Source organism: Camellia sinensis, chromosome 1, assembly GCF_055761805.1.
Source record: "Camellia sinensis isolate YWXY chromosome 1, ASM5576180v1, whole genome shotgun sequence".
NCBI lineage: Eukaryota > Viridiplantae > Streptophyta > Magnoliopsida > Ericales > Theaceae > Camellia > Camellia sinensis.
The window spans coordinates 235,231,532-235,303,620 of record NC_138961.1 but is presented as its reverse complement, the minus strand read 5'-3'; the positions used below and the strand labels follow the sequence as shown (position 1 = coordinate 235,303,620).

At 36.8% G+C, this 72,089-nt stretch overlaps 5 protein-coding genes across 5 annotated transcripts; all 5 read right to left on the bottom strand.

Annotated features, from left to right (window-relative positions):
• Positions 1-38,712: 38,712 nt before the first annotated feature.
• Positions 38,713-40,345, bottom strand: LOC114312979 (phenolic glucoside malonyltransferase 1). The gene is made up of 2 exons (XM_082920909.1): positions 40,195-40,345; positions 38,713-39,071 (listed from the first exon to the last, which is right to left on the bottom strand). Exons 1-2 carry the CDS (start codon positions 40,343-40,345, stop codon positions 38,713-38,715), a joined length of 510 nt encoding a protein of 169 aa, XP_082777035.1.
• A 638-nt stretch (positions 40,346-40,983) lies between these two features.
• LOC145804471 (phenolic glucoside malonyltransferase 2-like) lies at positions 40,984-43,095 on the bottom strand. Its single transcript, XM_082898426.1, has one exon. It carries the CDS (start codon positions 42,726-42,728, stop codon positions 41,367-41,369), a length of 1,362 nt encoding a protein of 453 aa, XP_082754552.1. The 5' UTR covers positions 42,729-43,095; the 3' UTR covers positions 40,984-41,366.
• Positions 43,096-52,962: 9,867 nt separating this feature from the next.
• Positions 52,963-54,458, bottom strand: LOC145822794 (protein FAR1-RELATED SEQUENCE 9-like). The gene is made up of 3 exons (XM_082920906.1): positions 53,722-54,458; positions 53,567-53,621; positions 52,963-53,019 (listed from the first exon to the last, which is right to left on the bottom strand). The coding sequence occupies exons 1-3, from the start codon at positions 54,456-54,458 to the stop codon at positions 52,963-52,965; spliced, it is 849 nt and encodes a 282-aa protein (XP_082777032.1).
• A 36-nt stretch (positions 54,459-54,494) lies between these two features.
• Positions 54,495-55,205, bottom strand: LOC145822791 (protein FAR1-RELATED SEQUENCE 5-like). Its single transcript, XM_082920899.1, has one exon. It carries the CDS (start codon positions 55,203-55,205, stop codon positions 54,495-54,497), a length of 711 nt encoding a protein of 236 aa, XP_082777025.1.
• Positions 55,206-58,695: 3,490 nt separating this feature from the next.
• Positions 58,696-60,282, bottom strand: LOC114312978 (phenolic glucoside malonyltransferase 2). The gene has a single exon (XM_028259291.2). It carries the CDS (start codon positions 60,279-60,281, stop codon positions 58,740-58,742), a length of 1,542 nt encoding a protein of 513 aa, XP_028115092.2. The 5' UTR covers position 60,282; the 3' UTR covers positions 58,696-58,739.
• Between the last annotated feature and the right edge of the window lie 11,807 nt (positions 60,283-72,089).

The window sequence follows — 72,089 nt, the reverse complement described above, 5'->3', positions numbered from 1 at the left end:
CTGCGCTTATCCCGCGCGTCCCCCGACTGCCCTCCGGGAAATGTCTCCAAATCCACCATTGGAAGGATGGCGGGATGTCCCTCTCTCCGTCGGATAAACTCCGGGGTGGCTCCGTCGATGGCAGACAACGGAATCTCATCATTGTTTGCCATGAATAGCGATCAGATGAGCCTAGAAGACAATGTTTTGTCTGTCAAGTTCCCACAGACGGCGCCAATTGTGCGGGGAGCAAATATCCAGGCAAGTCCGCACTCCTTTCTTCCAAACTCCTGTCTGTCCAATTGACCTGCGAGCACAACGGCGGTGAGCTACCCGGCGGTGTGTGGCCGGAAAATCCCTCCGACGATCAAGTTAGAACACACACACAGGGGATAGATAGAGAGAAGGAAGAGTGTTGAGTGTTTAGTGTATGTCTCACCAAATGTTCATCTGTCAGCGTAAGGCGGGCGCAGACGTGCTTATATACCTTCTGCGCCCCAAATCTACTCCCAGTGACCTCTCAACACGTGGCACTGCTATCCCATCTGTCAGCATAAACCTTGCTGAGCACCACCGTACCCAACTGCCTGCCCATTCTCCTGGGAGCTCGGCAGCCGGGCAGTACCATCTCGGCCATCGTCTGCCATGCTGCGCTTCATGCCCAAGTACTCCAACAGCTAAGCTCAGATGAGGACCGGACTCGGCGGCATCTCGGCAAAGCCGAGCTCGGGATAACTCACGCTTGTCTGCGGTCGACCTACCTGCCGAGCAAACAGGTACCTCGGTCCAACCTTGCCTTTCCTGGCGCTGGACTTTTCACCTGACCGACTTCATAACCACGGATCCTTGCAGCTCGGTCAATCCACGCGCTGCCTTAACCGAGTAGCTTCCTTCAAGGCCGGGCCACACAACTTGGCCCAACACCTATTCGGCCCAAATCTGTCTGGCACAACTCTGTCCGGCCCAATTTCATATCATTAATCTCCCTCTCAACCATCATTTAGGGGCTCAACTTTAACAAGTTTGCCCACTTTGTTACCAATGATCTCCCCATTTGCTTTTGTCATTTTCCCTAGCGTCAGCCCATGGACCTGAATTCAGAATGGACCCTAGATAAATTCAAGCTCTGAGATGGAAGTACCCCCTTTCAGAGGTTGAACGATCATCAAGTGACCTATGATAGACCATTGGGCCTATTGTAACACCCACCTCCTATCCTCCACATCTTCAAAAGTGAAGAGCAGAAGGTTCTCCTCCCAATGCGTTATAGAAAAAGGAGCACAGGTTTTCCAAGCACCATGGACGATGGAGGAGACCATAGGTTTGTTGAGCTGTTTCGGGGACAAGATCTTGCCAATTAACTGCTGGTGGGATACATCTTCTAGCACTTCAATGTTGTCCTCTAGCTCAATAGTGACAAAATCAGCTCTAACATTTGAAGCTTCTTCCATAACTACGATAAGGGAGCGAGATAAGAGGTGTAGAGTAGGGAAAAGTGGTGAGAGAGAGAACCTAGCAAAAAGAAGAATGAATGAATAAGAAAAGAGAGTAAGGAGGGCCAGAGGAAATGAGGAGGAGAAACTAGAGCCGAAGATAAGTGCAAAGAGAAAGAAAGAGCTGGGAAAGACCCAGAGAAAGTTATCCTAGGCTAGAGTCCTCTTATCTTAGACACAGAAAAATCTCTACTTTATGCACTTTCAAAGTAGGGTTATGAAACCAACTCAAATTTATCCAAATCATTCCGTATAATTTGATAAGCTGAATAAGTTATTCTAATTTAGTAATTATTTTTGTATATTGAAAAAATTATAGTGTTGTATATGTTCACTATCATATATATATATATATATATATATATATATATATTTGCATTGTGTATTCTTAATTTGCTCAACTTGCTGGTTTGAAATTATCAAGGTATTCAATTAATTTGCTGATTTTGGAGATAGGTGGGTCAATAATGGATTGAGAAATGTTCAATTCATTCAGCCAGTTTGTTCATGATTTTTCTCCAAAATCAATTCAAACCACCCCATGCACAGCCCTGTTTACGAGTTATTTTATCTCAACTAGCGAATTTAGACAAATCAAGGTGAATCTACGACGTTAAAGGTTGGTTTGGGAAGTGGGCTGGCTTTTTGGCTTTTTGACTTTTTTGGCTATTTTAGTCTGGGTTAAAAAGCTTGGTTTGGGAAGGGCTTTTTGGCTTTTTTGACTTTTTTTTGTGAGAGAAAAGTGTAATAATTATGGGTTAGATGTGATGTTTTGTCTTTTGTGGCTAAAATAGCATATTTTGTCTTTTGTGACTATTTTAGCCACAAACTATCTTCTTAAACAGACCCTAAATAACCTATCCTTCTCTATGAAAGGAAATTTAGACAAATTGATCTGAGCTAAAAGTTAATCATTCAGAGCATCTCTAACGGTTTACCAAATTTTTCACCAAATCTGAGTAAAAAAAAGGCTATTTTCTCAATCTGATACAGACTGCTTCAATGGTGTCATCAAAGCAGGGGTCAACCGGTTAGTGTATTTTATTTTATTTTTTTACCTCTTTAAACCTTTTGACCTGTTTAAACCAACCTATTTGCAAGGGAACCGGTCGACCGGTTGGTCAACCGGCTGGTTAACCTGCCCCAATGGTCACGCACAGTAAATTGGTGAAATCTTCCCCCTATTCTCACTTTGATGAAAAATTTGGTGAATTCTCATTTTGATACCAATTTGATGAAACCATTAGAGCTGCAAAAAGTGATTTTTTCACCAAATTTCAAATCTGATGCAAGGTTTGGTGAAGCGTTGGAGATGGTCTCAGACCTCATATAGCTTCACCAATTGCTTTAGCTGTCATGGCCACTCCGAACAACAATCTTCAGTCTAAATCATCTACAGGAGAGCCAGTCCATCTATTTTTATCATGGAAAATACGTGAGAGCTCGAATGCGTAGAGCTCGAATGGCACGGAAAATATTATCTTACCGGTAAGAGAATAAAAAAAATCCTAAAACGACGAGCTCGAATGGCCTAAATGGTACGGAAAATATTAACTTACCGGTAAGAGAATAAAAAAAAATCCTAAAACGACGTTGTTTTGGGATTTCAAGCCATTCGAGCCGTTGATATTTCGAGCTACATAGCGGAGTTGTTTTATCATATTCTGTTATCATTTAATGTACCAGCTTAGTTATATATCTATATTGTAGATATATACATTAATGATGAGACTTATTAAGTCAATAATGTGTTGACAAGAATGATAAGACACTATGGATTTTGGTAAATATAAGTTATTAACTGAGTGTTTTTGTTTGAAAGTGAAACATTTTTATTGAGCCATATCATTCTCAAAATAATAAGTATGGGAATCTAGATTTATCTACCTAGATTTTTTAGGTGAATGTTCTCAAAATAATAAGTTTGGGAATCTAGATTTATCTACTTAGATTTTTTAGGTGAATGGTTGTGTGGTAGAGGTTATATTTATGTAATATGAGATCCATAAATAGAATAAATTTGCATCACAAGGTGATACTTTTGGATAATTTTCTATTTTGACAATTGGATTAAAAGTCTAAAAGTAAGATTTTTCATTTTTTTAAGTCATATCATTTTTTACGTTTTTATACAATTTTTTTTAAAAAAAAATAAAAAAATTATTTTTTAACCTTCTTTTCAAAATAATGCTATGCTTGAAGCTAAATACACGTTAGATTCATCTTAAAAGATAATGCTTGAAGCAAAATACACGTTGAAAGGTGTGGTGGATATTGCGCTCATTTGAGGTTGTTTTTGATAATTGCTTTTTGAATAGGAATGGCAACAGGTCGGGACGGGGTTGGGGATTACACTTCCCGTCCCCAATCCCCAAAGGTATCACCGTCCCCGATCCCTGGCGGAGAACTCATCAACCCCCGCCCCCTAACGGGGATCGTATTTCCCCGGATCGGATTTCCCCGATCCCAAAAATCCCTGGCCCTTTTTTTTTTTTTGAATTTTACATATCCCATTTTATCTTATTTTATTTTTTAGGCAAATAAATATAATATCTATAAAAAAATGGGTTGAACCCTGTGCTCAACAATCAAATATGGTGATCATATAGAATCTCAATAAACGACAAAGCTTTCCCAGAAAATTTATCTCCCCCATTATGAATAGAAAAATAATAGAGAAGAAGTGAGAAGGCAAAATAGTGGTATTGAAAACAGGAAAAGTTACAATATCGCTGAAAGTAACAAATGAATGAGTGTGTATGTGTTTCTTTTTGTTATTTTTTGGTTAACTTTATTTTGCAAAACTGAGGGTGGTGTAAAGCAAAATAAGGATTTGGAAATTTACATTTTTTTTTTGATAAATCTTGTGGGGACATATTTTTAGGTAGTCCATGTGGCCGAGATTGTTAGCCGAGGTGCCATGTGGGCGGACTATGGTGCCGAGATATGGTGCGATAATATCGGAATTCGAGATATTTGGATAGAGGACTAGAGTCCTAGATGACATCAAGCTACCTATTTGAATAGAGATGGGACTCTTGAGGGAGTTCATCTTAATCTGAATAGTGTGAGTTGTGATAAATGTTATTCTTATAAAGGATAGAGTCCTATGAAGTAAGACTTCTAGGGGAAGTTGGACACTGATCATTATAAAAGTAAGGCACCCTCGTGGGTCTAAGGTATGCTTTATTTGAGATGCTTTTATGCTTTTATTGTTGAAGTTTAAGTACTTGTATTAATATCTGTGAGAGATAAGATTACTGACTTGATCGTCGGAGTGTCCCCGGGTGGATGAACCACCGCGGTATTCTCATATTCTTGTTGGCAGGTGTTTGGGCTTAATCTATTCTACCGGTGCTCCCCAGTTGAGTTTCCCGTTTGGTTGTGTTTTCGGAAATCAACACCCACAATTTGGCGCCGTTTGTGGGAACTTAGTAAGGATAGATGGCCAACAACGGACAGGAAGTGAGGATTGGAGACGAAATCCACAGTCAGGAGGATGAGCATGTAGATCCTAACACTGAATGAAGAGACCATAACGGAAAAGTGCAAGAAGTGAATCCTGAGGCGAATAATGTCGCCAAAGGCCGGGAAGGGTACAAGAAGAGTAGCCGAGATGAGTACTACTGTGAAAAGGACATTTAAGTATGGAGGGACAGATGCTAGAGGAAAGACAAGAAAACTGAAAGACATGGCAAATATTTTGACAGATCTACTGACAGTGGTCAACCTCATAATGCAGAACAACATGATGCAGTCAACATCCCCATTACAAGACATGTCGACACCAACAACTAAAACTAGTGCCCAGAAGACAAGATCTCAGCCTAGATGATTTGGTTCGAGAAGACAAGAGCTCAGTCCAAGTGAGCAGATCCCAGATTTCAGATCCCGGATTCCAAATCCTAGAAGACAAGATCTCGGCCTAGATGATTAGGTCCAAGAAGACAAGAGCTCAGATCTCGGATTCCAGCTCCCGGATCCTAGGTCCTAGAAGACAAGAACTCAGCCTAGATGATTAGGTCCGAGAAAACAAAGAGCTCAGCCTAAGTGAGCAGATTTCGGATTTCAGATCCTGGATCCTAGATCCTAGAAGATAAGATCTTGGCTTAGATGATTAGGTCCGAGAAGACAAGAGCTTAGATCCCGGATTCCAGATCTCGGATCCCAGATCTTAGAAGACAAGATCTCGACCTAGATGATTAGGTCTGAGAAGACAAGAGCTCAAATCCCGGATTCCAGATCCCGAATCCTAGATCCTAGAAGATAAGATCTCGACCTAGATAATTAGGCTCGAGAAGACAAGAGCTCAACCCAAGTGAGCAGATCCCGGATTCCAGATCTCGGATCCCAGATCCTAAAAGACAAGATCTCGGCCTAGATGATTAGGTCCGAGAAGACAAGAGCTCAGTCCAAGTGAGCAGATCCCGGATTCCAGATCCTGGATCCTAGATCCTAGAAGACAAGATCTCAGCCTAGATGATTAGGTCCGAGAAGACAAGAGCTTAGACCTCGGTTTCCAGATCTCGGATCCCAGATCCTAGAAGACAAGATCTCGGCCTAGATGATTAGGTCCGAAAAGACAAGAGCTCAGCCCAAGTGAGCAGATCCCGAATCCCAGATCCTAGAAGACAAGATCTCGGCCTAAGTGATTAGGTCCTAGAAGAAAAAGAGCTTAGCCTAAGTGAACAGATCCCAGATTCCAGATCTTGGATTCTAGATCCCGGACCCTATATCCTAGAAAACAAGATCTCGGCCTGGATGATTAGGTCCGAGAAGACAAGAGCTCAGATTCCAGATTCTAGATCCCGGATCCTAGATCCCAGATCCCAGAAGACATGATCTCGGCTTAGATAATTAGGTCCGAGAAGACAAGAGTTCAACCCAAGTGAGCAGATCCCGGATTCCAGATCCTAGAAGTCAAGATCTCGGCCTAAATGATTAGGTCCGAAGAGACAAGAGCTCATCTTAAGTGAGCAGATCTCGGATTCTAGATCTCGGATCCCAAATCCGAGGAGACAATATCTCGGCCTAGATGATTAGATTTGAGAAGACAAAGAGCTCAGCCTAAGTGAGCAGATCCCAGATTCCAGATCTCGAATCCCAGATCCCAGAAGACAAGATCTCGGCCTAGATGATTAGGTCCGAGAAGACAAGAGCTTAGCCTAAGTGAGCAGATCCTGAATTCCAGATCCCAAAGCCTAGAAGACAAGATCTCGGCCTGGATGATTAGGTCCGAGAAGACAAAAGCGCAGCCTAAGCGAGCAAATCCTAGATTCCAGATCTTGGATCCAAAGCCTAGAAGACAAGATCTCGGCCTAGATGATTAGGTCTGAGAAGACAATAGCTCAACCTTAGTGAGCAGATCCCGAACCTCAGATCCCAGAAGACAAGATCGTCGCTTAGATGATTTGGTCCGAGAAGACAAAAGCTCAGCCTAAGTGAGCAGATCCCGGATTCTAAATCCCGGATCCTAGATCCTAGAAGACAAGATATCGGCCTAGATGATTAGGTTCGAGAAGACAAATGCTCAGCCTAAGTGAGTAAATCTTGGATTTTAGATCTTGGATCTCAGATCCTAGAAGACAAGATCTCGGCCTAGATGAGTGAGTCCGAAATGACAAGAGCTCAGCCTATGTCAGCAGATCCCGAATTCCAGATCCCGGATCCTAGATCCTAGAAGGCAAGATCTCGGCCTAAATGATTAGGTCCGAGAAGAAAAGAGCTTAGCCTAAATAAACAGATCCCAGATTTTAGAAGACAAAAAAGAAGCACACAAGATTAGACTGAAGTCTGCCAGGTTCTGCCTATTAGTAGAAGACCATACGTATAGAAGGACTTTTACTGGACCTCTATTGTAATGTGTACATCCTTCCCAGGTTGAAGAATTATTACACGAGATCTATATAGGAGGCAAATCCCTTGCCCACAGAGCTATATTATAGGGATTCTGGTGACCCTACATGCAAAAAGATGCCAAAGTCTATGTAAAAAAGTGTGAAAATATTGTTGGAATCCATGATTGTGCGTTAAGACCGAAATGTCGTATGGCGATGTTCTCATGGTGAACATGACGAGTAACTTAAACTTATCATATAAGTAGAGTTGAATTATACTTGCATATGATAGAGTTGAACTAAGTTGGCGATATTTCTAAATGAAACATGACGAATAACTTAGACTTATTATATGGTAGAGTTGAATTATACTTGCATATAATAGAGTTGAACTAAGTTGGCGATATTTCTGAATAAAACATGACGAATAATTTAGACTTATTATATGGTAGAGTCGAATTATACTTGCATATGATAGAGTTGAACTAAGTTGGTAATATTTCTGAATGAAACATGAAGAATAATTTAGACTTATTATATGGCAGAGTTGAATTATACCTACATATAATAGAGTTGAACTAAGTTGGCGATGTTTCTGAATGAAACATGATGAATAACTTAGACTTATTATATGGCAGAGTCGAATTATACTTGCATATGATAGAGTTGAACTAAGTTGGCGATGTTTCTGAATGAAACATGACGAATAACTTAAACTTGGCAGAGTAGAATTATACTTGCATATAATAGAGTTGAATTAAGTTGGCGATGTTTCTGAATGAAACATGACGAATAACTTAGACTTATTATATGGCAGAGTTGAATTATACTTGCATATAATAGAGTTGAACTAAGTTAGCGATGTTTCTGAACGAAACATGACGAATAACTTAGACTTATTATATGGCAGAGTTGAATTATACTTGCATATAATAGAGTTGAACTAAGTTGGTGATGTTTCTGAATGAAACATGATGAATAACTTAGACTTATTATATGGCAGAATTGAATTATACTTGCATATAATGGAGTTAAACAAAGTTGAATTAACCTGGACTTGCCATAGCGATAGAGTCAAACTCAGAATGGAACTAAGTTCATTAACAGAGAAACCAAGGTTGAATCACCTCGGGAAGCCTTTGTTTGAATCTGACTTCGGCAAAAGACTATAGTCACATGCTTGAACTTAAGTGGAACTTAGGTTCACATTAGGGGGTAGAGAGCTAGAGTGCTGAACAAACTTAAGAGTTTGACACTTGTTGAAATTTTTAGAAATGGGCTTAACACTTGTTGAAATTTTGAAGAAATTTACAAGTTGGAGTTAGCTGGTGCAATGATGAATAAAGTATTCGAGGTACATGTTACCCGAGGTGACTAACCAGGTTGTCAAAACTTGGAAATGGTGAAGTCTTAATAGAAGATAGCGTATGGAGGTAAAATAACAATAACACTTGTAAAAATATTTTAGTTTTTAAAGTGTTAGCCGATGTATGAAAATGGTTAACTGAGGCAAACAGTCAAGGTTTATCCAAGGTATTGTATCCCGAAGTTATTATACTGTTAAGGTACACTTTGAAGAAATGCAAAAATATTCTAAGTTCGGAAGCATGAAAAGCATGAAAGAAAGCAGCAAACATGCATAGAAGAAAAAAAGGCATACATTCAACACTTGGAAGAAAATATAAGACTTGCATGCAGAAAAGAATCTTGTTCAGATATAAAAAGGCACTTCGGCCTGGCATAAGAGATTATTTGTTCATCTACAAAGACAAAAGGGGCACATTGGCCAAATATGAAGCTAACATTTTTTAAACAAAAGATTATAGCTGTCCAAAAGTAAGAAGGAAAAGTACAAAAAGGAGGAAAAACCAAAGTTCATGCATTTTCCACAGTTTGCCTTGCCTTGGCACTTGGCGTTGTGTCAGCCTCAGTAGACAGCTGGGCAGATTTTTTAGCTTGGACCTCGGCGTCGATCTCACGTAGTGTGTCATCTAGGCTCTTGTTGGCAGTCTCGACCTCGGCCTCAGAAGTGGTCTTTTGAACCTCATCATTCTCATCCTGAGTCAAGTTAAGGACTTGCTCATTCAAAGTTGGGGACTTGGCCCCAGCAGCAGCTTCAGATTCTTTCTCAGCAGCCTTAGCCTCGACCTTTTTCTTGTCTCTAGTTTCCTCACCATCGGCCTCTTCTACTTCCTCAGCCTTATCCTCAAATTAATTGCGAGAGGAAAGGAAAAGGACATTGAGCTGACCCATATCACAGAGGGGCGAGTCCTCGAGGACAATCATCTTTTTGAGGGCTGTCATCCAATCAAGATAGTAGCCTTTGTTGCAGGCCATGTTGACTTGTTTTTTCGGCCTTAGCAATGGCCTCGGCTTTGGCAGCAGTAACTTGGTCCACTTGCTTCATGTGCTTCTCTTTTGATATATTGAGTTGCTGGAGGCATGGGCATGTTAGATTGACTATAAGGAGATGGAGTGGATTGCACAGTTGTGACATTGGGGATGTCACCAAGAAGGTCTTATACGACAAGAGTTCGGCGAGACATGTCGTCATTGGTTATGACGATAGTTACTCACAAATAAGGCAATTAGAAAATTATCAAGATCTAAGGCTGAGAGCTTAGGACCTCGGTGTTTCTTGTTCCTGGTTCTAGCTGCAAGATTGTCATTATATCGGTGTTTTCACTGCCATTGAGATGATGGGTAGATGTGTGGAGCAGCTGATGAATTGCTAGGTTGTTAGTCTGGTTTAATTGGTAGAGTTTGAACCTTGGGCACAAAGGGAGTCTTCATAGTAATGAAAGCTTCAAGAATAGCGATGATGGTTTGCAAAAGCCAAGAGAAAGAGAGTCTAGGGACACAGATAGAGACGAAATAGGAAGATGAAATGGTTTTGCGGGAATTAGAAAAATATGGCAAAAAGTTATGATTTCGAGTCCGGACGTGCCCATGCTGACGTCAGACGGCGGGGGGCAGAATTGATGCGACATGATGGGGATGTGATTGGTACGCTCCAATCTCATGATGATCTTGATTGAGAAGTGCGATCTCAGTTGAGATATTTATCTCGGTAGAGATGATAATCTCGGTTAAGATGGTGATCTTGGTTAACATGATGATTTCAGTTGAGATGTTGATCTTGGTTGAGATGTTGAATTTGAATGGGGGCAGAACTTGTTTATTCTCGGTTTCTGATGAGTTGATACTAGAATCTTGATGTTCTTAAACTAGCAAGTCATGATCTCTGCTAGCAGTGCGATCTCTGTCGAGATGTTGGACCTAGATGAAATGAAACATGATGGTTCACGGTTCTTGGTTCTTGGTTCTTGATTCTTGATGAGTGGACATTTGAGTCCTTGTTTCTTAGTGCCAACGAGTCACGATCTTGGTCGGGGAAGTACATGTATAGGTTCCATCACCTCAGTTTGTCAAGGTAAGAGAACCTAGGGGACAGTTGTGGGGACATATTTTTAGGTAGTCCATGTGGCCGAGATTGTTAGCCGAGGTGCCACATGGGCGGACTATGGTGTTGAGATATGGTGCGATAATATCAGAATTCGAGATATTTGGATAGAGGACTAGAGTCCTAAATGACATCAAGCTACCTATTTGAATAGAGATGAGACTCTTGAGGGAGTTCATCTTAATCTGAATAGTGTGAGTTGTGATAAATGTTATCCTTGTAAGGGATAGAGTCCTATGAAGTAAGACTTCTAGGGGAAGTTGGACACTGATCATTATAAAAGTAAGGCACCCTTGTGGGTCTAAGGTATGCTTTATTTGAGATGCTTTTATGCTTTCATTGTTGAAGTTTAAGTACTTATATTGATATCTGTGAGAGATAAGATTACTGACTTGATCGTCGGAGTGCCCCCGGGTGGACGAACCACCGCGGTATTCTCATATTCTTGTTGGCAGGTGTTTGGGCTTAATCTATTCTGCCAGTCCTCTCCAGCTGAGTTCACCATTTGGTTGTGTGGTTGGAAATCAACACCTACAAATCTAAACAAATTTTATTATAGATTTACTGAATAGGCAATTGCAAAACCCTTCTTAAAAGTAATGAAGAAGAGACCACAATTAGTATGTCTTAAAAAGTCCCTAGAGAAACACACACACACACACACACACACACACACACACAAGGGTATGATAGTAATTTCAATTTGGGACGAAAATAGGGAAGGGGCCAAGGACAGGCTGGGGCTGGGGCTGGGGTGGAAGAACCTATCACCAGCCTCGGCTCGAAAGTTGTCAGGGATTCATTTTCGAATACCATCCTCGGCTTGTCAGGGGTATTTTGGGGGAAAAACCATTCTAATCGGGGTTGGAGAGCTGGGTCCTCGTTGGATCTCGTTCAAATTGCCATCCCTACTTTTGAATTCGTTTTTTTTTTATATATATATATATATATATATAAATAGGTTGTTTTCCCCCGGTCCAAGATTTGGAGTGAATAGTGTTGTCTAGACTGGCGCACTACAGTCTACGAAATCTGTTTTGATAATTCGAGTAATTTATTTTATAAAATCTTGTGTGTATATTATTTTTTTAAAAAAGGAGATCGATTTGATAATTATTGTCTATTCTATTTATGGTATTTATTTTAAAAAAAATAAATGATAAATTTATTTTTAAAAATAGATCATTTATTTTTTAGTGATAAACATAATGAATTAAATAGGTTATAATTATTTAATCGACCTAAACTTGTTTTTATAGATAATATACATGAAAGTTCATACAAAATAAACGATTTAAATTATTAAAACGAGACCTGTAATAAGTCTTACATACCCAAACAACTCTATCCAATTTAGCTCATGACTAGAGGCAATCTAGTCCCCTCAAAAAAATTACATTGCAAATGTAGAAAACGACTTATACCAAACACAAAATAGACTTTTTAATGGTGTAGATTTAGGTGTCGTTTGGTTTTGGCTTTTTTAGTTAATTTTTTGAATTTTTTGACTTTATTAGCTTAGGACTTTTTTAGTCGTTTGGTATTCTTGTTTGGCTTTTTTGACTTTTTTACTTTAGAATGACAAAATTACCCTTAGTATAGAATGATGTTTTTTTGACTTTTTGTTTGTATATGGGGTAGTTTGGTACTTTTGTAACTTTTTTATCTTTTTGTGATTTTGTAATTTTTTTTTAATCTTTTGTGATTATATAACCCATAATGAAAACCAAACGAAGGCTTAGGCCTCGTTTGGCGACTTACATTTTTAGCTAAAAAATCAAAAAGTTACTAAAAAAGCCAAAAAGTCTATAAATTTCACCCTACACACCTATGTACAGTATCTTCACGTGATGGGTGGCAGATGCGGTGTAAAAAGACCGTTTTGCCCATCCTTGATTTTCGTTATTCCGTTTTCACCCTCCCTTTATGTCAAACACTGATGGGAATCATTTCAGAGCTACGAATCATTTCAGAGCTATTATCAGAGAGGGTGTACTACCTTCAGCTATTCAGCTACATCAACATGAAGAGGGTTCTTCGTTCAACGCCAGAAGATAGTAGAAGCTCTGATCTGAAGAGAAAGAAAAACGAAGCGACGACGACAGTCCGCGAAGGCCAACGGAGAAGCAGTCCATCCCCCGACGATTCCCCCAGCCGCAGGTAGGCTGTTCTTCGTTCTCTCTCTCTCTCTCTCTCTCTCTCTCTCTCTCTCTCTCTCTCTTTCTCTCTTTCTTCAGCATCTCTTGTTTCTGTTTCGGAATGTAACCATGATGCGTATGGTCTGTTTGTGATATATGTATGAACTCTGTCTCTCTCTGTCTCTCTCTCTCTCTGTTGCGCTGTGTCTATGTGTGTGTGTCTCGTGCTTTGTCTGACCACTTCCATATTTCAATCTGTCGGTGGAATTCAGATTTGGGCAATATTTTCAGGAACTACCCTGCACACTGCCATGTTTGGGGTTATAGGGCTTCCTTTGAACTACAGACACCACTTTACAAATTAGCGGGTTTTGGGTGGTGGGGGGTGTGGATCTAATAACCATGACTTGTATGCTCTGTTTTTTGTATATGGATGAACTCTGTCTCTGTATGTGTGTGTGTGTGTGTGTGTGTGCGTGTTTGTGTCTGTGTCTGTGTGTGTGTGTGTGTGTGTGCGCGTGTCTCACCACTTGCCAATTTCAATTTGTCTTCTACAAAAAATTTCCTTTTCGTTTGCTCTTTGTTTGTCTCCCCTAAAAAAATTTGTCTCACCACTTTCCTTTTCCGTTTTCAATTTGTCTCACCACTTGCACTTGTAAACTTTATTTTTATATCTATGCCATAGTTTATTTTCATGATTGAACAAACCAATTACTTTTAAATTTATCTTTTAATTTGCTCTTTGTTAAGTGTTGGGTCTTCTGTTAAGGTTGCATGGCTTTACTCTTTTCTGTTTGAGAAAAAAAGTATGGGGCCTCTTTCAAATTGGGGCCTACAGCCACTGCTTCAGTGGCTTAGGCCTTGAGGCCTAAAGTTTTTTAGCATTGTGATTCATGATGAGAGCGTGTAATGAAGTAAATACATTATAAATCCGATAGTTCTTAAATCACCAACCATAGTTTCATTGCTTCCAATGGATTAATAGTTTCTAAATACTTGATCTTCAAGCAAGAATTGAATCATGTGCACAGTATAGGATTATGGAATGGGATTGGAATGGTTTAATTTTGTGTGATGAATCACACCATGACAACCAATCTAATTAGTCATTCAGAAACCATGGATATCAGATCCATGTGCTCTCATATGCACAAACTTTATTTTAAAATTTTTGTGGTCTTTAGGATTTCCTGAAAAATAGGGATACATTATTTATATATGGTAAGGATTAAAATGTTTTTTGTGATGTCGGAATCCTAATATTAATAACTTTTTAATGAATCTTTTGATTAAGGTAAATTAGGAGACAGTGAGTTCAAAATTTTAGATGTAGTAGCCAAACACATTTATTTTCTGAGAAATTGTAGCACTATTTTACTTATTTGAGATGTACTAGCCAAACACATTACATTTTAGCCTTCCCTTGACTGCATAACATGGATTTATTGCCTTGCATGATGTTTGAGTGATCAACCACTTTTGGTAATATCCTGGAGAGTTTGGTATATTATCCTTTTCAAGTTGATTTTTTTATTTGTTAATATATACATATTTGGTTAAAAAAAGGGGTGTCCATTGGTATTCTGGAATTTAAATGTGATGTGGGGAGGGTTTGTTCCATTTTGTTACCCATTTTCATATAACAAATTTATGTCCTTAACAAAAGTGTCACACCCATTGACCTACTCTTGTTGTGCTTGTCATGTCCCGAAAAAAGTCACGAAAGAAACCATGGCCTCATATATGTCAACTTCCACATCAGCACAACCAGCCCGTATGTGTGCATGTGGGTACGGGCACTGTGTTGTAAAGATTTCCCGTTCTGCAAGAAACCCTGGTCGTGCGTACTACCAATGCCCTCGTGGAGTGGTGAGTACAAGCACGTTTCCTTTTACATTTCCTTCTTAAACCGTCACTAATGTTTTTTTTTAACCTCAGCCATGTGTCAGTTGGATTGGGTGGTGTGACGAATTTGGGCGCCAAAGGGCAGCTGAGAATGACACACAGAATGTCGCTCATTTTCAGGGTCGTTTTCGTGACATTGAACAAACTTTGCGTGTGCTTACAGTAGTGACATGTGTCCTTTGCATCGTCGTCATTATTTTGCTGTTTCGGATGTGATATATGTAACCATGGTAGCAACCGTACCCTAATTTTGTTAAGCGCATTATGGTTTGTGGCTGAAAAAAAATTATGAATGTATGTTTTGTTCGTAAACATGTATTTTACATCTAATTCTGCTACTGTTTGTTTTTGTTTCAAGTACTAATGTCTTTAAATGAATCTATTAGGCTATGTTTTCTGTCTAATACCACATTTCTGACATAAAAACGTGTCCCTCATATTGGTAATATGCACAATTGTTAGTGTATACATATTTTTATGTTGGTTCCCATGTCACGCTATTGTTAGTCGCATGGCGTCACATCGATCTACACCTCGTACCCCTTTCGGCAAAGGGAAATGCCAACAACCCTATCATAAAGCAACTTGGGATGGGGAGTCGACACGGATTTTGTTGGAACTGGTTGTGAAGGAAATTGAAGCAGGAAATCAGCCACACATGTCAATCACTCCAAACGGGTACCGTTCGTTGTCTAAGACATTTGAGGCAATGACTGGGCGGCTGCATTCCCTTAAACAACTTAAAAACAAGTACAATCTGTTGAAGACCGAGTGGCGTGCGTGGTGTAAGCTAATGGATTGCCGGAAAGGACCAACTGGAATTGGCTTTGACCAAGTAACTGGGTTGTTCAATGCTTCGGCTGATTGGTGGGCTAAAATAGAAAAGTTAACAGTTTACATTTTCTTTTTCATGTCCGTTATTGCATAACTAATATCTCAATTTTTGTATGTGTATCATGCTTTCCAGTGTAGTTTAAAACGTTCAATTTTCTAACTTTACCTAACATGGCATGCTGTGGTTTGGATTACGAAATATTTTTGGGATGGTGAACAGGTTTTATTTGTAATGTACCTATCTGTCTCAGCACAAAATTCTGGAATTCTGAATTTCTGAAATGAAATTATGTTTGTTAATGTTAATGAAATTCTGAAATTCTGAAATCAGATGAAGAAATTCTGAATTGAAATGAATTCTGGAATTTTGGAATTTATTCCTTGGACCATCTATCAGCCTTCTGAAATGAAAAGAATTCTTAAATTCTGAATTATGTCTATTATAAATTTTGTCTGTTAATTGTTTGTTTTCTGTTGACATGCCTACCTTCTATCAGCCTTTTCTCGTTTTTCTGAAGCATATTTGAAGGCAGTGGAAAATTCTTGTTTCTGAAAAAGAATTCTGAAGCATATTTAACAAATATTCTGAAGCATATTTCATTCCAGCAGTCAAAATTTCTTATTTTCTGAATTTTTGAAGTCATAAGAATTATGTTTGTTAATGTTAATGAAATTCTGAAATTAGGAAATCAAATGAAATCTGAAATTCTGAATTTGAAATGAATTCTGAAATTCTGGAATGAAATCGTTGGACTGAAATGAATTCTTGTTTCTAAAAAAGAATTCTGAAATCAAATGAAATTTGAAATTTTGGACTGAAATGAATTCTGAAATATTACTTGGCCTACAATCCTGATAAATTCTGAAATCTGAAATAAATTCTGGACAAAGAGTTCTGGACTGAAATTTCTTTTCTCAGATTTTTATTCCGTAAAGAGTTGGCCTAGGTTTGTTGGTGTGGTTTGATGCCACTATTCTCCTTATGTTGTTCCTCATGCACTAATTTCTTTCTTTGTTATATTTTTATGTCTGTAAATATTTGGAAAACATCAATAAATTGGTGTTAGCTCACTTTCCATATGAAGTAGGTTGAAGACCCAAAACATAAGGACTTGTTGTATAACAAAAACCATTTATTTATGGCACACAATTTTGTAACAGTATGACCAAATTTACCTGCTCTTGTTTTCCAGATTCGTAATGCAATGATCTTTCTTTATAAGTGTTAACATTGTGGTACAGGGTAGTCTATTGAACAAAGGGGGGGTTGTATATGCATATTTGAATTTTGGGGCAGTTTGTCGAGTGAGAAATATCGGTTGGTTTTGAGAACTAATTAGCTACTATTTATTGGATTGGTTGTCACATGTTTATTCATTCAATTGGCAAACATAAAATTTCTTATATAGCTTCAAAAGCTGTTTAGTTGAGTCCTTCATATAGTAAAATAGAATAGATGTTTTTTCTTCTAGGGAGAAGCACTACATTGTTATGTTGTTCTTCACTTTTATTGAAAATAAATTCGGCTTCTTTTTCCTTGATTGGTAGCAATCATCATACTTTACAACATTCTTGTTCTTTTTTGTCAATATGTTCATTGCAACATACTTTACATTACTGTCAGCCATTGTTGTAGCATTAACAAACTTTACTGATTTATGCACCATGTTGCATTGCTTTTTACTCAATGACAGTACACTAATGCTAGTTACATTGTGTTAATTTACAGATTGACAATGTATGTTGCAAGTTCAGAACCAAAACCTTGGACCATTCGGACTTGATGAAGCGCGTCTTCACTGGCGCTACGGCTACGGGGAAAAATGCATGGACACCCGGCAAGACTCGTAACCCAATGGAGTTGGACGGAGAGTCGGACAGTCCAGAATTTTCAAGTGACAGCAATGACTTAGGCGCATCGGAAATGGCAGCCATGATGAACTCCGCGCACATCAATGCCACGGGTAATGGAAGTAAGCGGAAGCATTCCTCGGGGAAAGCATTGCAAAACAAGCGCATTACGGGAGCTGAAGCGTTGGCAAGCAGCATGGACGACTTGCTAAATTCTGTGAAGACTCAGAGCAAGGAATTAACTGTCAACCACGTCGTCGGGGGCCACAGTATTACTATGGGACAGGCTGTTGGACGGCTGTATGAAATACAGGGACTAGAGCCTGAAGATGAACTTCTCCATTTTGGAGTCATGCTTATGGAGGTTCCGAACAATCGGGAAATGGTAATGAGTATTCCCACGGACCGAGGCATAATCGGGTGGCTACGAGCGAAGAAACAAGACAAAGATAGGAGTGGGGGTGTCACTCTTGCGAGTTTGCTGCGGGATGAAGGAGTCCGATTTTAAATCTGCTGAATGAAGGACTTTGATTTTAATTTCAGTTGAATTCTGAACTTTTTTTTTCCTTTGTTGTGTTTAATTTTAGTTGAATTGTGGTTTGAAGATGGTTTGGGCATGGGTCGTGCCTGTGGCTTACGGAACCTTAACTGGACAGTCGGGATATGTTTGTGGTATTTTATGTTTTGTTATGCTATAATGGCTGCAGGGTTGGATTAAACCTTGGACCATCTATTTTATATTTTATGTTTTGTTATGGTATAATGGTTGCAGGGAAGTGTTTAATTTTCTGAATTGTTTATGTATTGCCCAGGTGCCATTGGTGTTCCACGAATTGTTTATATAGGGTGGAACATGTGTGTTGCCCGAATTGTTTATATAAGCTGCCTGAATTGTTTGTATAGGCTGGAACATGTGTGTTGCAACACTTAAAAATAATAATTTTTATTACAAATGATGAACCACTGACATGATGCGAATTATGAAAATCTCATGTTCCTTTCAATTTTAAATTACAAAGTATTGCATGTGCTTTTAATTTTAGAAAAGTTAACTGAAATAATTATTTTTTTCAGCTTGTTCTTTATGCCATGCATGGTAGGGGTTTGAACATAAATATACACTAGTTACTTCATTTTGCTGTACAACAATTTTTTTTTTAAAACTTTCATGGTCAAACACATGTGCTTGATACTTCTTCATTTCGGCAGTTGTTGATAATGTTTTATGCTTGTATGTTGTAGGTATGAACAACGACGATGACGACCCCACACGGATGGATGAAATGTTAGAAGGGGTCGCAGCTCTCGCAAGACAGTGGCATGAGCAGATGAATTTAAATTACATTGAAGCCTACAGAATTGCAACTGATTACTACGAGGCGTACGTCCTTAAAGTTCCATGCCGTACTTCCATATTGTCGGGGAGGGCCTGGATTACGGAATTATACGAGGGTCACAGTGGCCGCTTCCGGTACGAATTGTGCATGCCCAAACAGGTGTTCCTTCGGTTATGTACGACGTTGGTAAATGACTTCGGGTTACGTGTACTCGAGCGGCCGCACGGCTTGCATGTCGAGGAGAGTGTTGCAATATTTATTCATGTGCTAAAAAACTTGCCAAACCGGGAGTTACAAGAACGGTTCCAACATTCCGGTGAAACTATTTCACGGCACTTTCATACCATCTTGAAAGCAATGAAAAAATTCACGGTTGTTCACTGCAGGCCCCCTGCTAATTTCCAGACGCACAGGGATCCTATTTTGCAATCTCAAAGACAATATTTGCCGTTCAAGGTGTGGGAAAAGATTTGTAACGTTATTCAAAATTATTTGAAAAAACATGGTCGATTTATTTTTTTGTAATTGCAATTTTTTCGGTTCACATATAGGATTGCTTAGGTGCATTGGATGGGACACATGTACTGGCATGCATAAAGGAGTCAGAAGCAGCCCCATATTTCAGCCGAAAGGGGTGTCACACCCAGAATATTTTTGCGGTATGTGATTTCAATATGTGCTTTGTGTTTGTGTCGTGCGGGTGGGAGGGCAGCATGCACGACAGCCGGGTTTTAAGCAACGTAACGAAGGATCCACAATACAATTTTCCAACTGTAACTGACGGTACGTACATCTGAATCCACAATACAATTGTTGTAGCATAATTATTTTTTGGTAAACATCTGTATGTAAATAACGATGTAAAGATATATTTAGAATTCAATGCATGACCGGGAATTTTTTTTGCAAGACAAGAAAATATGTATCAAACAAGCTCAACATAAAGGTAATATCCATCATTATATGCAAATATAATTAACCTCAGTAATATAAATGTCAAAATGTATCAATTTATTTTATATCACTATATTCCCATTATAAATTTGATTTATGTTACCATTGTAATGAAAAACAAAATTTGATGAACCACTGACCACGTGGTAATTTATATATGGTAGTGCTTACAATGTCCATGATAAAAATGTACGGAAGAAGTGCCCTTTCATGTGAACATTGATGACGAGTATTATGTCATTTACATGTGCACTTTCACAGGTCGCTATTACCTTGTGGATAGTGGATACAACAATAAGAAGGGCTTTCTGGCACCATACAAAGGCAACAGATACCACCGACCGGAATTTCAAAGGCACAATCCACGGAACCGTGATGAATTGTTCAACCGTGCTCACTCATCTTTGCGAAGCGTGATTGAGCGTACATTTGGCGCATGGAAGATGAGGTGGAGATTTCTAAAAGACATGCCTCGATTTGATTTTCGTAAAGTGCAGGTGCCATTGGTTGAAGTGTCCATGGCTTTGCATAATTTCATACGCAGAAATAGTGTGGATGATAAGATTATTGTTGCTGTCAGCAATGCGGCCGAGTATCAATATCCGAACATGCGTGACCGCAACGATTTGGCTGCCCTTGACGATGCGATGATGCCTGGAGATGATGACGTTGAGATGGCGCAGTTGCGGGCGCGTATCAGGGCAGAGTTGGTTGTAATTTGGCGAAATGCTGGTTAGGTGGATATGTTATGTGATGCATGTCATCACTATGTTGTGTTGAAATTAATTGGAGACTTCTATTTACATACATAATTGGTTAGCAATTATGTATGACCATGTATGTTACTGTTTTTGTACAATTATTGAATACTGACTTCGTTATGATTTTAGGTTGCTTATGATTTCAGGATGCTTACCAATTACGGTTTGATTATTACTTCTTTTTTTTTTGGGTAACGCGTACGTTATTGGGTCATGTTAATGCATTTTATATTTTTGGTAACGTTTACGATTAGGTTGGTTATATTTTTATATTTTTATAGCAATCAATTATAATTGGTTAGCAATTTGGTTGCTTATTTTTTTTCAAATCTTTTTTATATTTATTTTCGTTATTTATGACAATGGGATCACACACATTATAATTGACCAAAAATTAATTAAAAAAATAATTGAATGAAAAATTTAATTGGACAAAAATAATTGGGTAAAAAACTAATTTGGAAAACTTTGAAAAAGAAATGGAAATTATTAAAAAAATAATTTAAAAATATTAGTTGGGAAAAAAATATTTGATTGAAAAGGTTAATTGGAAAAATAAATTAATTGAAAATAAATTTATTTGAGAAAAACATTACTTGAAAACAAATTTTGAAAGTAAATTACATTTGATAAAAAAATTAATTGAAAAAAATTGAAAACTGAAAACGTTTCCTCATTTTTTTGATTTAGGTTTTTTGTCAAAATTTTAAAGTCATTTTCAACCAAAAAAATTATCAAACAAATTTTTATTACAGTTTGTTAATTTTTTTAAAATATAAACTGAAAACGGAATGGATGTCTGTTTACGATGGGTGGTGGGTAACAGGTGGTGGTGGGTGGTTGGGTGACGGTGGCGGGCGGTGGGTGGTAGCGAGTGGGTGGTGGTGGTGGCGGTTGTAGTGGCGGTGGCGGGTATATGGTGGGTGGTGGCGGGTGGTAGTGGTGGGTGGGTGGGTGACGGTGGTAGGTGGTAGCGAGTGGGTGGTGCTGGCGACAGGTGGATGGCGAGTGGTGGTGGAGGGTGGTGATGGGGGGTGGGTGGGTGACGGTGGTGGTGGTAGCGAGTAGGTGGTGGTGGCGGCGGCAGGTGGGTGGCAAGTGGTGGTGGGGGGTGGTGGTGGTGGTGGGTGGGTGAGTGACGGTGGCAGGTGGTGGCGAGTGGGTGGTGGTTGTGGCGGGTGGCGGGTGGTGGTGGCAGATGGGTAGTGAGCGGTGGTGGGCAGGTGGCGGGTGAGTGGGTGATGGTGGCGGGTGGTGGGTGGTAACGAGTGGGTGGTGGTGGTGGGTACTAGTACCAGATGGGTGACACGTGGGTAGTGGGTAATGGTGGTGGTGGTGGTGGTGGTGGTGAGTGGTGGTGGGTGGTGGTGAGTGGTGGCAAGTGGGTGGTGGTGGGTAGTGGTGGCGGGCGGTAGATTGTAGTGGCAGTGGCGGGCGGTGGACGATAGTGGCAGATGGTGGCGGGTGGGTGATAGGTTGGTGGTGGTGGTGGCGAAGGGTGGGTGGTGGTGGCGAGGGGTGGCAGGTGGGTAGCGGATGTCAGGTGGGTGGTGGTGGCAAGTGGGTGGTGGTGGCAGGTGGGTGGTGAGTGGTGGTGGTAGGTGGTGGTGGGGGTTAGGTGGTGGTGGCGGAAGACGGTGGTGGAAAATGGTGGCGGGTGGTGACTAGTGTTGGGTGGTAAAAAAAAAAAAAAAAAACTCAATCACTCAAAACAGATACACATTTTTTAAGTGTACATTTTGTGGCCAAATTTATAAATAGAGACCACTGATTTATGTAATTGAAATTTACCAAACAAGTTTATATTTGAGTTGTTTAAATTTTTGTAAATATAATCAGAAAACTAAAAAGTATGTGTTACAAAACGGCACACCAAACAGACCCTTTGTGTTTGGGAAGATAGTTGGGTTTTATTTGTGATTGGATGCGATGTTTGTGACAGAAAAATTGAAATAGTATGGAATTTGATGTGATATTTTGTGAGGGATTTGTTTTTTTGGGTTTTGTAAGACATTTGTGTTGTACTGAAAAAATAAAAAAATAAAAAAACTGAAAAGCCAAGTTCCCAAACACTCTCATAATTTGTTGGATTAAAAATTTTTTTATTTTTAACTTAAAATGTAATGTTTCATAAAAAATTATTACAATACACAAAGTACAATCCATATCCTATATACATAAAATATTTATGTATATTAACATAAATATTATTTACATAATATTACGTGACACGTGTAGAATTCTGTAAAAGAAATAAAATTTGACCGTTATAGTATAATTTGCCGAAATGCATTGTATTTTGAATAACATTAGAGCACACAACTAGGGGTGCAACTCGGGCGGGCTCAACCCGAGCAACCCGAGCCCAGCCCGAGTTTTTTTAGGGCTTGGGCAACTATATCTTGTAATCTGGACGAGCTTGGGCAGATTTTTGATGCCCGAATTGCAATTCGGGCCGGGCTTGGGCAGAACCAATGGCCAACCCGAGCAACCCGAACCCAAATTCAATTTAATATATTATATAAATTATATAATATATAATATATAATATATATATAATTTAATAAATTATGTAATATATATAAATTAAGTAAAAGAGTTAGTCTTAATTTTTATTTTTATTTTTATTTTTTTGGTTAGTCTTCTATTAAGTAAAAGAGTTAGTCTTAATTTTTATTTTTTATTTTTTTTGGTTAGTTTTCTACCATTAGATTAGCATCTTTTATGTCTACCCTTAGATTTACCTACAGGTTTCTGAACTCGGGCAATTCGGGCAACCCGAGTTCAAAATACAAAGCTTGGGCCGGGCTTGGGCAACAATGTTCGGGTTCATGGTCGGGCTTGGGCGGGCTTGGGCAGTGCCAAATACAATTCGGGTCGGGCTTGGGCAGACCCCCAACCCGACCGAACCAGCCCGAGTTGCACCCCTACACACAACCCTCCTATTGTATAGGCTTTATGTCAAGTGCGTTGTCCAAGAAAGCAAATTTCACATCCAACAATTTGCAGAGGCCACTGACGCATCCACATGTACTCTGACATGTTATAAGGCCATTTCGGTCATTTTATCCCTTTCTCATTATTTATCTTATTTTATTTCACATATTTTCGTAAAAAGTCAAAAAATTTATCCAAAATAACTAGATTTTTTTTTCCTTACATTTTAGCCAAAAAATTAAAAAATCACTAAAATAGTCTGTTCCCAAACGAGACCTTACTTGCCAAGAAAACTCTTCAAATGGTTCCCCAGAGCGAGTTTTTAATGATTGACTATGAAATTTTGTTTTAAGAAAAAAAACATTACGTCAAAATTGATATAAACGGTAATATGACATGTTATTTTAATAATATTGTCTAAGAAAAAGAAAAAGAATATAGTACTTTATTATTATCAATTATGCACCTCCTCTTTAAAGGAGTTATGAAGAAAAATAAATTAAAAGTTATCTTTTTCACATGTAATAGAAGAGTTTTAAGTAAGTTTTTCAATAAAAAAATATAAAATAAAAAAAATAAAAAATTTAACTTTTAAAAAATCAATCAAAATTAAATAAGTGATTTGGATTTTTGTTTGTTTATGTATAATATCGTTGGCAATGAAATCTTTTGACCAGTCAACCGATGGTATGGACTGGGTTGTTAAGTTTGATATTTTTAAAAAAATTTAAAAAGTTAAAAATAAAAAAATTATTATTCTATTTAAATTACATTATTTTATTTAAGTCATATCACATTTTTGTCTATTACTTCAAACCCAACTTATATTTTATAAAAAATTAAAAAATATATTTATTTAAAATATGTCAAACAACCCCTAATTTGGATATTTGTTTGTTTATGTATAATTTCGTTGGCAATGGGATCTTCTGACCTGTCAACTGACAGATAATGATTGAAACTGGCGCTGCTGAAATCAAGCATACTCTGCATGATGTCAATAAGGCTGCCAGTCCTATTCAATACAGTAAAATCGTTATCCGTCATATCATGCCCATTTCTACTTGGGGCATTCATCCGCATACTACCCGGGATCTAGATCTCCGGAATAAACAGTGTAAATATTCATTCTGGGAGTATATTGATGCCTTTACCCATGTATTTTACTACCAGAATCCCATCAAGAATCATTCTTGGTTCATCCGTGTTCTGTCCGATGTTCTCAAAAACGATGTTCCTAACTGGTTCCTCGTTTGGTGGGATAAGTTCGGACTTTCTCTTGATATCTTACCAGAATCTGTTCGAGCCGAATATAATGAATGGCATGTGGCCTACTCCCGTGCATACTCATTCTTAAATAAAAACAGAGAATTATCTATCAGTAAATCAATTGTCCATTTCTCAATCCGTTTTGGCATTCCTTGGATTTGGAAATGGGACTTTGCCTGTGACTACCAGAATAAGGTTCCCCGTTTAAAACGAATCTTCTTTGTTAAATGGTGGGATAAGATGGATCTTAAGGATCTCATTCCGAAAATTCAACAGCATACTAAAGCCTTGTAACAACCCTCATACTGTTTACCGATTAATGACTGATTGATTACCGATAAACATTGATTACCGTTAAACTGAACTGATTATGACTGATAATTGGACTGGTGAAAGTACTGAACTGACTGACCGAAAACTGGAACTAAATTGACTAAGTATGTATGTTAATTTGTATTCTATCTGTTTGATTGATTATTTGATCTGTTCGTATTTTCTGTTTAAACTGTTAATTGAAGGCCTTATCGACGGCCGAACTGGGAATTGGTTATTGTTTTATGATCATCATAATTAATGTGATTTTATGGTATAATTATCTGAAAACTGATTAGGTATGAGTAAATTAGATTAAATCTTGATCAATTGCTTAAGTTGGCCTTATTTACCAAACTAGCCCTAAATGCCCACTAACTCATACACCTTTGAACTCCTTGCACTTGAACAACATAACTTCATCAGCCATTTCTCCTTGTGCTTAGCCAACCTTGAGAGGGAGAGAGTGAGAGATTGGTTTTCATCTTGGATTGCTTGGAACTTGGAGAATTGCTTGCTAATTGAAGTGTAGATTTCTAAATTGAACCTCTAGACTTGCATTCAAGGAACCTCTAGACTTGCTTACTGTATTGGCTTCCGCCAGGCCCTGTACTCTGTTTTACTGTACTACTGTTCTGCAGGCCTTCGGTAATCTCGGATTACTGGCTGGTTACGGTGCTAAACCCATAGGGCCGGGTTTGGGTCGTGACAGAGTGGTATCAGAGCGATACTTAACCACGAGTTATACCGCACACACGTGTCCAAATGAGCTATAGGGTGTCCTAGAAAGTAATTAGGGCATCTCATGAGCATGATAAGTGTGTGGTTATGTCAGGACTGAATACATGCTAACGTGTTAAACTGTTAAAACAAATGACTGCTTATGTTTAAAACTGTTATAACTGCTTATAGTGAAATGGATAATGCAAACACTGCAAATGAACCTGAATCCTCATCTACCGAGGCAAGAATGGAAAGAATGGAAAGAATGATGGAACTGATAACTGCTAGACTGGACCAACAATTGAATCAGCAGCCCCTACCTCCTCCGGCTGTACCGGAACAAAATGTGAATGTGAATGTACAAAATGTGAATGTAAATGATGGGGACATAATTGCACTAACCCATAAGTTCAGCAAAATGAAACCGCCGTCCTTTCAGGGAGGCCTGGAACCGTTGAAAGCTGAAGCGTGGGTTCTGGAGACTGAAAAATTGTTTGAAGTTTTCCCGTGCTCTGAAGCACATAAAGTACTGTTAGCCACCTTTACATTGCAAGAAGAAGCTAGAAGGTGGTGGATGCTCATCCGTGATGAAAATACCGTTCTGACTTGGGCTCAATTCAAAGGAGCCTTCTTTGAAAAGTATTTCCCTCAGTGTGTTAGGGATAGAAAAGTAACTGAGTTTGAACAGCTGAAACAAGGAGCAATGTCTGTGGCTGAATATGAGACGAAATTTACTGAACTTGCTAGATATGCACCGCATATGGTGGATACTGAATATAAGAAGGCCAGGAAATTTGAAGGCGGCCTTAATGTTGCAATTCTTAACCGAATAAATGTTCTGAAACTACCGAATTATGTAAATGTTCTTGACAGAGCCTTGATGGCTGAATCAAACATTGAAGCATTGAAAACTGAAACACCAACGTCGGAATGGAGTGGTAAGAGGCAAGGTTTTAAATTCAAGAAAGGCAAGCATAACCCGGCCAACAAGAAACAGAATACGGGGTCGACAACTAGCCCCAGCCAAGGGAGTGGGTTTATACCACCCTGTTCTGAGTGTGGCAAGAAGCACAAAGGGGTCTGCTACAAGATATCAAGAGCCTGTTATAGGTGTGGCAAGGTGGGCCACATGGTTAAAGACTGTCCCTCTGCCCCACAAGCTAGTAGTAAAGCTACGCCAAGCGCAGCAGCGTCAAATGTAGCGCCAAAGCCTAACCCCAGAACTACCGGGAAAGAGCCCATGAGGCAGGGCCGAGTGTTCGCCCTAGTACCGGGAGACGTCCAGAATACCGAGACCGTTGTGTCAGGTATTCTCTCTATTTGTACTCAGAACGCTTATGTACTGATTGATTCGGGGTCTACGCATTCTTATGTGTCGCATGCTTTTTCGCGTAAATTGAATAGACCCTTAGAACCTATGAATTATCTGTTAGCCGTATCATCACCCGTTGGGGGTTCTATGACCTGTGCATACATGTACCCTGCTTGTGAAATCATTGTTGGAGATGCACATCTGTTTATCGATTTACTGCCATTAAACATTGACCATTTTGATGTAATATTGGGGATGGACTGGTTAACGAAATATCATGCCACCATAGACTGTGTAATGAAACAAGTAGTTTTTCATCCACCTGGTCTACCTGAATTTGTGTTTAATGGGGTTGGAGTAGTACCTCCCCCGTATCTGATTTCGTCAGTGAAAGCTGTTAAATTAATTAGAAAGGGGTGTAAAGGATATCTGTGTTCTGTGCTGACTGTGTCTACTGATGATAGTGTTAAAACTGATGTGAATTGTATTCCTATAGTCAGGGAATTCCCAGATGTATTTCCAGACGATCTGCCAGGGAATTTGATTGACAGGGAGATTGAATTTACTGTTGATGTGGTTCCTGGAACACAGCCAGTTTCTAAAGCTCCGTACCGAATGGCTCCAACTGAATTGAAAGAACTGAAAGTGCAACTGCAAGAACTGTTAGACAAAAAGTTTATCAGACCCAGTACCTCACCATGGGGTGCGCCTGTTTTGTTTGTAAAGAAGAAAGATGGCTCACTGAGACTGTGCATTGATTACCGTGAATTGAACAAGGTAACTGTGAAAAATAAATACCCATTGCCACGTATTGATGATTTGTTTGATCAGCTACAGGGTGCACAAGTGTTTTCCAAGATTGATCTCAGATCGGGGTATCATCAACTGAAGGTTAAACCGGAAGACATTGATAAAACTGCTTTTAGAACGAGGTATGGACATTACGAATTTTTAGTTATGCCTTTTAGAGTCACGAACGCACCAGCTGCATTTATGGACCTTATGAACAGAATCTTTAAACCGTACCTTGACAATTTCATTGAAGTATTTATTGATGACATATTGATTTACTCCAGGAGTATAGAAGAACATGAACATCATCTGAGACTTGCCCTACAAACCTTAAGAGAACAGAAACTGTATGCTAAACTGTCTAAATGTGAATTTTGGCTTGACCATGTTATGTTTTTGGGGCATGTTGTTAGCAAAGATGGAATTTCTGTTGATCCGCAGAAAATTGAAGCTGTAGTGAACTGGCCTAAACCAACAAATGTGACTGAAGTTCGAAGCTTTTTGGGTTTGGCTGGATATTACAGAAGATTTGTCAAAGATTTCTCCAAAATTGCCCTACCACTGACTCAATTAACTCAGAAGGGGACATCATTTGACTGGATTGACCAAAGAGAATCTGCTTTCCAGGAGTTGAAAACTCGATTAGTGACTGCACCGGTTCTTACCTTACCTTCAGGTACGGATGGTTATACTGTATTTAGTGATGCTTCTCATAAGGGTTTGGGATGTGTTTTAATGCAGAATGGGAGAGTTATTGCTTATGCTTCCCGACAGTTGAGACCACATGAAAAGAACTACCCGACCCATGACCTGGAACTTGCTGCAGTAGTATTCGCACTGAAAATTTGGCGTCACTATCTGTACGGGGTGACATGTGAAGTATATACCGACCACAAAAGTTTGAAATATTTCTTCACACAGAAGGAACTGAACATGAGACAACGGAGATGGCTAGAACTGATTAAAGACTACGACCTACAGATTTTGTACCATCCGGGAAAAGCCAATACCGTTGCCGATGCATTGAGCCGGAAATCGATTGGAAACGTAGCATGTTTGCTTACCGGACAGAAAGAGTTGCTTTGTGACCTTGAAAAATCTGAAATTGAAGTTGTTTTGCGAGAACAAGGTGGAACCTTAGCTGCTATTTCTGCTCAACCGGCACTGATTGAAGAGATTAAAGAAAAACAGCAACTGGATGATTTCTTGAAGAAGATCATCGAAGAAAGAGAATCTAAACCGAGACCGGGATTCAAATTTGAGAACAATGTGCTGAAATTTCAAGAGAGACTGTGTGTACTGAATGACACTGAACTGAAAAGAAGAGTTCTGCAAGAGGGCCACAACTCAAAATTTTCTATCCACCCGGGGAATACGAAAATGTACCAAGATCTGAAACAGAATTTCTGGTGGCCGGGAATGAAGAAAGAAATTGCTGACTTTGTGTCCAAATATCTTCATTGCCAACAGGTCAAAGCTGAACATCAACGACCCGCAGGCTTGTTACAGCCCTTACCAATACCGGAATGGAAGTGGGAGCATATCACCATGGATTTTATAGTGGGATTGCCTCGCTCCAATAAAGGTATGGACTCGATTTGGGTTATTGTTGATAGACTGACTAAATCTGCTCACTTCTTACCTGTTAAGACAATCTATAATGCGGACAAATTGGCTATACTCTATATTGATGAAATTGTGAGACTGCATGGAGTGCCTGTGTCTATTGTTTCTGACAGGGATTCGAAGTTTACATCGAGGTTTTGGCAAAGCCTACAGACTGCATTGGGTACTGAATTGAGGCTGAGTAGTGCCTATCATCCTCAGACAGATGGCCAATCAGAAAGGACCATCCAAACTCTGGAGGATTTACTGAGAATGTGTGTCCTTGATTTTCAGGGAAATTAGGAAAGTCATTTGCCCTTAGCTGAATTCGCCTACAATAACAGCTACCATTCGAGTATTGGTATGGCGCCTTTCGAGGCATTGTATGGCAGGAAATGTAGATCTCCGATTTGCTGGGCAGAAGTTGGAGACGGGCCTTTGCTTGGGCCCGAGATTGTATATGAAACGACCGAGAAAGTGAAACTGATACAACAAAGACTGAAAACTGCGCAGAGCAGACAGAAGAGTTATGCTGACGTCAGAAGACGAGACAGAGAGTATGAAGTGGGTGATCACGTTTTTGTGAAGGTAACACCGATGAAAGGCCAGACTCGTTTTGGAGTCAAAGGCAAGTTAGCGCCGAGATACGTCGGACCATATGAGATTATTGAGAAAATCAATCCGGTGGCGTATCAAGTCGCGCTCTCTCCTGAAATGGAGCACATGCATAACGTCTTCCACATTTCTATGTTAAGAGACTACCTCCGGGATCCTTTCCATGTAATAGAGCCTACTCGTGTAGTGCTGAGTGATGACTACACTTACGAGGAACGGCCCATACAGATTGTAAACATACGGATCAAGAAGTTGAGAAATAAAGAGATCCCATTGGTGAAAGTCGACTGGCAAAACCATGGTGGTGTGTATGCCACTTGGGAAAGGGAAGATGACATGGCTAAAAGATATCCTGAACTGTTTCCACTGAACCCTGTTTTCTTCCAGAATGAAGGTAACTCGAGTTTAGAGGACTAAACTCTTTTTAAGGAGGAGAGACTGTAACAACCCTCATACTGTTTACCGATTAATGACTTATTGATTACCGATAAACATTGATTACCGTTAAACTGAACTGATTATGACTGATAATTGGACTGGTGAAAGTACTGAACTGACTGACCGAAAACTGGAACTGAACTGACTAAGTATGTATGTTAATTTGTATTCTATCTTTTTGATTGATTATTTGATCTGTTCATGTTTTCTGTTTAAACTGTTAATTGAAGGCCTTATCGACGGCCGAACTGGGAATTGGTTATTGTTTTATGATCATCATAATTAATGTGATTTTATGGTATAATTATCTGAAAACTGATTAGGTATGAGTAAATTAGATTAAATCTTGATCAACTGCTTAAGTTGGCCTTATTTACCAAACTAGCCCTAAGTGCCCACTAACTCATACACCTTTGAACTCCTTGCACTTGAACAACATAACCTCATCAGCCATTTCTCCTTGTGCTTAGCCGACCTTGAGAGGGAGAGAGTGAGAGATTGATTTTCATCTTGGATTGCTTGGAACTTGGAGAATTGCTTGCTAATTGAAGTGTAGATTTCTAAATTGAACCTCTAGACTTGCATTCAAGGAACCTAGGTATGAATTTCATCCTTTTAACCTATCTTTAAGTTGATTCATGCATGGTTCATGTCCAATTGTAGAGCTAAGTCATGATTTGGTTCATTAATGGTGAATTGAAGCCCAATCTTTGCATGCATATTAGTATTGTTGGATTTTGAGTTGTTTTCATGGCAAAATGTTACATGCATGTTCATGTCTTGAGTGTAGTCCATGATTTCATCATGTTTTGGAAACAATTGGCTCCTTGGAGCATCAAATTGGAGCTTTGAATTGATTTGAATTCATGCATGTTTGCGCGTTCATATTGTTCATGAAATTGGTTTGAAATTGAGTTTGAATTAAACACCCTTGGGCCTTGATTTCTCAAAATTGAGCTTTGAACTAGGATATTCTATGTGTTTATAAATGTTTTCCAGAAAATGGGCCCAAGAGGATTGGTTTTGATGCATTTGAATGTGAGTTTGAGCTTGGAGGTGCAATCTAGAATTCCCAGATTCTGCACTTTCGCTCGAGCGGGGGAAGTGCCGCTCGAGCATGAAATCCGAGCATCCAACATCTCTCTGCACTGTTTTACAGTCCGCTCGAGCGGAGTATTGGGCGCTTGAGTGGAGTCATGTCTCAAGCTCGAGCGGGCGTCGAGCGGAGATTTTACCCATCCAGTACTTTTACAGTACGCTCGAGCGGGAAAGTTGACGCTCGAGCGTGTACCTTTGTTGCATGTCCGCTCGAGCGGGGAAACCTGCGCTCGAGCGGGACTCTGTTTTTCTAAAACTGCTTTTCGAGTACATCTTTGCATCCTCATCCCATTCTAGGCATTCTTAGGCCTAGTTTAAGACATCATATTGAGGATATAGATGTAGAACACATCGAGGCAACTTAGGGATTAAGTTATTATCTTTCCCAGCTGTGTAGCTTAGTGTGTTCAATCTGTTAACTGTGTAGGGTTGGCGATTGGGGAGGCACGCTCTAGCATACTGTAGCCCGAACTCTGTGAGTAACGATTGTGTAAAGATATGTTCACAAATGATTATTTTATGAACAACTGAACTGTACTGTTTCTGAACTGATTACTGTTAACTGAATGAATGTATGTCCTATATTCTGAACTGTATTGTGGCATCCTTAGCACCTACTGTTACTGTTACTGTTACTGTTACAGAGATCTCTGTCGGTTCCCTTGTTGGAACCACTACTGTTTACTGACTGATGGCCATCATTACTGTTCGGTCTTCTAGACCTACTGTTTACTATTATGCTAACGGATGTACCACATATGACTGTTTACTGTACTGAACAACTGAAAGACTGATTGAAATGAACTGTTTTCATACTGTAAGGACATTCATTCTTAACCTCTTTACGCACTATGTTATTCACTGGGCTTTAGCTCACTGCTCATATATATATGTAGGTGTACAGGCACCAGACCGCGGCTAGGAGCGTCAGGGTTACTCCAGTTTTGTCAAGCCAGCCTATGTGCCTCACTGCGAGGTTCCGAGCCTAATTGTTAAGGCTTAGGGGTGTTTCAGATTTTCCCCTTCTGCACTGTCTTACTGTTCTGTATAGACTGAATGTTTATCGTACTGTTATGCAGGGACTAAGTCCCTAGTCTGAATGATTGTAAATATTGTGCATACTGTTCTGTACCGTTTATGTATGAATGTATGAAAAGTCTTTGTGCATACAGACTGTCACAGCTCATTGGGCATTGTTTCTTTACTGTATTGGCTTCCGCCAGGCCCTGTACTCTGTTTTACTGTACTACTGTTCTACAGGCCTTCGGTAATCTCGGATTACTGGCCGGTTACGGTGCTAAACCCATAGGGCCGGGTTTGGGTCGTGACAAGCCTGCTGGGAATTCGTCAAACAACCAGCACTTCCAGCACCATCCTCTTCTCCAGTCTCTAATCCTTTTGTCCAGGTCCAAAAGGAGTTAAAACAGAAATATCCCCATCTTTCAGACAATGAATTAATTGTCAAAAGCATGGATTATCTGAAGGAACAATTTCTCCAATCCGTTAATCCGGAAGATGACGTATCTATGCGGTCAGGTACTAGTCAGACTCCATCTGAACCTGCGTCAGATCCAGCCGAACACGTGTTGGCTGGTGAGTCATAATTCGAAGATGATGAAGAACCCAATCTTGGCGACTTTTGGGATTCTCTAACAACTGTCCTAGTGGAAAAGATGGCCAAAGACAAATCCAGTAAAGGCAAGGGCCCCAAGCTTTAGGCGTCGGCACAACAGGACAAGCAACTTTTGCAAAAGCAGATATTATCAACAGAAAAAGGAAGATGTTGTTCCCCATTACTGTTCCCTTTTCCAAACAGTTGAAGATAAGTTGATAAGGAGGAATTCTGTCGGTTCAATCGAAGAAGGCCACCTGTCTTTATGTAATAATGTAATCTTATCTTCCTAGTAGTATTTAAAGGGATGCCTTCACCCTTGTTGAGGCACTTAGAAATTTTCATATTTTGTTTTTGTTTTCAGTCTCTTGCTTCCCTTGTAATCTCTTCCAACCCCCTGTAAAATATTTTACTTCTTTAATAAAAGTTTGTCTCTAGTATTTACCTATGTATGCCCTCTGTTGATTTATTAGAATCATTATTATCAGCCCAAAGATTTTGGTTACAACAGAAACAATTTTATCTTAGTCTTCCACCAGATTGTTATACCCAACAGTACATATCAGAAAGGCTAGCCACCTGTGAACAGTATCTACATGAGATCCAGGTGCTGATCCAGGAGCATCTGGTGGTGTGGGCAGCCAGAAGGCCTCCACCACCCCAACAGTAAAGGTATTATGAGATCATATATGTCCTAATTTATTTTATTTATGTCATTATTATGTGTGTATTAATTCTTGGGTTTGTGCTTTTGTAAGGTTAATTAAATGTTAGGGTTAGTGGGACGTCACTCAAGTCGCGTAGGGTTTAGGTCATGTTGCAGAGAGTGCGTAGACCGTTTGATGCCCGTAAGTCGTTGACAGACGTGCTAATCTTACCTTTAGTGAGCACCTTTCATGGTATCAGAGCCACGTTTTAATTATCACATAATAAAAATATAAATTTAATAAATTAGACATATATGATCACAATACAACCATGTCCAATCCACAAGATAATATAGTAGAAATACCAGAAGCAGGATCAGTAACATCAGTAGGAAATACTATTTCCTCTCTAGCCGAAGCCGCTGAATTAGTAGCCTACCAGGATGTCAAGGAAGCCTTAGATAAATGGACTATCCCAACAGTAGATCCAGCAACCATTTACAAGAAAGGAACTTTTAACTTTCTTAGTAAAAAAATAATTAAAACCTTTGAACACGCATCCTGTATTCAGAACAATGATGAAATCATTCATTTAATTCATATAAATGATTTTATTTCATTTGTTAAACAGTATAAGTACATCCATATAGGATTAGTACAAATCGCCTTCAAACCTCTGACTCTTCTTGGTCAGAACACCAGCATCCAATGCACCCTACGTGATGGCAGATGCCTTAACTGGCGTGCTTCACTTATGGGAGCTATTGAGACAAGTTTGTCTCATGGACCAGTTTATTTTGACATTTATCCAAATCTTAGCGTTGCCTTGTGTGACACTAACCTTTCAGAAACCTTAGAACTTAGAGTTCTTACTCATGGTTATGAGTATAAACCAGGAACACCTCCCTTTTCAGTTCATTCCAGAATTTGTATTAAGGCTTTAACAACTTTAAATCCTTATGTCAAAAAGAAAACTGAAGCAGGAAAAACAGTATTGATTGAAACAAATCTTTACAGCAGTCAAGTAGCGGTTCCAAAGATCCTCCCTTGGAAGGATATAACTTTTCCTGACAGATGGGAGATTTCCAATGCTGTCCCTCCTAAACCTCTCATCTAGCATAACATAGATGATGTTATCCAGACAGACAGAGGTAATGTCTACCTCCGATTTCAGAAACCTATGCTTACCAGAAGCAATTCTTCTAATGCCAGTTTTAGAACTGCCCCTAGAAGTCTTTCTAATAACAGTTTTAGATCTGTTCCTCCTTACCAAGTGGACTTTCCAGAATCCAGCCGCCAATCTGTAGATAATGCTCCAACCAGAAGACAGATAGAAAATATTCTTCAACAGATACCCTCTAGACCGCCTAGTAGACCACCTAGTGATCCACAGGATGATCCTATGACTTCAGAAATCCAAGGAGTCCGTCTTTCCCAAAACCGAATTCCTCATGGTGTTTATACCGCACCAACACCATCACCAGATAGCCCAACGGCCAGTGATATGAATTTTGACCTTTGATGGATTTTACACCAGGCAGTGAAAATAGAAAAATATTAAACCAGGAATTTAACCAGAAACAATATAAAGAATTTAGGGATTGGTATTTCACCAATCATACCCCTGACCAGTTAGCTAATTATAAAACTCAATATTATCAACATCTTGAGTTACACCAGAAATTAATACCCTTTGTTGAATGGTATTATACAGCCACCCAATCACAAATAACCGTTATTGAAGATCAGTATAAAGCCTGGACTACTACAGAAGGACAAGTTATCCATTCTATACATCCGCCTCCTCAAGCCTTGGAATTAGTTCCAAATGGCGAAACTACCAGACAACCGTTATCAGCCACTGCATATATAGATGCCCAATCCGGAAAACTTTCCAAAGCCGAAGGATCTTTAGCCAGACAGAATAATTATACCAATCTTATCTGTCAAACCATCAGTAAGCAGTTAACCCGAGTTGAAGAAGCTGTTTCTACCTTTAAGGATAGAACCTTAGCTCTACCTGTCACAGGAGTTTCGACACTCCATCCCGTATCTATTAAACCATCATTAGACATCACTAACTTTAAGTTAAAATCGTCTAATACTGAGTTTATGGACACTCTTTTACAGAAAATGCAGACACTTAATGTCCGCCCTCCAGACCCTCCTAAGCCTCCAGGACAATCTAGCAGTGGATCTATCCACATGCTACGCGCTGAATCCAGCCCTGATCAGAATACTTTATCACCAGAACAAATTCAGGAAATTCAATTGAACTTTCAGGAACCCTCATCTGTAAGCAAGCTAAACTATTACAGTTCCGCTAAACCAGGATTTTTACCCCATACCAGAAACTACTATTCCAGACCTGCTCCTCCAGATATTCTTTATGAAGAAGCTTATCTTAATGAACAAAATAGTTACCATGGTAAAACCATTTATGAATGGAATATTGATGGTGAATCAGAATTTGGCATTTATAAGAAGTTACATCAAATGATGATGTATGCTACTGTTTGTCGCCAATACAGTAATAATGACCAGGCCATTGCTAAGTTTATTATTAATGGCTTTACCGGGGTTCTCAAAGGTTGGTGGGATCGTATTATGACTCCCATCAAACAAACTGAAATATTAACCGCGATCAAATTAGAACTTGACCCGACTACCAATCAGCAAGTACAACAGCCAGATGCTGTCTATACTCTTATCCAGACCATTATTTACCATTTTGTTGGTACCAGTACATCTACTCAGGACCGTGGCCGTGAGCTTCTCCAGAATTTGCGTTGTCCATCCTTAACCCATTTCCGGTGGTACGAGGATGTTTTCCTTCTTAAGGTTATCCACCGCCCTGATGCTAACAGTACTCACTGGAAAGCTAAATTTATTGATGGCCTCCCTATCCTTTTTGCCGAACGAGTTAGGAAAAAACTTCGGGACCGCCATGACCGGATGTCTATTCCTTATGAGCAGTACACATATGGACAACTCTGGTATGGACTGGATTCATATTCATCTTAAAGGGCTATTTTGATAATTTAATTGAAAGTTAAAAAGTTATATATTAATTTTTTTTAATTATATTATTTTTTATTTTTTATACATTTTTTCAAAAAAAAAATTAAAAAAATTATTTTTAAACTACTTCTTTAAATAGAGAAATTATAAAATATTTTCAGAATATTACGTGTCCGTACTTCTTTATCAATCATCATTCGATATGTCCCTCATGTTTTCTAATCATTCAATACAATATCTCACCTATTCACCTTCTTTATTAATTATAATATTATAAAATATTAAATATTTATACTTTAGAATTACTGAATAATAACCTCTCAAAATAAGTGGAAAAAAAAAAAGACCGGGTTCAAATTCATCATTAAAAGAAGATAGTGCTTGAATTTAAATGCGCGTTGAAAGGACTGGTTTCAGATTCATCTTAAAAGATAGTGCATGAAGCTAAATACGCGTTAGTACGGTGGATGTTGGACTGGTATGCAGTATGGGGTTTTTGATAACGGTAATGCTACGTAGCTCGAAAGAGCTTTCTCGAATTCTCCCGAAACGAAAACGATGTCGTTTTCGGCGTTTTCATCTTTTTTTTTTTTTTTTTTAGAAGAAGAAGAAGAAGAAAATCAGAAGGAAGAAGAAGAAGAGAAGGAAGAAGGAGGAGGAGGAGGAGGAGGAGGAGGGACTGGAGGGGGCCAACAAATTGGGCCAGAGGCGGAGGAGGGGCGGGGGCTGCGAGGTAGAGGCTGCGACGACGATCGGCGGAGGCGGGGCTGCGACGATGGGCAGAGGCAACGGCGGAAGGCTGAGACGGCAGGCGGAGGGTGCTGCGACGACGACCTGCCTCCTCTCTCTCTCTCTCTCTCTCTCTCTCTCTCTCTTTCTCCGTCTCCTCTCCCTCTCCCTCTCCCTCTCTCTCTCCCTCTCCTTCTCCTCTCCCTCTGTTTCAGACGTGCAAGACGAAGAAGAAGAAAAAAAAAAAAAAAAAAGAATGCCCAAAACGACGTCGTTTTGGACATTCGGGGGATTAGGAGGGAGAAAATTCGAGCTACAAATCATTATTCTTTTGATAATTGCCTTTCGAATTTGTTTTTTTGTTTTTGAATGGTATATAATTAGGCTGCTTTCCTTCTGTCCAAGATTTGGAGCGGAGAGTGCTATTTGGACCCGCTCACTAGGGAATCTGTTTTAATAATTTGAGTAATTTATTTTAATTTTAATTTTAATTTTTAATTTTTAATTTTTTTTTGTATATTATCTCTAAAAAAATAAGATGGATATGATTATTATTGTCTATTCTATTTATGGTATTTATTTTTAAAAAAATAGATAATAAATTTATTTTTAAAAATTGATTATTTATATTTTTTAGTAATAAACACAATAAATTGAATATGTTATAATTATTTAATAAACTTAACTTTTTTTATTATCATATATATAAAAATTTTTATAAAATTAACAATTTAAATTATCAAAATAAGACCCCAAGTGATTTCACAGACTCAGACAGCTCCCCTAATCATGACTAGAGGCAATTAGAGGCAATCTAGAGGCCCCCCCAAAAAAAAAAATTACATTGCAAATGTAAAGAATGACTTGCACCAAACACAAAATAGACTTTGGCAGGAGGCCAATAATGGTGTACATTTATTTGCCAAGAAAGCTCTTCAAATGGTTTCCCAGATCGAGTTATTAATGACTGCCCACCCATCCATGGTGAAGTCGGTAGAACTTGCACATCATAAAAATGAAATTTTTAAGACTATCTAGTTGCACCCCATGTTAATAAGCTTCTAGACCACTAGCAAACAAAGAAGCAAAGGCTTCAATTTCGTGTTTCTTCAACATTATCCCAATCTGAAGCCCACCATCGCCATCTCTTGATTCTGAAAGAGAGAAGGCTCCATTTTTATCAATTGATGTTATCTCAACCTTCCTTGGTCTCCCCCACCCAAAGTCAGTCTTGTAAAGCTCAAAGCGTGGTGAACCTGCAATGCTAAATACCCTGTCCATGTCTACCGAAGCCAATTCAGACAGCCCGACCTCGTTTAGTAGAAGTCTATCACTCAAACGTCTTATAACTTCACCAATTGCTTTAGCTGCCATGGCCACCCCATCTTCTCCTATTAAATCGTTTGAATCTGCATTTCCGATATAAATAGTAATATGACACGTTATTTTGATAATATTACTTAAGAAAAGAAAAAGAATATAATACTTCATTCTTATCAATTATGCACTTCCTCTTTAAAGGATTTGTGGAGAAAAATAAATTAAGTCGTCTTTTTCACATGTAATAGAAGAGTTTTAAGTAAATTTTTTAATAAAAAAATATAAAAAATAAAAAATTTAATTTTTTAAAAATCAATCAAAATCAAACAAGTGAATTGGATTTTTGTTTGTTTATGTATAATTTCGTTGGCAGTGAAATCTACTGACCAGTCAACCGATGGTATGGACTGGATTCATATTCATCTTAAAGGGCTATTTTGATAATTTAATTTAAAGTTAAAAAGTTATATTTTAATTTTTTTTAATTATATCATCTTTTTATTTTTTATATATTTTTTCAAAAAAAAATTTAAAATTAATTTTTAAACTATTTCTCAAACTAGAGAAATTATAAAATATTTTCAGAATATTACGTGTTTATATTCATTTACTAATTATCATTCAATATGTCTCTCATATTTTTCAATCGTCTAACACAATATCTTACTTATGCATCTTCTCTATCAATTATAATATTATAAAATATTAAGTATTTATATTCTGAAACTACTGAATAATTATCCTCAAAATAAGCGCAAAAAAAAAAAAAAAAAAAAAAAAGACTGATTTCAAATTCATCATTAAAAGATAGTGCTTGAAGCTAAATACGCGTTGAAAGGATTGGTTCCAGATTCATCTTAAAAGATAATGCTTTAAGCTAAGGCAGTCGCTTTGCTCAAGTCCAAGATCAGATTGGAATGTGTTGTTGGGCTCGTGAGAGTTCATTATGGGTCTCGTTTTGATAATCCGAACCGTTCAATGTGTAGAACTCGTCGAGTACTATATGCCTGTAAAAAATTACGTTGATCGGATAGCGATAGCTATGTGAACAAAACAGTTTTTTATCAACCGTTAATTTTTTCACCGTCTATTTTTTTTATACAAAACTGATTTGATCACATAGCTATTGATATCCGATCAACGTGATTTTTTATAGGCACATAGTACTCGACGAGTTCTACACATTGAACGGTTCGGATTATCAAAACAGACCCAAAAAAGGACCCCATGAGCCGGACTGGATGGATCCAGTCTTGATCTCAACTTGAGACAAGCTGGACCCGCTAAGACAGTGGCTTTGATCCAGTCCAAGATCGGACTGGACCGTGCTATTGGGCCCGTGAGGGCCCACCACGAGTCCCATTTTGATAATCCGAACCGTTCAATGTGTAGAACTCGTCGAGTACTATATGCCGGTCCTGTTTTGAGACAAGCTGGACCCTTAAGCTAAATACGCGTTAGTATGGTGGATATTGGACTGTATGCAGTATGGGATTTTTGATAATTGCCTTTCGAATTTGTTTTTTTGTTTTTTATATTTTTGTTTGATTAATGCTTGGGAGCACTAAAAAGGAAGCACTATGAGAGCACTAATGAGGTGGCTCTCCTTTTGATGTGATGGTTGTCTCTTGTGTTTTTCTTTTTTCTTTTATATTTTACATTTTCTAACTCATTAAAGCTATTAGTGATGGAATTTTTAGTGGTCTCTATCATTGCTGGTTTTGTTTTTGAATGGTACATAAATAAACAGGCTGTTTGCCTTCGGTCCAAGAGTTGGAGCGGAGAGTGATGTTTGGACCGGTTCGCTACGGAATCTGTTGTAATTTTTTTTATTTTTTTTTTTTGATATATTACCTCTAAAAAAATAAGATCGATGAGATTATTATTGTCTATTCTATTTATGGTATTTATTTTTTAAAAAATAGATAATAAATTTATTTTTAAAAATAAATTATTTATTTTTTTAATAATAAACACAATAAATTAAATATGTTATAATTATTTAATGAACTTAAACTTTTTTTTATAAGTATATATATGAAAGCTCTTACAAAATAAATAATTTAAATTATCAAAATGAGACCGTAGTGATTCCATAGACCCAAACAGCTCCCCCAATCATGATCAGAGGCAGTCTGGAACACCCCCCCCCCCCCCCCAAAAAAAAAAAATTACATTGCAAATGTAAAGAATGACTTGTGTACCAAACACAAAATAGACTCTGGCAGGAGGCCAATAACGGTGTAGATTTATTTGCCCAGAAAGCTCTTCAAATGGTTTTCCAGATCGAGTTTTTAATGACTGCCCACCCATCCATGGTGAGGTCAGTAGAACTTGCACATCATAAAAATGAAATTTTAAAGACTATCTAATTGCACCCCATGTTAATAAGCTTCAAGACCACTAGCAAACAAAGAAGCAAAGGCTTCAATTTCGTGTTTCTTCAACATTATCCCAATCTGAATCCCACCATCGCCATCTCTTGATTCTGAAAGAGAGAAGGCTCCATTTTTATCAATTGATGTTATCTCAACCTTCCTTGGTCTCCCCCACCCAAAGTCAGTCTTGTAAAGCTCAAAGCGTGGTGAACCTGCAATGCTAAATACCCTGTCCATGTCTACCGAAGCCAATTCAGACAGCCCAACCTCGTTTAGTAGAAGTCTATCACTCAAACGTCTTATAACTTCACCAATTGCTTTAGCTGCCATGGCCACCCCATCTTCTCCTATTAAATCGTTTGAATCTGCATTTCCGACATGAGCCGCAACGCAATTCCCAAAATAAGTTGAAGGGACAGGGGGTTCCAAGCGAGCCCGGCAATCAACGGTGAATCCAAGATGAACTTTCCCTGGCTTCATTTTCAGGGCTTTAACTAGGCAAACCCATACGTAGGCACATGTTACTGTAAAGGTCGATACATGAATGGATGGTTTCTGCATATGCTTCTCTTGCCACTGGCCATTCACCCTCTTCTTCATATTTTCTATGTTTGATCGTGTCAATTGGAAAGTGCCAAGCATTGCATCAGGTGAAACATTCACATCCAATATCATGAGGCTTTTGTTGTTGGATTTACTTACCAAGTTTAGGTAAGTTTTCTCAAGATCATCTGGGTCATCGATAACTGTCCTGTCATAGAATGGAGTCAATTCAGGGGTTAATGTTGAGTCTCCCCCGCGTTGGCAAATGGAAGCCCAAGACTGCATAAACATAGTTGCAGTTTTCCCGTCAAGTACTGCATGGTGTGTGGCGTAACCGATAGAAAACCCAGTGTTTGGAAACAGAGTGATTTGCAATACCATCGCGGGTACTCGTGTGTCAGAGGCCGGTAAGTTGGGTAAAAAGGGTTGAATTTCTTTGATTTCGCGAAAGCTATTGCTCGAGAGATGGTGGAAATCAGCTTCAGACTCGACTATGGTAAGTGAAACTGCGTCATCGCCTTCAACGTATTGGATAATGGGTTTATCAGAATCTGGAGGCCAGGTCAGACTGCTGGCGAGAGGAAGGTAGTGGTGGAGTGTGAGAGAGAGGGAGTGCTTGAGTTTAGGAAGAACAATCTCTGAGAATGTAGTGCTTGAATAGGAGGCTTCGTAGAAGAAAAGGCGTTTCACGGGAGGCATATTCAACCAAAGCACATCAAAGAATGTAATAGGAAGAGAGGTCTGGGCGGCCGAGTAAGCAGGTGAGCTAGGCGTTGGAGCCACTCTGCAAACCTCAATCACCTTCATCGGATTGGGTGCTGCCATGAGATCAGAGAAACCAAGGAAACGGGTGGTGTGTATACGGAAACTCTACTACTTTATTAATTATATTTATACTATGAAAAATATTATTTAAATTAATAAATTTAATATATTTTTTTCTTTATTCTTTTTGTTTTTTTGAACCAGATATTTTTTTCTTTATTCATTATCATGATCGGTACATAATAACAAAATTTTAAAATATAAAATAAATGTCATTATATTTTTTTTTATTTGTACATAAAAGTCATCGTACTGATATGGTTGAGTTGAACAAAAAGGATTTGGATTCTTCCTGAAAACCAACTAGGTGGGGTATGGGCTATTGATCTGATCTTCAAATGTGAGTGAGGCTATAAATAAAGAATATTTCTTAGGAAAATGATTGGTGGCCCTAAAAAATTTGCCCCTAATGTCCCTAATTTCCATTTTTAGAAACTGTTTTCTTTTTTTCTTTCTTTTTTCCTTTTTTTTTTTTTTTTTTTTTTTTACCTAAAGTGAAAATTTCGGGGCATTCGACCCCGAAATTCGGGCCCTCAAGCAGCGCCGTATTTCTTATGGGCCGGCGTGTTGGAAAGAATGCTATATGCTTAATTTCGTCAGTACCTCTAATTAATGACGTGACCTACTATGTGAATCGTTTTGTACTGTTATTTTCATTATCTTTAGCCTCCGTTTGGAATGTGGGTTGATTTTTTAATTTTTTAACTTTTTTGATTATACGAGTTTGGACTTAAAAATTTAGTTTGGGAAAGGCTTTTAACTTTTTGGTTTTTTTAATTTTTTGTGAGAGAAGAGTGTAATGATTATGGGGTTGGATGGGATGTTTTGTTTGTTGTGGCTCATGAACCTATTCTGTCTTTTATGACTTATTGAGCCAAAAAAACCCAATAAACCCTTCCAAACCAACCGTTAGTCTAACTATGTGAATCGTTTTGACCTCCTATGTGAATCAATATTAGAAATGAGCGTAGCAAATGGGGTGGTAGAGCCCACGTGATAGAAATTTTGCCCACGCTTTTGACAGAAAACTCTATAGTTCCATTTGGAAAGTTGGTTTAAAGGTTATTTTAACTGAAATAGTTATAAAAAATAAAATAAATTTTTTAATTTAATAAGATAAAATATTACATCTAATTCATAATTATTATATTATTTCTCTCATAAAAAAGTTAAAAAAGTCAAAAGTTCTTGTAGACACCTTAATTTTGACCGGCCCAAAGACTTAGGCGCTTTTTTTTAATTATCCGATGATGACAATTAGAATGTGTTTCTCACAGAATCATCATTAAGAAAGATGGAATTTGAGCATTAATCCCAACTTTCACCACTTTGGCCAAATTATTTTAAAATACTAAATATTTCATTAGTTTAGTATTTTTGTAATTTTACATAATTTTATGTGTTTATTCATATTTTTGGTATTATTATATAAATTGATATAAATTATATATTTTATATATATAAAAGAAAATAATAAAAAAAATGATATTGTTATATTATATGTTTCGTATTTTATATATAATTATATTATTATATTATCTGTTTAGTATTTTGATATAAATTATATATTATATGTATTTTATATATTATATGATATATACTATAAAATAATAAAAACAACTCGTTTGATACCCACATCAAACAATATGTATATATATTTATATTTATATTTTTATTATTATTATGTTTATATTATTATTATATTATTATTATTATTATTATTATTATTATATGCCTATATAAGGCAATCAAGAGAAATAAAATGAAAAATGAGGGAGGCTCAGCAGAAGGAAGAAAGAAAAAGAAAAAGTCTAGAGAATCAAAAGGAGAGGAGGGAGGTTAATCAAAAAGAGAAAAAAGAAAAAAGGAGGAAGGGTTTGAGAATTAGATTAGAGAATTAGAGAGAGAAAAAAGAAGTGGTGCGAGAGAGTTTGGGAAGAGAGAGCGGGAAAATAAAATATTTTCTTTGATATTTTTATTTCTATTTCATCAATACACCATTCAAAAACTAAACTGTAATTCCAAATTTTGGACTGAGAATTAAGAACACATTCCACAGACTTGAGAGTAATCAATAGAAAGTTTGTAACTCAGAAAATTCATCGTTTCCCCAAAAGGTGAGTTTTCGCAAATTTTTATTTAATTTAAAACTATGATATAATTTGTTTAAATACTTCATTTACTTCTTTTCATAACTGTTTTTTTTATCGCTTTAATGGAATGGCTGCATCACCCACATATCTGCTGTAATTTAAATATTGTATATAAACTGTTGTAATTTATTACTTTAAATAATTTACCCCATCAGATGAATAGTAACTTCCGACGGTGAATAGTAACTTCCGGCGTTGAATAGTACCTCCGGCGGTGAATAGTACCTCCGGTTATTTAATTTTGCTTGCTTTCTATAGCTTAATTTCAGCACTATTATATGCTATTTAGGGGGCTGTTTAATTTATTTCAATGATTTATGTTTTAAATATCAAGTTTGTTTGTACTAACCAATTAATCAACTTCGCATAATCATCTCTGCAACCTCCCTCCATTCTTTGCTTATTTCGATTAAAAAGTTGTGAAAAATTGTGGTTCAAGTATAAAAAATGAACTTTTCCATGCTTAATGGTTTAATCTCTTCGGAGGTTCATTACCAAAGGTATAAAACGCTCTATGCTTAATGGTTTAATCTTTTTGGAGATTCACTACCAAAGGCATAAAACGTTTTATACTTCGGAGGTTCATTACCAAAGGTATAAAACGCTTTATACTTAATGGTTTAATCTCTTTAGAGATTCACTACCAAAGGCATAAAACATTTTATGCATATGAGGTTCATTATCAAAGGTATAAAACGCTCTATGCTTAATGGTTTAATCTCTTTGGAGATTCACTACCAAAGGCATAAAACGTTTTATGCTTAGGAGGTTCATTACCAAAGGTATAAAACGTTCTATGATTAATGGTTTAATCTCTTTGGAGATTCACTACCAAAGGCATAAAACGTTTTATGCTTAAGAGGTTCATTACCAAAAGTATGCAACGTTCTATGTTTATATTTATTTTTTTATTATTTATGACAATGGGATCATACACATTATAATTGAAAAAAAAATTTGATTGGAAAAAAATTAATTAAAAAAAAATTATTTAGAAAAAAATTAATTAAAAAAAATTTGTTAGTCAAATTTTTAAATTTTTGTTTAAAAACTAACGTAAAATCATTTTTTGAGTTTATAATTTTTTCTCAAACTTATAAACTAAGACGACCATTTATAAACCAAAAAAATTATCAAACAAATTTTTATGATAGTTTTGTAAATTTTTGTAAATATAAACTGAAAACTAAAAATGAAATGGTTACCAAACAAGCCCTAAACAATGAATTCGTGACTCATTTAGAGAGAGAGAGAGAGAGAGAGAGAAAGAGAGAGAGAGAAAAAAAGATGAATGAGAGAGATAAAGAGACGAGAGAGATAGAGAAGAGAGATGAGCGAGAGACATAGAAAGAAAGAGATAGAGAGAGAGACCCATTTCATTTTTTGACTTTTTCCACTTTCAACAACAATAGGCTTAGAGAAAGAAACGAGTGTGATTGAGAGAAATGAATGATTGAAAGAGAAGAGAGATGAGTAAGAGAGACACAGAGAGAGAAACAAGATGAGCGAGAGATAGACAAAGAGATAGAGAGAGAGCGAGAAAGACATAAAAAAGAGATGAACAAAAGATATATAAAGAGATAGAGAGAGAAGAAAGATGAGTAAGAGAGCGAAGAGAGATGAGAAAGCCAGAGAGAAAAGCGATGAGTGAGTAAGAGAGACACAAAGAAAGAGAGAGAGAAAAAAAAAAGAGAGAGAAACAAGATGAGCGAGAGATAGACAAAGAGATAGAGAGAGAGCGAGAAAGACATCAAAAAGAGATGAACAAGAGATATATAGAGAGATAGAGAGAGAAGAAAGATGAGTAAAAGAGCGAAGAGAGATGAGAAAACCAGAGAGAAGAGCAATGAGTGAGTAAGAGAGACACAAAGAAAGAGAGAGAGAGAGAAACAAGATGAGCGAGAGATAGACAAAGAAAGAGAGAGAGAGAGAGAGACAACAAAAAGAGATAAACAAGAGATATAGAGAGAGAAGGAGAGAGAAGAAAGATGAGCAAGAGATATAGAGAGCGGAGAGAGATGAGAGAGCCAGAGAGAAGAGTGATAAGTGAGAGAAGGAGAGAACAGAGATGAGCGAGAGAGAGAGAGAGGCCCGTTTCATTTTTTGACTTTTTTCTCTTTCGACAAGTGATTAAGAAAAATGAGAGATGAGCGATTGAAAGAAAAGAGAGAGAGAGAGAGAGAAAAAAAAAAGAGATCAATCAATCGAGAAGGAGATCGGTAAATTGAGAAGAGGGGAAGGAGAGAGTGAGCAACGCGAGCACAGTGTGGGAGAGAGAGAGAAAGACACAAACAGACAGAGAAACAGGAAGATGAAAAAATGGGTATGGACAAAAACAAAGCAAGGACATAATTCTCATTTTATGAAGTTGATTTTGGCCATGGCACTCGTGTCATTGCCATGAACACTATATTAAATTTTTTAATGTTTGGGACCCAAAATGATGCCCCAATTTGAATGGTCAGTTTCTTTTTACGTGGCTTCAAACAAAGAGAGGTGGCATTTCATTTTCACTGGGGAGATCCAAGTCCCATGTAATTCAATCTCTACCAAAGAAATAATTTTAACAAAAATACTTAACAAGTTATTATCTCAATTATTATATTTAAATCATGGATTAAAGTAGGAGTTTGGAATGAAAAAAGAAAAGGCAAAGAAAATTGAGCAAAAATTCTGCTTACACTACAAAAATTTTAGTTTTTTGCGATGGCAAAATGTTGTCGCTAATACTTTTAATGCTGTCTCATCAAAACCGTCTTTTTTTTTTTTTGCGATGGCACCTATTACCATTGCAAAAACTCTCTTATTTGCGATTGCAGTTCATACCGTCACAAAAAACAGCTTTATTTGTGACAACATAGGTTACCGTCGCAAAAAATGCGCATTATTTGCGACGACAGTTGTTATCGTCTCAAAAATTCATTTTTTTTTTTGTGACAGGAAGGGTGCCGTCGCTAAAAACCCATTTATGGATGACGGTAAGTGGTGCTGTCTCAAAAAATCACTTTTTGTGATGGTAAGTGATGCCGTTGTAAATGCTTTCATGTTATAAAACCTCTTTTCTTGTAGTGATTAGAATTCATTTTTGAAAACGTAAGCCAAACAAATCCTTAAAAACTGTACTAGAATTATGCTCTAAACACAGCCTTTGGTTTTTTAGGAATGGAGAGATACGAGAGTTTTGTTGTATGTGAAACATGCACATGTAGTAACAGGTATAAAATTTGAATCTTGCGTTGTTACGTCATTCAGGAGTTTGGGTAAGAAAATTACGTGGATGTATGGTTGTTGCGAGGAGTGTGTTGAAGCCATACAAAAAGTAGAAAAAATTATTTAGAAAATTCTAGAATTTGATCTCATAATAAAATAATTTTTTTATTAATTTATAATCCAATCTTTTAATTTATTTTTAATTTTTAATTTGTCTATTTTTATTAAATAAAATGAATGAAAAATAGTAGTTTACAAAGGAAGGGAAAATAGCAAATATCTGTCGGTTCTTAGTTCTCACCATAAAAGCTGGCACACACACAAAAATGGTGTTCACACACAAAAATGGATGACACCAGAAAACACCCAATTCACCACGTAGAAGCAAACTCTTGAAGCAAGCAAAGTGATAACCCAAGAGATTAGACTCCATAGCATGGAGGAGATATCTCAAAAACGCAAATCTCTCCCAAATAACCAAAAAAGCAAAAAAAAACAAAAAAAAAAACAAAACAAATATAGCCTAAGGGAAGCATTAGAGTTCTCCGAGGAGAAGATGGAATTGGTATAACAACCCTCTTTCCCTCTTTCCATAGCTGTGAAAAGTCATAAAAACTCTCCTTAGGAGAGAAACTCTCAACCACACAAATATATTTGTGATAAACTATGAATTGATAAGGATTCATAACATTTTTGTTATTTCATATGAAACTGACATATATACCCAAGTAAAACGCACACTACCAGAAAGATTCAAACATCAAGTCAAACATATGCATTAACAATTGATGGTGATTTTCGGGCTATAGGTTGCAAGTAATATTATAGCCTAACAAGTGATTGCAAATTTTATGGACTTAACAAGCTTCGAGACCACTAGCAAACAGAGAAGCAAAAGCTTCAGTTTCATGTTTCTTTAACATTATCCCAATCTGAAGCCCACCATTACCATCTCTGCAATCTGAAAGAGAGAATGCTCCACTTTTATCAATTGATGTCATCTCCACCTTCCTTGGTCACCCCCACCTGAAATCAGTGTTGTACAACTCAAAGCGAGTTGAGCCTCCGAGGGTGATGCTGTGGTACATTTAGGTGTACCATACATTTAGTTATGAACTTATATGATTTTATATCATAACCTATACCATATTAGTCATAACTATCACCATATTAACTCATAACTTAGTTATATTCAATTATTTACTTATACCATATTACTTCATAACCAGGTCATTTAAAGTGACCTGCTAAACAGGTCACTTTTTATAGTTATGAGCTAAAATCATATTTCTTCATAACTATAATCAAATTGATCATAACTTAGCTATAACTACATCTCATAACCAACACCATTTTGTTCATAACTAATATCACATATTTCATAACCACATCTCATAACCAACACCATTTTAGTCATAACTAACATCACATATTTCATAATCATAATCACATATCTCATAACCAACACCACTTTGATCATAACAAATATCACATATCTCATAACTATTGATCACATATCTCATAACCAATCCCTTTGAGTCATAACCAACATCACATATCTCATAGCCACTAGTCACATATCTCATAACCAACACCTTTTTGTCATAACTAATATCACATATCTCATAACCACTAATCACACATCTCATAACTACTACCCACATACATCATAACCACATCTCATAACCAATCCCTTTGAGTCATAACCAACATCACATATCTCATAGCCACTAGTTACATATCTCGTAACCAACACCTTTTTGTCATGACCAATATCACATATTTCATAACCACTAATCACATATCTTATAATTAACACATTTTTGCTCATAATCACATCACTTTGATCATAACCAACATCACATATCTCATAACTACTAGTCACATATCTAATAACCAACATCACATATCTCACAACCACTAGTCACATAACCAATATCTCATAACTCATAACCATTAATACATATAGCATAACCACACCCTTTGACACCACTTTGCTCATAACCATTACCCACATATCTCATAACCACTAACACATATAGCATAACCAAATACCCTTTGACAAAACTTTACTCATAACCATTACCCACATATCTCATAACTACTAACACATATAGCATAACCAAATACCCTTTGACACCACTTTACTCATAATTATTACTCACATATCTCATAACCACTCATAACTATTACCCACATATCTCATAACCACTAACACATGTAGCATAACCAAATACCCTTTGACACCACTTTGCTCATAACCATTACCCACATATCTCATAACCACTCATAACCATTACCCACATATCTCATAACCACTAACACATATAGTATAACCAAACACCCTTTGACACCACTTTACTCATAACCATTACCCACATATCTCATAACCACTCATAACCATTACCCACATATCTCATAACCACTAACACATATAGCATAACCAAACACCATTTGACACCACTTTGCTCATAACCATTACCCACATATCTCATAACCACTCATAACCATTATCCACATATCTCATAACCACTAACACATATACCATAACCAAACATCCTTTGGCACCACTTTACTCATAACCATTGCCCACATATCTCATAACCACTAACACATATAGCATAACCAAACACCTTTTTTGACACCACTTTGCTCATAACTATTACCCACATATCTCATAACCACTCATAACCATTACCCACATATTTCATAACCACTAACACATATAGCATAACCAAACACCTTTTGACACCACTTTGCTCATAACTATTACCCACATATCTCATAACTACTAACACGTATAGCATAACCAAATACCCTGTGACACCACTTTGCTCGTAACCATTAGCCACATATCTCATAACCACTAACACACATAGCATAACCAAACACCATTTGACACCACTTTGCTCATAACCATTACCCACATATCTCATAACCACTAACACATATAGCATAACCAAACACCCTTTGACGCCACTTTACTCATAACCATTACCCACATATCTCATAACCAACATCACATATATCATAAATACTAATCACATATCTCATAACCAAACACCCTTTGACTTATAACTAAACCACTCTGCTCATAACCAAAATCACATATCTCGTAATCACTAATCATATATCTCATTACCTTTACCCACATATATTATAACCACATCTCATAACTAGCACCCTTTGTTTCATAATTAATATCACATATATCATAACTACTAATCATATATCTCAGAACCACTACCCATATATAGGGGTATAAATTTAGCCCATGAGATCGCGACATACCCCAAGTCCGCTCGTGCCCTGGGTAGGCCTAACTAGGCTTGAGTCTAAACCCAACCTAAGACCCTGAGCTATGTGTTCTAGAGCCCGACCCGACCCTGGTGTGTTATGGAGTGTGACCCATCCCGTGAGATCGCCCCGAAATTTTCTTTCCCATCTAGCTCGACCTGACCCCAATGGCTCTTTGCTCCCATTGTCAGTGCAATGGTCAAAAATTTAAATCAAAACAATTTGAAAGAGTCATATAATCGTTAATTCCACCAACAATCAATTTTATTTTTTTTATTTTTATATATATAAATTAACTCCTCCCTCCCAAGTCTTATAAATACCACCCCTCTCACATTTTATTTCTCACAACAAATTTGTCTCTCAAACTCTCATTCTCTCTAAACTTTCATACATATACAAATCTTTGGCCGTAGTTATGATTTTATCAATTTGTACATATCTTATAGAACTGTTGAAAATGAATATTACGATTTTGTTGTACTGTTTTGCTATCTCAGCTCTCTTCATCTATCAAACATCTCTCTCATTCCTTACTGTCACTGTAGATATCTCCGATGTTCCTTATCGGAAACAACACCATCTTTGACATTATTTTCACAGACGACAAGTCCGTTCAGTCTCTCTTACTCATATTCCCTTTCCTTTCGCTCTATTGGTTAATTTTCTCTAACTCTCATTTTCTGTTCCATGGCTATAAGTCGTGGATTAAATTATTTGATTATTGTCATTACATTCTGTGTTTATCTGTATCATTAGAGATCTTGATTGGTGATTAAATTATTTAAAAAATTTAGATGTTTTTGTTACACCAATTAGTGGATAGTTACATAATTTTTGGTTAATGTTATGAAATTTTGGAAATTAGTTACGACATTTGTGATTTTCTAGAATTTTAAACAATTTCGTTACGCCAATTAGTGATGCAGTTATGTATTTTCTATTTTATATCACAAAACTTTGTGACTTGATTACAATATTATGGTATGTTTGGTAACTATTCCGTTTTTAGTTTTCAGTTTATATTTATAAAAATTTTAAAAGCTGTAAAAGGCCTGTCACCTTTCTTTATCCTTTTCATTGCTGTAAAAGGCCAAGACCCTAGATTGAGAAGGGTGTACCAACTGAACTCTTCAAGATGAAAAAAATAAAATTCTCGAATCATAGAACATCGATGATAAAAATAAACAAGAGGTCGACAATAACAAGGCATGCTGCCAATTAGTTCCAATTGACGTTTTGGTGGCAAATGCTACTGTGCAAAGAATTGTCAGAGCTAAAATGATGGTTTGGCCATTTTCAAGAGAATATTTTATGGGAAAAGACGATCGAATAATGGCATTCAATTTTCTATATGCACTTGCTGTTGCGCATTTGCTTCGAAAATGAGCGAAAACACTAAACAAAATGGCTTCATAGCCTTTGCTAGAAATTTATACAAAACAAATATCCATCAAAATACTAACAGATTTAAGTCCATACAACAAAACAAATATCCATCAACCATCGTTTAAGAGTATTTATACAAAATACTAACAAATTTAAGTCCTCAAATTTTTTTTTTTTAAAAAAACTTAGTTTAGCTCCAATATCACCTGCTCGATCATAGCAACTATTACCCATAGCAACACCTGCAAAAACAAATTAAATTGTCGTTAAGGTTTGTTCACTTGAAATTTATGATTCAAATCATAACAAATTGAATTTTGATATATTGGTCATTACACACTCTTTTGTCATTTTGTTTTCGTAAATTATTTATTTTCATAATCAAGTTGTAAACATCATAATTAGTTATGACATCAAAATGTTCTAGCTAAAATCTATCTTGGCATATCAAGAAATTAGAATTAAGCAGTCACATAAAATTTGCAAAGCAAATGTAAGCAAAATGAACATAATTTGAACTGAAAAGATGCCATAAAAGTAATCACCTAGAGACGTATCCGCATCAATGAACGCTGAATTTTGGACGACTTATGCATCGCAACTACGCAAGTCATTAACATCCTTGCTCAATTGCACTGGAGATGTATCCACATTAGTGACAAAAAGTCGTCTCTTCACAGGGTGGGTCTTACATGGCCTAATATTATTCCTGGGACGCTTCGGTGTGAAAGGGGTGGGAGTACCAATTGGATCATAATCATCCTATTCCTCAAACAAATTGCTACCCACTTGTCCCGTTTTATGATCGTTTTGGGGGCAAGTTCTCCTTGTGTGGCCGACGACCCTACATTGTCAAGTAAAACACCAATCATTAAAGAGAACAAAAATGTCAACACTACCTCACAATAACAAAATTAAGACACAAAGCACAATATAATGTATACCTGCAACACTGGCATCGCCTTGGCTTTCGAGGTTTAGCCATGTAGGATCCCCCAGTATTCCCCTTCGTGTTCACTACTTTCGAATCCCCAACCCCAAATGGCGGCAGTGAACTTTTTCCTTCATCAACATTAGTTCCCTTGGCCATGCAAAGCTGCTTCATCCGACATGTCATAGTGAAAAATGCATTCCTAGCCTCTTCAAATCCTTCAGATGTTTGTGAGGCATAGTAACACATTTCAGTAAAAGAAGAGCAAAGTACCCCAAAACGTGTCTCCTGTGTGAGAGTGCTAGAGAATTGGGCTTGGCAATGTTGTTCACCAACCTTTCTTGCTTGCTTTGTCCAATGATACATCACACAACTTGGGAGAATTTCAGTCATGTGTTCGCATTTCATCACAGAAATCATGTGGCTGCAAGGAAGTCCAAAGAACTCAAACTTTTTGCAACTACATTTCATTATGCTAGTTGCGGGATGGTATGACACTTCCCATGTGGAACCAAATTCAGTGTACTTTGAAAATTTGTATATGCGATGATCGAACTCCTCTTTCCTTCCATCAAAAATCAACAATGCTTCCTCAATTATTTCATTACGAAACATTAAGAAGAAACGTCTGGTAAAGATGGTTGCTGCATGTTTCTCTAGAGGCTGAAGTGTTGTGGTAAGACAAGGATCACTGTTGTCAGTTTTTGCCTCGGCATCCGCTTCTTTGTTCCGTAATCGATAAAGGGCCATGTCAAAACATCTAACAAATTCGAATAGTTTCAGTTTTCATTTGAGGCACTCATTGAAAAAAGCATGCATACCCTCACAACGCTGACTGCTCTTCATTCCAGCAAAAAAATGACCACGCAAATATGACAGAGCCCACATGCCTTTGTTGTTGTAGGTGTCTGATACCCACTTGTTATTTTGAAGGCCATATTTTCTGACCATCTTACTCCAAGCTTCCTCAAATACAACCTCATTCGCATCAAGATCCATGAGATGCTTGAAATGTCCTTCAAATCCATCGACTCGAACATTTCGCTTGGCATTTCTGTGCATATGCCAATTACATAGACGATGCTTGGCATTTGGAAAGACTTTTTGTATTGCCTCACGCATGGCCATATCCCCATCTATCAACACTGACACCGGTCTTTTGTTATCCATGGTTTCTAACAACTTCTGCAAAACCCATGTGTATGTTGCAATTGTCTCATCAACAAGCAAGTTGCATGCAAATATGGTGGTTTCAAAATGGTTATTGACCCCGACGAAAATAACAAAAGGTTTGTTATATGCATTCGTTTTATAAGTCGTATCAAAAACCAACACGTCACCAAATGCAGCATAGTCTAGGCGAGACCTTGAATCTGCCCAAAACAATTTGCCAAGCTGATTCTCTTGATCCTTGTCATACTTGTAAAAGAAGTAAGGGTTAGCATCAGCTTTTGCACATAAGTAAGCCAAAGCACACTCCGCGTCACCATCCTTCATTTCTATTTTGTGCTCAGCTTGAATATAATTGTGCAAATCCTTGTGAATAAAGCCCACATTCGCGAAAGACCCAGATTGTTGATTACGCGTGTGTCCGTGTTATTTGGTGTTGTATTATGTTTTTGGAATAGGTGTTGGTCACCTGCCACAACCCGTGTGTTAGAGCTTTGGAGTATGGCTCGCCACGTGGCATGCTCAGGGTGTTTGTTGGGTGCCACAACATTGGTATGTACACTAAGGCTTGTTGTACTTTTTGCATTGAACTGAAACAACCCATTTAAAATGAATGACCCCAATGTGGCACCACACACACTGATTTAAACACATGAACCCAATAAAAACATTGAATACGAATGTGCCCAACACAGACAAATGACCTCGGTGTGGCACACCATACAATTGAACTGACATATGTACGCAACATAGCTATCCTAACACGCAATCACCAAAAACAAACCATGCCTTCAGAATTCCAAGAATGTCGACAGCGGAATTCCGATTCTCCGTCAGTCCGGCACACAAAGCACCTCCCACACACCCCGTCACAACAATCACAAAACCCTAACGTAATGAAGGAAACATCTTCTACTACAATTTTTGACTTGCCAAATATGCACAACTAATCCCACCAAAAACATCCTAATAGAAAAGGAAGGGTATAATTGACCACTAAATGTTACCAAATAAGAGAAATAGGATCAAACGGGAAGATATTTCCCCACTAATAGGACTAAGGAAAATGACTTAGACCCCCAGCTGGGGGTGCTGGGGGTCGTCCCTGATTGGTGCAAAAACAGTTTTTTTTTTTTTGGATTTCAGCCAACCACACGCTGCCACGTCACTGGGGGTGCCACTGGGGGTCGGAAGCAATGCCCATAGGACTAATTAGAACAACAGATGCAACGTTAGGACCAATTGGTGCAACTGTCTGTTGGATGGGATTTATCGGTAAATATCCCAAAAATTTAATTGAAAAAAATATCCCAACAGTTCTATAACATATGTACAAATTGATAAAATCATAACTACGGCCAAAGGTTTGTATATGTATGACATATTAATGCGAAAGAGCCAGAGTTTTGAGATAAATGTATTTACTAGATAAAGAAATGTCACCAAAATGAATAGTGTTGAAATAGATAAAGAAAATAGTGACGAGTTCAAGGATCTATTGCAGAGACACAAGAGTATAGAGAAGAAGAATCCAGTGAGGAAGAACTATCAACGATGGTCATTCGATGATTCAACGAAATAGAGAAGTCTGATTAAGAAATAGAGAGAGCTCAGGCACAACTAGGACAAATCAAGAGAAAGAAAATTGAGTGGAGAAAAAAATGAAGAAAAGTTGGGAAAAAAATTTAGGAGAAAAATTATTTAGTGCAACAAAATAAAATCACGTCATAGATAATTTTTATCAGCATATTTTTTATTAAAATTTAGTTAAATTATATATATATATATATATATATGTCTATAAGTGTATATAGATATTTTAAAAAGTATATCGTTTGTATATTATTATTTCTATTATCTTTAATGAAGATACCATGACTAAAAATAAATCTAAAATAGAGATAGGTGATCAATTGCAATTGTCACTTAGGGATGACACTTCAAAATTAATTGAGAGAGTTGAGAGTTTAGAGAGAATGAGAGTTTGAGAGACAGATTTGTTTGTGAGAAATAAAATGTGAGAGGGGTGGTATTTATAGGACTTGGGAGGGAGGAGTTAATTTATATATATATATATATATATATATATATATATATATATATATAATAAAATAAAATAAAAATTGATTGTTGGTGGAATTAACGGTTATATGATTCTTTCAAATTGTTTTGATTTAAATTTTTTACCATTGCATTGACAAAGGGGGTAGGGAACCATTGGGGTCGGGTCGAGCCAGATGGGGAAGAAAATTTCGGGACGAGCTCACGAGATGGGTCACACTCCATAACACACCAGGGTCGGGCTGGGCTCTAGAACACATATCTTAGGTTGGGTTTAGCCTCGAGCCTAGTTGGGCCTACCTAGGACACGAGTAGACTTGGGGTGTGCCGCGAGCTCGTGGGCCAAATTTACACCCCTATATGTGGGTAGTGGTTATGAGATATATGATTAGTGGTTATGATATATGTGATATTGATTATGAAACAAAGGGTGCTGGTTATGAGATGTGGTTATAACATATGTGGGTAAAGGTAATGAGATATATGATTAGTGATTATAAGATATACGATTTTGGTTATGAGCAAAATGGTATAGTTACAAGTCAAAGGGTGTTTGGTTATGAGATATGTGATTAGTAGTTATGATATATGTGATGTTGGTTATGAGATATGTGGGTAATGGTTATGAGTAAAGTGGTGTCAAAGAGTGTTTGGTTATGCTATATGTGTTAGTGGTTATGAGATATGTGGGTAATGGTTATAAGCAAAGTGGTGTCAAAAGGTGTTTGATTATGCTATATGTGTTAGTGGTTATGAAATATGTGGGTAATTGTTATGAGCAAAGTGGTGTCAAAGGGTATTTGGTTATGCTATATGTGTTAGTGGTTATGAGATATGTGGGTATATGTGTTAGTGGTTATGAGATATGTGGGTAATTGTTATGAGCAAAGTGATGTCAAAGGGTGTTTAGTTATGCTATATGTGTTAGTGGTTATGAGATATGTGAGTAATGATTACGAGCAAAGTGGTGTCAAAGGATGAGGTTATGCTATATGTATTAATGGTTATGAGTTATAAGATATTGGTTATGTAACTAGTGGTTATGAGATATGTGATGTTGGTTATTAGATATGTAACTAGTAGTTATGAGATATGTGATGTTGGTTATGATCAAAGTGGTGTGGTTATGAGTAAAAATATGTTAATTATAAGATATGTGAATAGTGGTTATGAGATATGTGATGTTAGTTATAACAAAAAGGTATTGGCTACGAGATATGTGACTAGTGGCTATGAGATATGTGATGTTGGTTATGACTCAAAGGGACAAGTTATGAGATGTGGTTATGATTTATGTGGGTAGTAGTTATGAGATATGTGATCAATGGTTATGCGATGTGTGATATTTGTTATGTTTAAAGTGGTGTTGGTTATGAGATATGTGATTATGATTATGAAATATGTGATATTAGTTATGAACAAAATGGTATTGGTTATGAGATGTGGTTATAACTAAGTTATGATCAATTTGATTATAGTTATGAAAAAATATGATTTTAACTCATAACTATAAAAAGTGACCTGTTTAGCAGGTCACTTTTAATGATATGGCTCAATCCTAGCCATTGATTCTGTATGTACCGTACATTTTTTGAACAAAATGTACTATAGATTTTCCCCTTTTTGTAAAGCTTGATACATGAATTGCTGGTTCTTGTTTTTGCTCCTCTTGCCACTGGGTCTTAACCCTCTTTTCAAATGACCTTTTCTGGGCGAGATTCCCTCCCGTTCAACTACGAACATCAAATCAAAAATATGCACTAACAAATGATGATGATTGCCTCAAGGACGTACAAAAGTTTAATTAACTTCGAGACCACTAGCAAACAGAGAAGCAAAAGCTTCCGTCTCGTGTTTCTTCAAAACTATCCCAATCTCAAGCCCACCATTACCATATCTGCAATCTGAAAGAGAGAAAGCTCCACTTTTATCAATTGATGTCATCTCCACCTTTCTCGGTCTCCCCCACCCAAAATCAGTGTTGTACAACTCAAAGCGAGGTGAGCCTCCGATGGTAAATAATCTATTCCTGTCTATAGAAAGCATTTTAGACAATTCAACCTCTTGTACAGCTCCATCTTTCAAACCTTCTATAGCTTCACATATTGCTTTAACTGCCGTGGCCACTCCATCTTCTCCTGTTAAGTCATTTGAATCTGCATCCACGAGACGGCCGGTAACGCAGTTCCCAAAATAAGTTGAAGGGATAGGGGGTTCCAAGCGAGCCCTGCAATCCACACTGAATCCGAGATGAACTTTCCCTGCGCTTATTTTTTTGGCTTTAACTAGGCAAACCCATACATAGGCACTTGTTATTGTAAAGCTTGATACATGAATTGCTGGTTCTTGTTTTTGCTTTTCTTGCCATTGCGTTTTGACCCTCTTCTTGATATTCTCTATGTTTGCTCGTGTCAGTTGGAATGTGCCAAGCATTATATCAGTGGGAGGTTTCAAGTCCCATATCAAGAGGCTTTTGTTGTTGGGTCCATTGAGGTTCAACAAGAAGTTCACGTAAGTTCTCTCATGATCACCTGGGTCTTTAATCAAAGACCTGTCGTAGAATGGAGTTTCTTCCGGTGTTAAAGTTGAGTCTTCGCCGCGCCTACAAATGGAAGCCCATGAATGCAAAAACAGAGCTACAGTTTTCCCGTCAAGTGCTGCATGGTGTGTGGCGTAACTGATTGAAAACCCTTTGTTTGGAAACAAAGTGATTTGCAATGTCATCAACGGTGCTCGTGTGTCAGAAGATAGGAATTGGGGTAAAAAATGATGGATTTCTTTAACTTCACGAAAGCTGTAGCTTGAAAGATGGTAGAAATCAGCTTTAGACTCGGCTATGGTAAGAGAAACTGCATCATCACCTTCAACATATTGGATGATTGGTTTATAGGAATCTGGGGGCCATGTCAGATTTCCGGCGAGCACAAGGTACTGTCGGAGTGTGAGGGACAAAGAATGCTTCAATTTGGGAAGAACAGTGTCCAAAAAAGTAGTAGTTGAATGGGAGGTTTCGAAGAAGAATATGCGCTGAACGGGAGGGAATCTCACCCAAAAAAGGTCGAAGAATATAAGAGGAAGAGAGGTTGGGACGGCGGAGTCAGGCGAGCTAGGCGGTGGAGCCACCCTGCATACCTCAAGCACCTTCACTGGATTTGGTGTTGCTTCCATGAGATGAGAGGTAAAACAGAGAACAAGGAAAGATAGGGAATGAGTGGTGTTTGTTGAAACTTTCAATAGCAGATTGATTATATGTAGTGTTATTTTATTATACTGTTGTTTGTTTGTGACTTCATCAATTACGACTCTCTCTATGTTCTTTATCAACTTGTATTCATGATTCATTGTTTCTATGTGCATTGGTTTACTGTGAATTATATCTTGGCCAGCCGGATTGTTTATAAAATTATTTGTTATGAAGACGTGACTGATAGTCAAATAAAAAATTCTATAGGCAGATTTGGATAGCTTTGGTATAGTTTTAAAATTATGATTTGAAAATAAAATTATATTTTGAGTATAAATTTTAAAATTATGATTTAAGTGTGAAAAATTTATTTAGTTATAAGTTTTGAAAAGAGTTTTGAATTGAGTTTTAAAATTTTAATGTGACATATAATATTTAGGTGGTGTTTGGCAATAAGGTTTGGGTGGGTTAGGGGCTAAAATAGCCACAAAAAACAAAATAGACTATTTTAGCCACAAAAAACAAAACATCAAATCCAACCCATAATCATTACAATCTTCTCTCACAAAAAAAGTCAAAAAAGCCAAAAAGCCAAAAAGTCCTTCCCAAACCAGGCTAAAATAGCCCAGGCTAAAATAGCCAAAAAGCCAAAAAGCCAACCCACTTCCCAAACGGAGGCTTAATTCAAAAACTTACAACTCATAACTAAACACGCAACTCAAAATTTTATTCAAAACTCATAAAAATTGTTAAAAAAAAATCTTAAATATTTTTTATTTAAAATATAAAAAATAACATGTGCCAATTTTGTCCCAAAAAAAAAAGAGTACGTTCCGGTCAATCGGCCGGATGTCCGAGAGGATGACCGGGTAGATCAAATTTCAAAATTCAAAACCCCGCCTAAAATGAGTTTGCAAAAGTGGGTGTGGAATTAATTTTTCAAAATTGTATCCAAATACTACACTCGAATATGAGTGTAGAGTCATGATTAGAACTGCATTCCGAACACAGCCTTGGTTTCTCCTTCAAAATATATTTTTAGAGAAAAAAATTCAAAAATATTTTTGGTTGAAATTTAAAAAAAAAAATAATTATTTTTTTTCTCTATTATACATTAATCGATTACTTTTTGTCCCTCCTTGCTCTTTCTCAATCAATTTTTCTCTCACACTCATCTATTCAACTAAAAATAAAATAAATCAAATTATCCTAAACTCCAAAACTCTTTTCAAAATATATAACCAAATAAATTTTCAAATTTTCTAAACTTTTTTCAAAAAATTATTTTTAAAATAATATCTGAAAATATAAATCAAATAAGGCCTATGAGATAAGAAATTGAACCAAAAAATGAGTGTTTAACTGAGATCTATTATACATGAAATTAATCTCAATACTCCAGCGTATGTTTTGGATATTTTTTCTAGATTAGTTTTATGTGCACCCTACTACTACTCTATTTACATAAATTTAGACAGAACTACCTAATATTGTTTGCTTGATACTCTCAGTTAGTACTAGTTGACGAATGTTGATCCTACTTAAATTAAGTTGTGGGGAGCTAAGAAATGATCTACTTATCTTAGTTGTCCAATCGATATCTGAATAGAAAATTATAACTAAATATTAAAAAATAAGTCCTAAATATTTTTAATTCCAATCTAATGGTTTGCCCGGTCAATTAAACAAGCCCACTAAAGCGTGGTCTCACATGCGAGGCATTTATAATTTTGTGGCAATGTCAGTTCATAGTTTAGTTTAATTAGAGATCTAGTCATTCTAGAGCGACTTTACTTATAAAATAATTAGAGATCTAGTCATTCTAGAGCGATATTACTTATAAAATAATTAAAATTTTATATATCAATATTATAGACTCTATCAAAAATATTTGTTTTTCATTATTTTTAATTTACTAAATATAGGTTTCGTGATATTTGCAGAAATATTTTTAATTTTTTTTATAATCTAATTTTTTGTTCAATTGATCCTATCATCCATACTTTCCGTATCACAACATGGTGTGTTTTTTTTCCTCCTAATTTTGTGAACTTATCCGAATGTGTCATTTATTTAAAATTTTTTGAGAGACTTATTTATAAGTCCTTTTTCAAACACTTATACTAGATTAAGTCCTGCGTAATTTCTTATAGAATCTCAAGTCCTATTTAGATAAGGATGTATTCCACAAGATCCTACATAAACGTAACGTGACGTGACACTTACATAAACGTAACGTGACACTTATATAAACGTAACGTAACGTGACACATACATAAACGCAACGTGACACTTACATAAACGAAACGTGACACATTACGTTTCGCAAACTTAAGGAGTTTTTATTTTTTTAAATTAAATGTGAAAATGTTGCTGGTTAATGTTGGTGTCACGTTACGTTTTATATAAATATGATCTATGGTAACGAAAAGACACTTTATTTCTTTGGTACGTTTCATATAAATACGTTTCATAGGTGTCACGTTACGTTACGTTACGTTTATATAGATATGATCTATGGGGAAATTACATATTACCATAGATCATAGGTGTCACGTTACGTTTATGTAGGTGTCATGTTACGTTACGTTTATATAAATATGATTTATGGTAACATTCAATTTCCTATATATGATTTTACTATTATTTATGATATTAATAACTAATATTGAGGGTAAATGTGTCAACAAACTTCTCACAGGACTTATGGGAACGTAAGTTTTTTAGTAGGACTATATGTAGTATAAGTCTCCCTAATAGGACTTATAAATAATTTTTCCAAATTCTTTTAATGCTAATTTCAATGCTTGAAAACTCCAAACTTTTATTTTTTATTATTTTTACTGATTTGCCAAATTTTCATGAATTTCAACCCATTGTTACGAAATTAGATGAATTTTCAACCGAACAAAATTAAAATGAAAAAGTATTGGTCATGTTTAGTTTCATTTCTATATTTATTTTGAAAAATAAAAACTAGTTTGATAAAAATAAATATCAAAAACATATTTTAATTTTTTTAAATTATTTGTCTTTTAAAAAGATAAAATTATATAAAAATAATAAGTATTTTTTTTAATTTTTTATGAAATTAATTTTTAATTTTTTAGAAAAAAATTATGAAACAAGTTTTATCAAACATGACTTATCTCATAAGTTTTGAATTTTATTTTTGGGACTCGGTCCACAAATTCAAACTTGAAGTTTGTTTGGTAAAAAATTCAGGCGCTGAAACATTATGTCCATAAGAACAAGATTTCATAATATGCCCAAAATACTCGTACTATCTCTCTGTCCATCTCTCTCTCTCTCTCTCTTGCATGCGCTAGGGTTTGTCAATTGGCTCTTCTCTCCAACAGCACCACCACGACAGTTGTTCGCCGCCACTGTCTCCTCCATTCACTAACGTCGCGCGCAGATTGACCACCACTTATTTGCTGTCTCTTTCTCTCTCTCTCCTCTAAACGTCAACCACAACACTTTTCTTTCCAAACCCACCCACTACCTTCAATAACACCACTACAGTGATTGTTCGCTCGCCATTGTCTTCTCCTCTCATCGAAGTCGTCACCGACTGACCACCACTCTTCTTCCGTTGCCTCTCTCTCTCTCTTCTAACCACCCACCGTAACACCTTTCTCCAATCTCCCTCACCGCTTCAGATTTAGACTTTGCCACAGTTCTCGACCGTAGGTCCCTCCCTCAACCTCAACGTTGTCTCTTCTTCTCTGAGAAATTTATGAAGGTGCGGCGGCTAAAGAAAGGGACTTTGAACACCACTACGTCGTCGATCTCCCAATCTCTCTTTTCTAGATCTCTTTTTGTTTTTTTGATTATGGTTGTTGCTGTTGTGGATCTGGTGAACAGGTATTTATTTATTTTTTTAGTTGTTGTTGTTGTTGTTGATGATGATGATGATGATGATGATGAAACAAATTACAATAGATAAGGGATTTCTACTGTTAGATTTAAACAGATAAGGGATCTCATGTGGCTCTGATCTGTTCAAAATGACTTTGTTATTTCAATCGATAGTTTTTTAACAGATAAAATGCTCTAATCTGTTCAACAGATGTGTTGAAATAAGAAAAGTATGCTTGATCGAAAAAAGAATAAATTGAACAGATAAGAAAAAGAATAAATTTTTTTGAACAGATAGGAATTTCAAAACATAAAAATAATTTGAACAGATAAGGAAAAAATTGAACAGATAGTTAAAAAAATTAAACAAATAAAAAAATGATTTGACCTGATAATTAAAAATTTTGAACAAATAGTCAAAAAAATAAACCAAAAAAAAAATCAACAATGACTTTTCACCAAACTATTTCACAATTGGTGAATCTTTCACTAATAAAAAATGTTCACTGGACCTAATTTCTTAGACACCTTTCAAATTAAATTTATCATCAATTTTCTCTTTTATTTTTTTAATAATTTCGTTGAATATTTCAACTTTTTTACTCATTTATTTCTATTCAAAATATTATTTTATTCAACACAGATTAATCGGTTTGAATTGCCGGCCCAAAAAAAAGGGTTAGAATTTGACTTCTTCGGTCAAGTGAGAGTTGCCGTATTTCACATGCTTTGGCAAAATGATTACTTCTAGATGGGTTGAATTTTGGTAAAATGTGGAAATTTTTTATATTTTTTTAACGTTGAGTTTGAATAATAATTCAGATAAAAATTTAAAAATGAAAAAGAAAAAGATGGCTTCTAAAAAACTTGAAGAGTCCGTGAGATTTATTACTGGTTCATTTTTTGATAATTGGAATCATTTATTTTGTAAAGTGTTTGAAGTCAATCCGATAAAAAAATTAAATAATTTTTAAAAATATATATATTTATCTTTATTTTTTAAAAATAAATGTGATAAAATAAAATTTTATGATCTGAATAACTAATGAGCCTACAATCAGAAGCGGATAATTAGCATATTTTGTTCATTTTTTTTCCTTTAGTTTAATTTTTAAATTTTTTTTTACACATTTATATTATATTCAACTAGACGAGCTAAAATAATTAAAAATTAATTTTTTAAAAAATTTCATAAAAACAAAAAAGGGCAAAATTTACTTTACCCCTCGTGGTTTCGCCTCAAAGCACTTTACCTCCTGTGGTTCAAATATAAGTAGATAACTCCCTTGTAATTTTGGATTAAAGTGCTACAGTTAGTTTTTTCAAAAAAGATAACGGAAGGCGTGCCATATTCTCTCTAATTGAGAGTAGACATTGCAAAAGTGTTAAGTCAAAATAAAAATTGAATTAAATGTCAATAATAGCCACATATTGATCTTATTCTCCAAATTAAATCTTAATCTTGACCAAACCATAACACTAATTGTCATCTTTTATCAAAAATTTAATTTAATTCAAAATGTTATTAAATGAGAAATTGGGTTAAAAATGAAGTAGTAGATTAAGGTAATTTTGTAGTAATAAATTAGACTATTTAGGTTAATTTATGGTTATATATATATATATATATATATATATATATATGTAAATGTTTGATTTAAAATTTTATTAAATAAAAATTGGTTTAAAAATTAAAAATTAGATTAAGATAATTTTGTGATAATAAATTAAGGTATTTAGGTTAATTTACGATTTAATTTGTGAAATATATATATTTATATATTTAATTTAAAATGTTATTAAATAAGAAATTAGGTTAAAAATTAAAAATTAGATTAGGGTAATTTTATGGTGATAAATTAGGGTGTTTAGCTTACTATAATCTTATTTGTTGAATATGTGGTTAAGATAAAATATATATATATATATATATATATGGATATTGGAGAAAGGGAGAGAGAATTTATCATAGCAGTATTTAGGTAATTTTGCCATTATTTTTAACTAATTTTGCATTTTAGTCCAAAATTATAAAGGGTTTCTTTGTTTATATTTGAAAGTGTTCCGAGACAAAACGCGAATTTTGTTCATCAAAAAAATAAAGAGTCCAAATAAGTCAGTTTTTTTTTTTTGCATTTTTTTGTTTTTTTTGTTTTTTTTGAAGTTTTTTTTTACACTGAATGGATTAGAAAAGTACAATTTTTAACACAATTTTTTTTTTTAAAAGGATAAAAATATGATTTATTTTTTTTTTATATTATTATTATTGCCAAACCACGCCTCAGTTGGTAGATGATCAAAGCAAGTGCTGGAATTCTCCAAAGGCAACATATTCTACGAATCTAGATGGGTTGAATCTTTCGTTCAAAAAAGATGGGTTGAATTTTGGAACTTATCTGTAATCCAAATGCACTATTCCCCCTTTCTATTTTTAATATAAAAAAAATCTCATTCTGATGTGACAAGCCTTGACGATTTCATTCATCAAAAGTAATTTTTTGGAACATTTTGGAAAATATTGGATGTATGTCAAATCTTCACACAAAAAATCAGAATAACAGAAATAAGTATAATGTTGATGAGCTCAATATCATTATTTGATATCAAACAGATAAACACAAATAAAACACACACCAATGGAAAACATACTTGCATCAAACATACAAGGAGGTGCCAATGGGGTTTACGGACTCAATGAGTGTCAAGACCACTAGCAAAAAGAGAAGCAAAAGCTTCAATTTCATGTTTGTTCAACACTATCCCAATCTGAAACCCACCATTACCATCTCTGGAATCTGCAAGAGAGAAAGTGTTGGGTATACCTCCTTATTAGAGTGTGGGACCCAATTGATTTGTTAAAGAATTTTAATTTGACTTGATTTAAGTATAATATATTTTTATATATTATATTTGAGGAGACCCAATCCAATTTGGAAACAACTAAGGTTTGATAATAAATCCTAGATCCACAATATTGTTTTCCCAAGGAAAAAAGAAGGATTGGTTTACTTTTCCCGTGGGTGTGCGTGCAGCTGCAAGGCTACAAAATTGATTTTCGGTGGGCTTTTGTTCCTGGAGCATTGTTTGAAGTCTTTGTTAACAACTTCCGCATTGAAGAAGGTGATTTGGGTTAATTATTTTGGATTTTCTTCAACTTTGGTTCTGAATATTTTGGTTCTTCTATTTGGTGAGGTCTTTCCTCTTTGTTTATTTGTGATTATTTGGAATTCACCTAAGGGTGGTTTTGTGAGACTATTAGTGTCTCGTTTGTAATCGTTTGAAACTTATTTGGTTGATAGTGAAATCGGATTTCGATCTCGTGGACGTACCTCACATTGAAGGAACCACGTAAAAATTCTTGTGTTGCCTTTGATTTAATTTTTCCGCATTAGTTTTTATTCCTATTGATTGATTTACTTGTGGGGAATCACATATTTTCCCTAACAACTGGTATTAGAGCTTACGGTTTATTTGGGTTTATTTATTTGTGTAAATCAATGGAGGGGAGTGCGGGTCGTATGTCTAGCTTCAATGGAAGCAATTGGGTAACTTGGAAAACTAAAATGGAGAACCTATTATTTTGTAAAGATTTGTATGGACCCATTGAGGGTGATAGTGGCAAACCCGAGGGTATGAAAGATGATGAATGGAATAGGCTTAATCGAAAGGCCGTTGGTGTTATCCGTCAATGGATTGATGACAGTGTGTTTCATCATGTTGCTACTGAAACTTCGGCACATGATTTATGAAAAAAATTAGAGGGCCTTTATGACAGAAAATCAGCCACAAATAAAGATTTTCTGTTTCGTAAGTTGGTTAGTTTAAAATATAAAGAGGGCAGCCCTATTCCGGAATATCTGAATGAAATAAAGAGTATTGTTAACCAACTTGCTTCTATGAAAATTGTTTTTGATGATGAGTTGCAGGTTTTGATGTTACTTAGTTCTTTACCCGAAAGTTGGGAGACTTTGGTTGTGACTGTCAGTAATTCGACGCCCGATGGAGTTGTCACAATGGGCCAAGTCACTAGTAGCTTGTTGAATGAAGAAACTAGAAGAAAATCAGCCGGTTCTTCTCATTCGGAAGCATTTATTGTGAGAGGCCGAAGCAAAACAAGGGGGAGGAGTAAGACTCCTCATGGTCGTGATCAAAGCCGTGACAAGTCAAGAGATGGCTCTTTTTCAAAGAAAGACGTTGAATGTTATTATTGCCATGAGAAAGGGCACATGAAGCGAGACTGCCGAAAGCTCAAGAACAAGGAGAAAAGGCGTGACAAAAGTGTGGACAAGAAGCAAGAAGACACAACGGCAGTTACTACCAATGGTGATCTCATGGTCGTTTGTGAAGATGATTGTATCAATTTTGTGGGCCAACAGAGCAATTAGATGATTGATTTTGGTGCTTCTTTTCATATGACTTCTCGAGTTGATTTCTTCACTACCTACACCGAAGGAGATTATGGTTCTGTTCGAATGGGTAATGAAGGTTTGTCCAAGATTATTGGTATGGGTGATGTTTGCTTGGAAACAAATTTGGGCTGCAAGTTGTTGCTTAAAGATGTGAGGCATGTTCCCGACATTCGCCTCAATTTGATCTCTACCGGGAAGCTAGATGAAGAAGGCTTCAACAACAAATTTGGTGATGGAATATGGAAGCTCACAAAGGGTTCTTTGGTGGTGGCTAAGTGTAAGAAGACTCATACACTTTATTCGATGCAAGGAAAAATTTATAAAAGTGCTGTCAATGTACTTCAAGATGATACTTCTACCGAATTGTGGCACAAGCGGCTTGGCCACATGAGTGAAAAGGGGCTGCAAGTTTTGTTCAAGAAAGAACTTCTACCCGGTTTGAAAGGTACACATCTTAAAACTTGTGTTCATTGTTTGGCAGGTAAACAACATAGAGTTTCTTTTCATAAAAATGTTGCTTCTAGAAAAGAAAATGTTTTGGAGTTGATTCACTTGGATGTTTGTGGTCCTTTAAAAGTTAGAACACATAGTGGTGCACTTTATTTTGTCACTTTCATTGATGATTATTCAAGGAAAGTTTAGGCTTTTCTACTAAAAACTAAAGATCAAGTTCTAGAAGTATTTAAGCATTTTCAGGCCATGGTTGAAAGAGAAACATGGCAGAAATTGAAGTGCATCCGATCAGACAATGGTGGTGAATACATTGGGCCATTTGATGAGTATTGTCGCAGCCAAGGTATTCGGCATCAAAAGACAGTTAAGAAGACTCCTCAACAAAATAGAGTTGCCGAGAGGATGAACCGCACCATTGTGGAAAGAACAAGGTGTTTGCTTTCACAAGATAAATTGCCAAGATCCTTTTGGGGTGAGGCATTGAAGACAGCGGTTGACGTGATGAATTTGTCTCCTTCCTATCCTTTGAATGGTGATGTTCCAGAAAGAGTTTGGACCGGTAAAGATGTGTCTGGTTGAGAGTGTTTGGTTGCCGAGCCTTTGTTCACATTCCAAAAGATGAGAGGTCCAAGCTTGATAGTAAGTCAAGACAATGTATTTTTCTTGGCTATGGGCGTGATGAATTTGGATATAGATTGTGGGATCCGGTCGACAAGAAAGTCATTCGAAGCCGTGATGTTGTGTTTCTTGAAGACCAAACAATTGAAGACTTTGGCAAAGGTGACCAACCGGAGCCAAAAACTAGTGATCTCATTGACATGGATCCATCTCCTTCATCTTCAGTTGATGATGAAAATGGGGGAGATGTGCAGCCATCCATTGAAGATGTAGAAGATGATGCTAATCCTAATGAAGTTGAGCCAGAAATTGAGGAAGAGCATCCAACTTAAGAACCGCCACCACAACTTGAGTTAAGAAAATCTACAAGGGACCGACAACCTTCAAGAAAGTATCCTCCTAATGAATTTGTGTTGATTTCTGATCAAGGGGAGCCTGAGAGCTACCAAGAAGCAATTGAGCATGTAAAGAAAGGTGATTGGAAAAAGGCCATGAACGAAGAGATGAATTCATTGCTTGAAAACCAGACTTATGATTTAGTGAAGTTGCCTAAAGGGAGGAAAATTTTGCAAAATAAGTGGGTTTTCAAATTGAAGAATGATGGCAAGAATTTGAGGTACAAGGCACGTCTTGTTGTGAAAGGCTTTGGGCAAAAGAAAGGTATTGACTTTGACGAGATTTTCTTACCTGTTGTAAAGATGTCTTCTATTCGGGTTCTACTTGGCATGGCTGCAAGTATGAACCTTGAAGTTGAGCAACTTGATGTGAAGACCGCATTTCTTCATGGTGACCTTGAAGAAGAAATTTACATGGAGCAACCGGAAGGTTTTGTGAAAAAAGGGAAAGAGAAATTTGTTTGTAAATTGAAGAAAAGTTTGTATGGTCTCAAGCAAGCCCCGCGGCAATGGTACAAAAAATTTGACTTTTTCATGATGAATAATGGTTTTTCTAAAACCACTTCGGACCATTGTGTGTTTGTGAAAAAATTTTCGGATGGCAAATTTATTATTTTTTTGCTTTATGTTGATGACATATTAATTGTAGGTCAAGATTCTACCATGATAAACAGGTTGAAATTGGAGTTGAGCAAGTCTTTTGCTATGAAAGATTTGGGGCCGGCAAAGCAAATTCTTGGTATGAAAATTGTTCGTGATCGCAAAAAGGGGCTGATTTGGTTGTCTCAAGAAAGCTACATTGAGAAAGTTCTTGAGAGGTTCAATATGGATAAAGCAAAGTCGGTTGGTTGTCCACTTGCGGGTCACTTCAAGCTTAGTTCGAATCAATGTCCTACAAGTGAGAAAGACAAAGAAGAGATGTTGAAAGTTCCTTATGCTTCAGCAGTTGGTTCTTTGATGTACGTGTAACAACCCCCATACTGCTTACCGGAAAAAAATTACTGAATTACCTACTGATTATTGCTAAACTGGACTGCTTATGACAGATAATTGAACTAACTGAAGTACTGAATGGACTGATTGAAAACTGGAACTGAATTGACTGAGCATATCTATTGTATTGCATTTTTATCTGTTCGATTGTTTGATTATCTGTCGATATTTTTGTGTTTAAACTGCAAAATGAAGGCCTTATCGGCAGCCGAATCGAAAATAGATTGATGTTTTGGGATCATTGGAAATTATGTGATTTAATGGTATATTTATCAGAAATGTGATTAGGTATGACTGAATTAGATTAAATATTGTTATATTGCAAACTTTGACTTATATACCAAACTTGCCACTAAGTGGGCCACTACCTCACACACTTAGAGACTTGTATATGCTTGATCAAAAACCATTTCCTCAGCCCTTTTCCTTATACTAGCCGACCAAGAGAGGAAATAGGAGAGAATTGAGTTCATTTTGTTGAATTGGCTTGAATTGCTTGGAATTGAAGTATAAATTGTCCAATTGGACTCCTAAACCTTGAATACAAGACTAAGGTAGGACATTCATCTTCTTGTTGTTGTCATAGAATTAATTCTTGCATGATTCATGCTTCAATTGTAGAGTTAAGTCTTGTTTTAATTCATACATGTAGGATTAGAACATAATTCATGCATGCATGTTTGAATTGATGAGTTTTGAGTTGAATTCATGGTAAAATTGTACATGCATGTTCATAATTAGGCTTGAGTCCATGAATTCATCATGTTCTTGAAGAAATGAGTCCATCTGAACAAGCTCTGAAGGTTGAATTTGGTTTGAATCCATGCATGTTTGCATGTTCTTCATATTCTTGAAAATGGGTTTGAATATGGTTTTAATTGACTCACCTTTGGGGCTTGAATTCATAAATTGAGCTTTGAAACTTGTTATACATTGAATTTAGTTATGTTTTCCAGAATTTGGGCCCAAGAGGTCGAGTTTGGAGTGGTGGAATGCTTGGTTTGAGCTTGGGAGGCAAATCTGGAAATTCCAGATTTGGCTTCCTCGCTCGAGCGAAGGATTCCTCACTCGAGCAAGCACCTTTGTCCAGGGCTCCGCTCGAGCGAGCATCGAGCGACCATCGCGCGTAAAATCACAGCATCTAGTATTTTTACTGTTTCGACAGACCGCTCGAGCGAAGGATTCCTCGCTCGAGCGAAGCCTTCGATTTTGGAAGCTCGCTCGAGCGAAGAAAGGC

What these genes read in the sequence shown, in the direction of transcription:
- LOC114312979 (XM_082920909.1), bottom strand. Translation starts at nt 40,345, where the DNA reads ATGGGACTCGTGGTGGGCCCTCACGGGCCCAATAGCACGGTCCAGTCC. An exon ending in CTCATGGGGTCCTTTTTTGG is followed by an intron (nt 39,072 to 40,194) that starts GTCTGTTTTGAT and finishes TCGGAAATGCAG; the next exon opens with ATTCAAACGATTTAATAGGA.
- LOC145804471 (XM_082898426.1), bottom strand. Translation starts at nt 42,728, where the DNA reads ATGGCAGCACCCAATCCGATGAAGGTGATTGAGGTTTGCAGAGTGGCT.
- LOC145822794 (XM_082920906.1), bottom strand. Translation starts at nt 54,458, where the DNA reads ATGGCCCTTTATCGATTACGGAACAAAGAAGCGGATGCCGAGGCAAAA. An exon ending in AGGCGATGCCAGTGTTGCAG is followed by an intron (nt 53,622 to 53,721) that starts GTATACATTATA and finishes TTGACAATGTAG; the next exon opens with GGTCGTCGGCCACACAAGGA. An exon ending in ACGATCATAAAACGGGACAA is followed by an intron (nt 53,020 to 53,566) that starts GTGGGTAGCAAT and finishes TTGTTTTTGCAG; the next exon opens with GTGTTGCTATGGGTAATAGT.
- LOC145822791 (XM_082920899.1), bottom strand. Translation starts at nt 55,205, where the DNA reads ATGAAGGATGGTGACGCGGAGTGTGCTTTGGCTTACTTATGTGCAAAA.
- LOC114312978 (XM_028259291.2), bottom strand. Translation starts at nt 60,281, where the DNA reads ATGAATCATGAATACAAGTTGATAAAGAACATAGAGAGAGTCGTAATT.